The sequence below is a fragment of the Synchiropus splendidus genome, chromosome 2 (genome assembly GCF_027744825.2).
Source record: "Synchiropus splendidus isolate RoL2022-P1 chromosome 2, RoL_Sspl_1.0, whole genome shotgun sequence".
Lineage (NCBI taxonomy): Eukaryota > Metazoa > Chordata > Actinopteri > Syngnathiformes > Callionymidae > Synchiropus > Synchiropus splendidus.
Genome location: NC_071335.1, coordinates 36,351,891 through 36,423,979, shown reverse-complemented (window position 1 = coordinate 36,423,979; position 72,089 = coordinate 36,351,891).

The window sequence follows — 72,089 nt, the reverse complement described above, 5'->3', positions numbered from 1 at the left end:
TCTGTAGCTCACAATATGCTCTTAAATATGTACATGTGGCTCAAAATTGAATTTCTTCGTGAGTTCCAACGCACCAAAATGTTGATATTGTGACCACGATGATGACACGTTTGCTGTGTTTCCTAGCAAATGGAGATTAGTGCTGTCAAACAATTAGAATACGGCAGCCAACGCCAATTATAATAATGAAAAAACACACTCTGGAACCAGCCAAATAAAGAAGGAAAGTTGCTGATAAGCAAACCAATTACACACAACAGTTTGGTGCCTTGCACGGCTGTGCGTGCGTTGAACCGACAGCCAGACACTGAAACGGAGGTTGAGTCGAAATGACATATCCCAGCTTTGTAACCCAGAAATGATTATGAACTGTCATTACTCTGTCATGACGATCTGAATCATCTTCTAGATTAAGACTGAACATATATTGTGTTTACCAAACACAAACCAAACATCAGATCATTTTTGTCATTATATTGATTCAAACACGAAAATAAAATTGTCAAGTTCAAGCACCTGAATAAAGAAAAAAGAATCACAAAACAGCAACAGCAGACTATTAGATGCTGAGAGGAGAATAACCGCAGGCGAGGGTTGTCCTTGCTAATTACAAGGGAGCGACTGAAAAAAGTGCTGAATATGTAAACTCAGCCTGATGCCGTCAATGGCGCAGGCAAGCGTGAAGGAGCATCATACAAGAGCCGACACAGAAACAGCAAATACATATTTATGTTCATGCAATGTTATACAGCACACATGGCTAGATAGAATGTGGAATGACCTTTGAGCCCGAGCAGACTGATACTCATGCACGTATGCCACAGCGGGAAAGTTCGCTTGAGCGCACAGACGTGATCCTACACCCAAATACCGGCACACACGGAAGACATTTTGATGGATGGGAGGTATGCTTTTTCCAACACATCCTATAGCTGCGCCTCAACATATACAACAAAGTCAATGACACGCATCTTGACGTTGAATGGCAGGCTACATTCCACACCAACTGGCTTTGCCAGGTCACAGTAGTGGACATTTCAGTCTACATTTGTGAATGGGATTCTCACAATGGACATAAGAGCATGTACAACCTAGAATCGTCCCTGACTGTGTCAATTTAAAGCAAGTGCCGTATTATTACTGAGATCACACATCTCATCACTTACAGAAAAATATATTTCATGTATTGCATATACTTCATTTGTTCCACCCTCACAGTGGCACAGCGATCTGGCCTCGGGTGACTTCCCTGGTCACGGAGACAGAGACACGTCAAAGAGAAAGTCCAAGGCTCTGCCATCATTTTGCCTTAAAGTTGGCGATAAAGTAGATTTCTTAACACTGTTTTGAAACATGGAAATGTGATGACTCCTCTCACAACATTCACAGGGGTACACAGGCACCAGAAAGCGTACACAAGACTGGAACATGCTGTACGTTGGAAATGTGTGAAGAAAACATGACTTCTACTTTTTAAATGTGACACCACTGTACCCCTGAATGTCAACCAAATAAAGAGATGGGTGTGGACGCCTGGAGACAGCAGGAAGGATAGAGGTCCTCACAGTAGGCTTGTCGTGGAACCTACATGCCTGGAAGGTCATCAGAACTCTCTGGCTGCAGGTTGCTTGGGGTGTCACCCACCATCCTATCATCCATCTCCACCCCCATGGTTTATGAGGAAGAAAAGTCAGAGACAAAAGTTCAAAGTAATCAAGGTTTAAAACAGAATATTTTGCCTTGCGATATCTTCAAACCGTGATCGTAAAAAACTACCCACCTCTTGAGGTGCAGGTCTCAACCCTTCTGCCAGCTCCCCTGCTCCTGACACCAGGAGCTGCTGAAGCTGTGAACATCATAGTTGGCTCTCCAAACCAAGCTGTGAATGGAGACAAGTGAGACAATGTTGGGGAGCTTCCCGTTTGGAATGTCCATGATTTGTAAGAAATTTCTATTATATATACATTATCACCTGACGGAAGACACAAACACGATCTCCAAGGTCATTTAGTACAGTCTGCAACATACTCTCAGAAATTAACTGACGCAAACTCACGATACTTGAATTCTAAAAGGTTGGTTTGCTCAGACAATGTGGGGAAACTCTTCCACTCCAGTGGAATGCTAGCACATTTCCAATAGCCATGGCTGATGTTGCTTTGAACAAACATAACTTCAATAATTGTTTTTGTTTGGTAGGGTACATAAATAACCTGCCACCCAGTACATGATACTGCAAAGCTCAGCATCCTTCATCATGAACCTACACCTGTGCGAGACTGAGAGTCTTCTGAATAGTTACCTTGACCAAGGACCGTGTGGTTTTACTGAGGTTTATCTTTCTGTCAATCGAGAAATAGCAAGAGTGTGATACAGGATTTGCTTGTAATGGGAAGAGGTGATTCAAGTTTTAGTGGCTGTTTCATGACAAACTTTAGAAACTGATGAAAAAATATGATGACTCCCTTCCATGACATTCACTGCAGGCATGTAGGCACTACGGTACAGGCAAACAGTTTGGACACACCTCACATTCAATTCGTTTTGTTTATGTCCATGACTATTTAATTCTCACTGAAGGCATGGCAGACAGATATGGAATTATGTCAACAAAAAACTGTGGAATTGCTCAGAACATTCTTCAAAACAGCCACCCTTTGCTTTGATTCCTACTTTGCATGATCTTGGGACTCTCACGATGTGATTCATGAGGTCATCACCTGAAATGGTTTTCCAAAGGGGTCAACAAAACAAATGGCGACTTTGTTGATCTAAAATATAATTAAAACTAAAATATATATTTTTTAATCTTTGCTACATAATTCCATATATCCTTCTTCATATATATGATTTCTTCATGTAGAAAGTAGATAAGGTAAAGACTAAAAGGAAACTAAACACAGAATCAGAAGGTGTGTCCAAACGTTTGCCCTGTACTGTACATTGGAAATGTGTGAAGAAGGCACTACTTTTACACACAAGTTTGCTCTCAGCCACGATCAAACAGGAATTTTGGTGGATGCCCAGACAACCATCCGGATTATTTGAAGGATGCATCACACAGACAGAGTTGCAGCGTTGTGCAAACTTGACTTTATAGAACACATCCTGCAGTCCAATCAATAATCAATATAACTTCATTTTGCAGTGTTGCCCAAATGTAATGTAAAACAGGGTTCCTAAAGATGAATCTTTCCAACTCGACAACTCAGGAACTTGGATACACCGACACCACTGGAACACTGTTCCTGGCATTCTGTCTATATATATATATATATATATATATATATATATATATATATATATATATATACTTTTTTATTCATGTATTCATTAGTGACAGATTCATTTCTACTTTTCTCCCTTAATCTGTTGGATGGGACACTGACTGCATTAAATGTTGTTTGTAAGAGTTATTGGAAGTTCATCATCATTTTTCTAAAGCAATAAAAACATTCTGTATAGGAATGTATACTGTCTGTTTTTTTTCCTCAATGCAAGGTTTGCAAACACATTCATAGCTCTATAATCTGTCTCAAAACCAAACCCAAATCTCATGAACTAATATCTGCCCAAAATATCAACCTAATATCGGTTATCGGCTTTCTTAAGCCACCAGACACAAAAACGCTGGGCTCAACATGGGTGGAAATGAGCTGCTTGGCTCAGGTCTGGACTCTGAGTACTCACTACTTATGATGGAGAACCAATGGAGGACCAAATGTTACAACTGCGTTATGATGGCTCTTCGCTAAGCGCTGGAGAACCAAGAGGAACATGACAGTAGGAGAAACCACAGATGACAAGTTCATTGCGTTAGCTTGGTCGCTGCAGGACTAATCTTGCGCTGACTTAAAAGCAACATTCCACAAGCAGAAAGCTATTAAAAAAACAAAGTCCTATTCACACAAAAGAACTTTCCAAGTGGCCCGAACCTTTCGTAATGGGCCTCTTCCATAAAGTATGAGTTTGTATAATCACAGGAAAACAAGCCGCGTCAAATGTTTTCCGCTAAAATGCATGCAGGCTATTTTTCCTTACAGAAAGCGCTGATGAATATTCTATCAAGCAAAACAAAATGTTGCTTGGCTCTGTATTCTATGACAACAGTGTATGCAGACTCTGATACTGTGCATCTTTCCCTCATCTTCATCCAAGCAACTAATTAATAGTAATGTCGCCGATTCTGCTCAATTATTATGCATTAGGCTAAACAAGCCTTCTGCTGTGTTTGGACGGGAAAACAGCACCCTGGTTCGGTAAAACGACAGGAATTAAGGACGGCTTTCTGTTCAACAAAAGCAGAAAAATCTTCTCAGGGATCCATAAATGAGATAGATTTAGTTCTAAATAGATGACATGCAGTCAACAGAAACAGCACAGACAGGAGAGCTTACTTTAACCAAACATCAGATGAGTATAACTTCCTTCTTTCATCATCTAAGAGTCACAATATGCAACATTATCAGATCTTTTAGTCGCACAGATGGCTGCCCATTTACAAGCAAGGCTGAAGCCGTGTATCAGGTGGAGATCATCTGCCATTTTCGATGTATTGGCTAATATCACTTTTTATTTCTGATCATTTCAGGTGACCCTCTGAACATGCTGGTCTTGTGTTGGGGCGGAGCCAAACACAAGTCACTCAGCTGCAGCTGTACAATAACTGGTGATGAGGTGAAACTGTGAATTCTTCATTTAATTGAGTTATTCATTTATTTAATCTAGTTGCTAACCTTTAAATGAAATACATCTAATAAATGAAAAAGGTCAGGAATAAACACAACCTGCACATCAGAGAAGATGCTTGCTCTGCCTCGTGGTTGTTGTGGAAACAACAGGAATGTCAGGCACCAGCAGATGCTGTTCTCATGTGCTCCTCACCAAACATCCAAACTGGAAACACAGAAATTGAAGCACTCATTTTCGCAGAACAAAACTGCTGGCCTTAACATGGATTGGGGAGAAACATTATCGTCTAAACAATTGTCTAAACAAGAAGTGGGTACAAATGCTGGCTTGGAATTGATCTTAAATGCACTGCTGTATGTATTTTCATAATATTATAATATCATAAAATTCCAGATTATAAGCCACAACTCGTGGTCTGAATCCTGTGTGTCATGCTGCCAAAATATTGTGCCTCGTCATATACATCAAACCGAGGAAATCACAGGCGTTTTATTTACCTTTACTCAGTTGCTGCTTATCATCTCCAGTCCTCCAGGAGATCGGCTCTGTTGGCAGAGCTGCGGACATAGTCCAAAAAATGTATCCATGCAATAATCCGTCTGCGAATCGCACTTCTCCCCTCGTGTTCTTCTTATCTAGCAGTCTTTTTGGAAATGGGATACATTATCATCGGATTTCAATGTTTTCTTCATTTTGTTCTCACCATAAAATATGCATTTTCCTGCCTCAAGTATTATTAGCAAATTAAAAAAAATGAAAAATAGAAGCTGAAGTCAAAGTCATCAAGGAGGAAGGAGATGCAATGAGTGCCTGAAGAAGAGCCATTCACTGTGCCAGCAACAAGCACTTAAACTTGCATGGCTTAATCCTTGAGACAAGGATTTGCTACTGGCAAACTCAACCAGGAAGCATACTAAACTCATTTTTCAAAAACAGGCAGTGATGAGGGGGAAATGGTTTGACTATAAATGGGTTCAATTCATTATTGAGACAGGGATCAGCTCTGATGTTGGCCTTCATCTTTATATGTGATGTTGTGCACAGTTTATCAAAGTCAAATATATCAAATAGCTGTTTTTTTTTATACTATAAAATTGAAATCCAGCTTATACACCAGGCCTCTATTACTAATATTTGTTTATAATTAAAAAAAAAAAAAAAAGAAATTTGCCTAAATAATAATTTACTTATTTTTAACTGACTTTTTGCCAAACTTTGAATTTTTTTCCTTCCTCTATATGCTTTCCATTGTAAGAATGGCGGACTGCACTGACACAGAGGCCCCCATAAGCATTTGTACTACAACAGCTGAAACACAAGTGTTTGTGTATTTTGACATCTAACGCTCCTCTTGTAAGCTGATGTGATGGATGGTCTTTGCCTCAGGTTTCAGATTTCAGTCTGCAGGGAAATCCCCTCATCCCTCACTGCAACCTTGCTTACGCTACACAGACATTCATTCTCCTTTGTACTCTAATGCGTCTTCATTGTGTTGAAAATGCAGGTTGTCTGCCAGCAATTCCTGCCCTGTATTTCCTTTTTTTGTTTTCAGAAACGAAGAGTGTTTTTTCCTCTCTTCAGAACGACACAAACAAGCAACAAGCCCATGACAAATATTAGTGTCTGTCAGATGTTTGGTTTCACTGTGGTTAGGGCGAATGACTCGGGGAAAAGCTGTGTGTACGCTATGGAGGAGGTTTTCCCAATCGCTCACTACAGTTTTGAGGCTTCAGAGGACAAACGTGAACTAAAGAACATCTCGACGGAAATGTTTCAAATCGGCATCACAGTCAGAGCTAGTGTGACACAACTTGATATCAAGCTCACACACTTACATGCTATGTATATGCTCTATATGCTGGATTGATGTATGAATGGATTGTGAGGAATTGTGCGGGAAATATTTCATCTTATTGTGGAGGGCCAAATACAAATATATGAATAATAATCAAGAGTAACATTTTTCCAGTAGCAGGTTTGTTTTTAGCAAGGCAGCTATTATGTAAACTTGATAAAAACAAACATATTAAATGTAGTAATGATGCCACACCACTCTGTAGGTGTGTGTGATTTGTATAACAAAGACAAAAATATATACTCATGCCTCTTAAATAAATAAACAAACAGGATTTTTTTTTTTTTGTATGATGCACAGACATGTGGAGCCTTATGTTCATGTCTCCATTAGTGGTCTCTGGGGAACAGCCACCATTGAACAAAAGGCGTCACATGTCAAAAAAACTATGGGTTCATGGACCATTGTAAGCATCGCACATGTTCCTTCCTTGACATATTCTCCATCTTCAAATTGAAAAGAGGAAAAGCACATTACATTTTTGCAATGAGGTTGGTCAAAATTAGATAACATATCCATCTAATGACGCACACAATGTGAAAGCTCTGTTTCTTTTCAAAGAAAAAGAACAGACACGCACATAATACAGTAGGTGTAACCTACCCTTACACTTGTTTTTCCAAAGATTTTCCAAATGACTCTTCGTCCTTTGATATGCACTTAAAAAAGGGAGGATTTTGACGTCTTCTTCATCCAAGGCAGGATTGATGGATAGGTATCAGATTTAGCATCTTTTCAGAGCTGAAGCGAGCGAGTTCTTCGGGGCTCGATATGCTAATCTGAGCAGTGAGGAGACAACACTTTCTGGGGGGAACTGTCACAAGTTTTTAAACACTCAAACACCCTATTCACACGCACCTATATTTCAGACACTGCTAATTAAATTTCACCACGTTTTGAAACCAACATCATGTCAAACCAGCCAGCGCTGTGACACGTGAACCTGAGGAAGTTTTGCTTTCCTGTCGATGATGTGCTGCGACACTGCTGTGAAATGACGGATGACAGCGCCTAGTCAGTATTAGCTCAACCTTTCTGTTCGGATTGACTAGCTGTACAAAGACACAAACCGCCATTAAATCGTGACGGTTAGGCTTTTAATCTAGCAGAAATTGGTTTGATCCCTGGTGTGTACTGTCAGTAAACGCTTGGCTCACAGAATGACATCAAACTGTGACCATGACAACAACAGGACTGGAAGTGGGGAATACATGGCAACAAGATTCATCAGCAAGTGAAAGAAAAAAATCCATTTCATGTTGTAATAATCTGTTCAGCTCCACTTACTGCTTCATGCTAGCAGTAAAGGGTCCTTGAATTATGTATAAACATACAGTATGAAATGATCTTTAATCGTCTGCAGAGTTGCTTCTTTTGACTTAAGATGCTAAGTAAGTGTACAGCCAGTTCTCAGTGAATGCAAATCCCCTAGCGTGTTGCACTGCGTGACTTCCTGAGACGCGCCCTGATGATGTCACTAGAGGAATATCCTGTCAGCTGATCAGTGTGGTGTCTCTGTTGACCATTTAGGCCATGATTTAAGTGCATGTAATGTGTTGCCTCATCATATGGTGTCTCACCTACTGCAGATTCAGTGTATCGTGGGTTTTTTCCTGGACCACCAACTCTCACAAATGTAGCTGGTCGCTGACTCTCATGTCACACTTCCACTTCCTCATGTGACAAATACGGTCCCTGATATGTGGCACGGTGGCGGGCCTCCACTTCGCTTCGAATCGCAAACGGTTCTATTTTTCACTAGAGTTCTTTTTACTATTTTTTACAGAGCTCCGTGCGGCACCTCTTTAAGTAAAAGTATAGAGGACTGTTCATAGTGTTTGTCCGCTCCGCACAACTTCAGGTGGAAATTGAAAACACCAGTCGTAGATCCCGATGGAAATCTGATGTTACAGCATGGTGTTGCCACTTTTCAAATATTGCATCCCGATAAACAAAGGAGCTCTATTCACCCATTAGATAGGCAAAACTAGTGGGGTGTTGAAGAAACAAATCTGTTCCATTCCCCTCCCGACGCGCAATTACGACTGACTTTCAGATGCAGGGGGTGTCATGAAACCTCATCACTACCTTCATCCTCTGACCAGCGTGAGACAAATCCCTCTGATCTACACTGATACTACAAATACTTGTTCACAAACTTCAGTTCATATCGCTACGTCATCAACTGGTGCCAGTGTTTGACCCAGTTAGAACAACCGCACATCGCCTGCCTCTGCACCGCGATGTAATTTATGGTTGCATATACAAAATGATTGTGTAGAAGGAATGAAAACAATTTCTTATTCCTAATTCTGTCTTTATTGAGCGTTTGTCACGGACCCTTTAAGACTGTTCTTTGGCTCCGTGGCTGATCGCTTCAGCACTGCATTTCTGAAGCGGCCCACAAGCGGCATGACGGCTGTGTGTGACCAGTTTTCTAAAGAAACGCTTGAATTATTTCACTCACCGCGTACATCACCATTGTGGCAGAGGTTCTTAAAAAGAGCAAAATCCTTCAGCAGGACAATGTTTTTTCCCTCAAGGCAAATTGGTCAAGGAATCAAGCAAAAAACACAATTGTCACAACAGATTCAGAATCAATATTCAGTGCAACCACTTGGATGCTCAACAGCAGAGCACAGCCTCCCGCCCTCACAGGTCTATCAAATTCCACAGTGGATCAGATAAGGACACAGTCCGCAGTCATAATGATGCATTTGATGTGGTTTAACTGGGGCTTATAAGCTAGATTCTTTTCTGTCTCGTGCTGTTTTAACTTCATTTTCTGTGCTGCATCGCCTACATTTCTCTATGTGCGAGCAGTGCATGGAGATGAGGGGCTGTCTGGATAAGTGACACAATATGTGACACCACAGAATTTACATTTCTGACCCCAAACTCCCTCGGTCCATCTCTTCCTGGGAGAAAGACACGCACACACACATTGTAAATCATGTTGATCTGTCAGGGAAGCTTGTCTTAGCTGTCAGTCGCCAAAGTCGGAGTGTCAAATGTGTTCGTTTGAATGTCAGCAGATGAGCAAATATATGTGCGCGTTTGGAACTGCGAGCGCATGTTTGACTCCAATTGCTTCAGTGTCACTATCAAAGCTGCGGAGTCCCATCAGTGGGGTCTTTAACATCCCAGTGGTTCGCTGCATGGTTGGCTGAAGTTTTTCAGTCTAATTAGGGGTATTTTTTTTGTGTGCCAACTGAAATATATAGCCACCGAGTCAGATATATTGGACTTTCAAAGTAGAACATTTTAATATTCTGAAAGATCTACGATGATCGGCTATGCTTGTGAAAAATCCCTCATTCGTAAAGATGTTTATCGTCTCACTGATGAAAGCATTGTGTCGTGAAATGCTGTTTAGATTTGAAAATTTCATGAACCGCACTGGTTTGGACTTTGAAGACAAATCTGTTTATCTTGGTTGTGAAACGTCCTGTGCAAGATCAGCCGGTCCATTGCACTAACATGGGCTAAACCTATCCAGGGTGATGCGAGCCCACATGTCACCAATGGGGGGAAGTTTGGTAAAAATACGCTGTCTGTGTTATTAGCTTGTTATTACGCTGGAAGTTTTTTAATGTGGAAGTTGGAATATTTGGGAAAATTAAAGATATGTAAGCCATCGCCTAGTATAGCTGTGGGACAGGAGCTAAAGCTACATTGAGGAGAAACAAGCCTACACTCAATCAGACAAGTTGAATTCTACCTCAAATATTTGGTGTATAGGCTGTTGTCAGTGCAAGTTCACATAAAGGAAGGAGAACGGGTCTCGGGTCAACCCATCCTCTCTCTCACGTGATGTTATATATTGACATTGAGAAAGTTGCCTTTTGCACCCTTCTATCTTCTATCTTCTTCTTCTTTTCCTTTCGGCTTCTCCCTTCAGAGGTTGCCACAGCGGATCATCCTCCTTCATCTCACCCTGTCCTCTGCTTCCTCTTCTCTCAAACCGACAAACCTCATGTCCTCCTTCACCACCTCCATAAATCTCCTCTTTGGCCTTCCTCTCCACCTTTTGCCTTTTGCATCCTATACTGACGAAAAAGGCAGCCTTCAGCGTCGCATGTCGACGCATTGGCAGGACGACACATGAAAAAAAGACTTAGGTTGGGGTTATGGTATGTTTAATAACATATCAAATTGCTATTTAAAGGTGCACCGCAGCCTGCCCATTCAAGTAATTGGTCAAATGCATGTCTATGGTTTCAGTAGGGCACTTTAACTCGGGGATCTAAATGTGCGATGTGCACGTGTTTTCATGGCCCCTGCTTCTCCGTTTTGAAGGACCCTCTGTCCTCTAGTATGTGGCAGACAGATCAGGACGCAACAGTGACGGGAGCAGAGATGAAAGGGGGATAGAAGGTTAGCTTAGGTTTGAAAGTCACGCCAGATGGTTCATTACTCAAGGTTAAGTTTATCTACACTTGGCGTCGATGTGAATCAGTTACCATTTGAGTATGCTCTCATGTGGAGTACAGAAGCCGGCATTGTCATTCCCACTATGGACCCTGTTTACAAACGTTAGATTCAAGGTGAATTTTATAATTTCTGTCTCTGTGAAACAGTGTCGGTCCTTACGCCACTAGCTCAGCAGAGATTACATTTGCTGACTCGGCATTCATTCTCATGCGCCACCATAAGCAATAGAACTGTACTTAAGTACCACAAGAAGGTGTTTGTGACTTGTTAATATTGCTTCTCCGAAACAATTTATAATTTCTGAAGATAGACACATTTCTCATGTTCAAGTTCGTCTGGCCTTGGGGGATCTCAGCACTGAGGCCTTATACATTTTCACTCCTAATATGTCAGCGGCAAAGTAAACTTTAGTGTCCAATGTTGATGCAGAAATCAGCTCCTGCATTGCATATTATCCCATGAGGCTTTTAGGCTACCGATATACCATGTGACATCACACGTACAGTAAGAATGAGAGCTTACGATCGTGACCCAGCGCCCTCATCCGGACCCGAACAACATCAGGATGCACTGGGTCCATGTCGGATGCAAAAGCAAACAGTCATCAATCACTATGCAACGTAAATGAGAATGTGTTGAATTGTCAGTCAATATTAGTTTATATCCAGCAAATTTAATATTGCGTCTGTGCACAGACTTAAATCAGCATGTTTGGCTTCACAAAATGCCAGCGTTGTTGGATGGAGTTTCATTTTTCTTGCTGTTTCCTCCTGGATTCCAAACTCTACACGTGGGAAACTATTTGGAAACAAATCCCCTCATTAAAAAGAGATGCTGTCCCAGGCTGGGGTAGTAGTCCAAGTGTTTTTGTAAATCATTACATGTGTGAAAGAAGAGGAAGATGTTCAGGATGGAGGACGCAATAGGTAAGTGTGACTAGGGATTGGTCACAGAGGAGGACAGCTATATCACAGGGTCAGTGTGGCTCACACACAGCATTAAAATAATAAATGAAATTCATGAAAATATATGAAAAACAATGCACTTCCTGGATGCCAAACGTACATCATTGCATTCTACGAATAATTTTGTAGGGGGTGGTCTAATTCCAATGGAGGTCTTCAACTTCTTCTCCAATGACATGAAGTAAAGTCCCTGTAAACACAGAGAACAAAGCCAGACAGGCACTTGGATTTTCCCAGTTTCGAAGATAGAAGAGGAAATAAGTTCTCTGCAAGAGTATGTTTGCATTATTTATCAGATATCTTTCCAGTCATTTATCTAAATTGTGTTTGTCATCAATCTCTGCTCCACGAACAATAAATTAAAAGTCACCAGGACATGAAAAGCTCTTCCATCCGTGCCGCTGGGTTTCCACAGTAACCAGCTCCTGCTTGATATCTGAACTGAAATGCCATGAAATATTTCACTTGCTCCAGAAATCCTGTCCTGTTTTTTCTAATCAGAAATCTAACATGTTTTAAACATTCCCTGAAGGAGGTACCATGCGAAAATTCAAAAGGTTAGTGTGGGCTGAGATCATCTTCATTATCCCTGTGTCTTGTGAGAAACAGCAGCTCGTTCAGCCCAGATATACAACATGGCACCATTTCAGACAACTCAAATTTACATATTTCTGGAGTCAGTCCACGAGTCTGGCTGTCACATCAGACAACAACATGTTTATGTGAACGACAAAATTCCTTTCCTTAACGTTTGGAATCTGGATAAGAACTTAATAATGAACATCGAAGTCATTTTTAAGACTCAAAAACAAGTTTCAGATTTTCACCTGATTGATGATTGTTTTTATTGTCTTTCAAGATATGTGATGCTTTTTTGGCTTTCTTTTGAGTTAAGGGCTGAAATGTGGGTCATGCACCAGCTTCAGACGTCCCAGGAAACGGCACGGTGAAACATGCACCCAACATCACATGTCCCACTTGTCCACGTTACGCTGTTGGTGAACAGGAGCTCAGTGACAACGGAGCTGCTGCAGCGAGGCGCTCAAAGGATTTGCAGGAAAGAAGGGACGTGGAGGAGGCAGTGGGATGAAAGAAATGTGGGAGGGATTCGATATAACCTGTTTATATGCGGTACATTCCTCAATGGTGTGTTCCACACAATATCCGAGATCCATGAAATACTATTTTCTTGTCCTTTTTTTGGACATGTGGAAAAAAAAACTTATGGCTATGGTTTGCTTATAATTCGACATCTCTTATTTTCTGGGGTTAAAGCTGCTATACATTACTTTAGAGAAACGATTGGCTCCCAGCGCACTAGATGTGCAGAGAAATGTTTTATTTCTTCAATATAGACTACTAATTCAATGACACCAATAATGAATGAACTGCATACTTGAAACTGCGGCTGTTGTACTAAGCTGCAGTTAACAGGTGGGTGGCCGCTTGTTGTCTGCTATCATAAGTATATGCGCACAACAAATTGTAAAAATGTTAGTGTTACTAATTTTTGGCTTGTTTCCAGTCCGATATGAATATCATATAACTTGGCATGTAAGGCATTAATAATACAATAGAGGAGATTGAAATAAACATGAATTCATGTAGACCTTTTCGGCCTCTTTCAGCCCGTCTTCCTTGTCTTTAGCTGGTTTGCTGTAAAAACTGTTGTAGCCCAGTTGTAATAGCTTGTTTCTGTGGCTTGCAGTCATTTAAGTGACAAGTGCACACATGTGGAGTACTGCGAGGTAGTGATGGTTGGATGAGGTATCATGAAACAGTATTGCAGAGTCGATGAAACAGTGTCCTAATTTTCAGAAACCACTAGATGGGGCTCTTGGTTTCGACGTTTTATTGAATTAGTTGCTCAATTCCAAACATAGTACAGCAGACAGTGCCATCTGGTGGCCGCTGAAAATCAGGACGGTGTTCCATGAAACTCACCGACCCTTCAATACAGTGTCTTGAGGCCTGTAAACTACTGCATAGTGGCGTGCAGGCAGTTTGAGGGGCAATGATGTTGTTTCATATAGGCTCACCTGATCCCACGGCATCAGGATATGCTGCGGATGGAGGGACGTGCTTCAATTGAAAGCGTAATGCATCAACATGCAGCACTAAAGGCTGCCTTCGGCATCAGGGTAGGGCACAGAAGTTTCGTTTCCGAACGCTAATATATTCCGCCAGAGGCTGTGTAGACAACAGTGGCCAGGAGATGAACAGAGATCCATCATTTGACAGACCGTTTAGAGTGTCACCGACATCTACATCACCCAATACATAAATTGAAAGAACTAATACTGGGTTTTCTTTCCGTGTATGGAATAAGATTCAAAACAATTCTGTTTCCATATGCTACCATAAAATACTCCACATTGTGAATCTGACAAGGTTCTGGTCGTGGGTCCAATTCCGCTGCCATCTTGTGACGTCACTGGAGGTATCATACCCGGGTGCGCTGTGAACTGAAGCAGTGGAAGTAGCTGCGATATCAACAAATACTGAGGCATTTGTGAGCAGTTGAACAGAAGAACAGGTTCTTGTAAACCAAGGACTATTTTTATTTGAACTCGTGACTCAGGATGAAGTGTCTGAACATGAAGGATGGGAGACGGGCGGCAACACTGAACCGTAATGTTGGGGTAACGTAGAACTTCCTTATACATATATACGCGTTTGGCTGAACAGTGGGACTTAATGGCAAGCATTGACACCTTTTCACCGTTGTTTTGATAGGTTGGTATCAAAGCCGGCTCTTTGTTTACGTTCAAAAACTATGGGCGTTGTAGTCGACTTCAAAATGGTTGCAACTAAAGCTTCACCAATTTCTATGGCCCTTTCCATCTCTTTTTTTTTTGTAAAAGAGTAGGCTTATATGCACCAGTAGAACATCCAGCTGTCATGTAGCAGTTTGGCATTTCTCCTCTGACACTGAAACTGAAGAGCTTTTTTTTATGTCCATTCTAATGGTGACAGGATCCACTTGCAGTGATGTCACAAATGAAACTGAACGATAAATGATCATTTCATACTGCATATTTATGCATTGTTCCAGGGGTGTGTCGGTCAAGTCCTATATGGTTTACGACTATAGTTGAAGTATTAATCATTGACATTGAAATAAAAGAATCATACCTTTAAATACCCTTAAATGATCCACTCACTTGCTGCCAGTGCCTGGTGACGCTCAGCAGTTTTCAGTTCTCACACTCTTTAAGTCGATTTGTACTAAATACTCCTTTGTATTTGTTTGTGTTGAATACGTTTGTGGAACGAAATGTAAGACTTCTTTTTACTGGATGCTGAAAGTTAAAGTCAATTAAAGCAGAATTGGTGTTTCCACCTTGGTGCCACTCAATCCTGAAATATAAATATAACCTTGACTCTTTCATGAGATTTGTTTCCTAATTAGATGTTTATGCTCTTTCAGCTTCACTTGAAGTGCGAAACAAGCTGCGGCCAAGTCTTCTTTCTATTCAGCTCCGACAACAACAGAGCTGTTCAAATTGGTAATGGCTCATTCGAGCTGCATCATAAATGAACTCAGACACCAATTTGTGGTTGGCAAGATGTGGTTGGCCAGTCTGCCTCGGAAGTAATGATGGTCTTGTTTCTTTATTTGACTGCAAACTGTAGCCGTTGCAAGTTTCAACAGAGCCGTGTGGTTAATAGTCAGTGTTCATTTAAATAATTTGTGTTTAGCTTCACCTTTTGCCAAAACTTGCCAGCCATTCAGGGTGAGAAATATGTAGTCTGTCTAAAAAAATACAGCTTTTAAGCGAAGAAAGTTCTGATTTGAGACATATAAGCAGGCAACAACTTCACTTCTCCCAAGGTTGTGTTGCATATCACTAGTTTTATACTTTTGATGTGTTGAACAGCCCTGAACTCTACATATTTAAAGTCGTATTTCTCTTCTAAAATGTAAAACCATTGTCCAATCTCTATCGGCATCATCAGACAAAAAGAAAAAAAATGTCCATGATCTCAAGAGTCTTGTCTAACTTCCTCTGACCCACAAATCGAGTTACATAGAGTTTCACTGTGAAGACATTGCATTATTGTTAGATTATTGTTGTTTGTTTCACAACATACGGTGAAAAACGACTCCCATTTCTTGGTGAGAATCCAAATATACTCTATACTATACTGAATATTCAGAATCAGTTGTGCTTTTTTTTTTTTAATTAAAAAAAAATGTAATACCAACACTCAATATTTCGAGATACAGTGGTATCTCGTTTTTTGAACGTCCCGGAATTCGAACAAATCAGAGTTTCAAAAATGTAGAGATTTTTTTGCTTTGGATTTCGAACGACAATCCAGAACTCGAACACCCCCGAAAAAAGCCGGAAAAAACATAACGTGCGCGGACCGATCAGCTGACATGCGACGTGCTTTGTTATTGTGTATAACGCCGCCTCTGTATGCAGACGTGTAGCGTTAGCTACATTTACTGAATGTTTTTTCTTCATATTGAGGTGTAAAACCTTTCCTGTCTCCACACTGGACCGTGGTCGAGTGTCACAGGGGAGGTGCTCGCTCTCCACACCTCCGAGGCTGGAGCGCTCACTCCAGGGTTTGATGTCCTGTTGTGGGCTGGAGCTGGGACAGGGATGAGGCGAGTCTGGGACAGAGCGTTACTTGGTTTATGACTTTGTCACAGCCAAACTGCACAGAAGCGCACATTCAGAGCTGGACACGCACCGGGCACCTCTTCACTTCTGGAGAGACCTCACTCACCCCTCCCACATGCAGCGGCCACACACATAGAGGAACAGTGCACCTGCAGCAGACACTCTACATTCACTCCTACAAAAGACTATTTTAAGGCTTGGAACGCATTATTTGGGAAAAATCGATTCAGATTTCAAACAAATCGCTTCTCGAACGGCCCTCTGGAACAGACTGTGGTTGAGAACCGAGGTAACACTGTATTTACATTATAATAAACCATTCAAATGACACATTGTGCTAAAAAAAAACTTTTCAAAGAACCAGTTTTGGATCCCTTTGCATGTTTTCTTGTTCAGGTAAAGAGTCTCTTGATTTATTTTTTTTCCATTATTTATAAAAAAAGGGAATTATCTCAGTGCTTTGCTTCAAATGGCTAATGAATGATTAAGTGACAATTCAGAGCAAGAGGCAAGTCATTAGCAATGGCGTGGCTCACAAGAACACAGACAAATTAAGGGAAGGCATGGCGCTGCTTGCGTACTTCTAATAGCTTTTGTTGGGGACGGAGCCTGTGTCTTGTACGCACGTGCCTAATTGAGTATGATTCTCATCAGCGATAGCGCTTTAGTAGCATCAGCACAAGCCCCCGACTTAAAGAGCGCTCATCACTCCTGCATTGTGAACGGAGTCATGTTTTATCAGCGCCGCCTGCTCCATTAAGGAAGCTGGAAGCCCCAGCAGTGCCTCATGTCTGATGTCATAAGACGCGACAATGATCTCAGAACGTATTGGAATTCCACAGCATGCATTCAGCTCAAAACAATCCTCAGTGGCCGGGGCACATAATGCTGAAGAAAAAGCTGTTATTGTTCATTAAACATGATGCAAAATTAAAACACACTCATTGAAAACTTTCAGAGCATTTGCTCTCTGTTCTCACGAACCTCAAATGGCTGAGGGTGAAATGTCTTTGAGACCAAACTTTCCTCCAGATCAAAAAGAAAGGCGTGGAGATTTTTTGCAGGAAGTCTCTCCTCTTCAAGTGTGCTGAAGGTGAGCATTAACAAAAGGGCATCCATGCATCTCTCTGGAGCTTTTAAGATAAGCCCAACTTAGCCCAGGCAGATATAGATGTCAAAACCAAAGGTTGTTTCTATTACTGTGTTATTATTTTGCTGCTGTCTTAAGTAGGTAATATATATACAGACAACACCCTGCCTCAAACTGCTTCCGTTTGTCGGTACAGCACCAAAAATTAGGACTGACTCCTGCTGCTGAAAACACCTGTTGATCAGATGATTTGACAAAATACTCTTTGTTGTTCGTCATGTAGGTGCCAAATTAAATTGTGTAACAATATCTACACCAAGAGGGAACCTCACTCTTTCAGCCACTCACCAGTAAAAACCTCTCTTGACTAGTGCAACCATGCAAAGGGTTAGGTTTGAGTTGGTGACGTGGATTTCACTCTGCCCAAGTCACCAATTTATAACAACAATATCTTTTGAGTATTACTTGTCTTAATGCTCATCCACCCTTTCTGGAACAGTTTGGACATAACACTTGGTACTTGGTAACACACGTCACTTGGTACATAAAGTACATCAAACGGCCGTTTCAGTCAGTAAGAAAAGAGATATAAAAGGAAGGTTGACTTCCGCGTCACCACAAGACGCTAAAGTCGCAAGAAGAAGAAGTCACTATTTAATGACAATGACAATGGATTGATTCAGTGTTCCAGATCCATCTGCGTTTGTACATTGATACCATATTGAGTCACTACTGTAGGGATCTCAGTCTGACACTCATGGTCACATATTTTTGTCACTCTAAAGGCGTCACATATTGGGTATTGTCAACTGGACATTAGCGTCCATGTTGCCGCAGCAGTCAGTCACCTGTGTCAAATGTGGACACATGCGTTTCAACCAAACATTCTGACTCAAAAGGCATCACATAGCGACTATTTACAAGTAGTTCATTGTTGACACATACAATAGGGCCTTTTGAAGGTAAACGGTGCTATATATACCAAGTAACACAATGAAATATAGTGAGATAAAAGGAGCGCCACCCCATGATCTCACCCTAAACCTCACCGTCCTTCAATCAAGACTGAAACCTCAGCTCGACCCCTGTGGATTCATTCTTACCCAGCAAGCATCTTCCTTTCAAGTGCCTACTGTGTCTGTATGGCGTGGGAAGGGGAGCATGCTTGAGTTGAAAGGCTAATGCAGCAACATGCAACGTAGACAGCTGACTTTTCCTTCACTTTGGGGCGCTAAAGTGCACTTCACAATGGGTGATATTTGACATCTAAGGTGTGAGAATGTGATGCTCTGACAGCTTGTTTGGGTCATTTAACGCAGGTAGGACTTGCCATTGAATAAGTAGAACACAAACAACATTATCTCAAAGACAATTCCAGGTATGAGGATCAAACCCTGTCTTTGGATTTCCAGCTCAAGGCCCAAACACGTGCACAGCGGAAGCACCGATCCACCCACATGAACTCTGAATGAGTATCCTCTTCCACTCCCTTGATCCCAGGTTTCTCTACCTCCAACTGACTTTCGTTCCTCCTCTCTCTTGCTTGAACCTCCGTCTCTCTATCTTCTCCTCCACCTGCTTCTTCCTCTCACTTCCACTTTGCTGGTTAACCCCTAATTCACCAGAGGGACCTACATAGTAGAACCCTGACAATTCCGAGCCAACAAATGTGCATGTAAATCTGTAATCTGTACAGCATTGGATGAAAGTGAAAAACCTGAGTCAATTGTAATACTAGCTAGAAAGTGGCGTCAAATACAGACAGGACTGGAAGGAGACTCTGCAGCAGCGGAAGAAAGTCATGTAAGAGGCGACTACACTGCAGCCACACAGATTATTTGAATCAAACTCTAATTGGGTTGCCATCTTAAAGCACTTTGATGCCAATGCAGCTGTTTTCCGCAAGTGGAAGGAGCAGCACAGCATTGTAATAATAATGTGTGGTGCATTCATTTACATATCCCTTCATGGATTTAGGATTGAGTTGAAATTGAGCCCAGGAGTTTCTGCCTGTGGTGACTATAATTTGTTGTGACACTTTTCCTGCTGTAAAAGACTGAAATATATGCCGTGTGCGCTTGCCCACTTGCACGTTCACCCTTGGAGAAACACCTCAAAGCAGCAACTCATTTTCAATCTTTAAATACGCCAAGGATAGACTCGGCTGAGGACTTAAAACACACCCGCCAACACACACCTTTATCTGTTGGGAAAAAGAGCAGGCATATAAGAACCATCTCCATCCTCGAGCTCGGCAGGAGTCAACATTGTGCCTCAGACTGTGTGAAGGACTTTTAATAGCTTTCAAAGGAAGACCAAGACCGCATAACAGAAACGTCTTTTCTGAGTTTTTACCACTCGCTGCTGATTTTATTGACAGCCCACTGTGGTGACTTGTCTACATATGCAGGATCAAGCCGTAACTTTAGATTCCCAGCAGTGATCCTTCCATAGCACCTTTTTATTTATTATTTCTAACTTGGAGCGTCTAATAAGGAACATCTTTTTAAACATGGTGCACCCACACTGCGTTTTCCTCTAAGGTGAAGGTTTAAATTGCCTCTTTTCCATTTTGTAACGCTGCTTACCTGTCCTCTGCTCTGCTGAATACTGAATGAAGAAAGAACCCTTCTACATCATCAACACATACTGTAGAGGAAGGCAAAAGGAAACCCAAGTGAAAAGCGATAAAAAAAAAAACATTAAAAGCTTAAAGATAAAAGATGGCAATATACACAACACTGTCCACCTTATACTTCATTCAATATCAGGAATCAAACTCCATCTTTACCCAGTGAAGAGAGCCAGTATCCAGCGAGAGGCTGAAGGAGCTGCAAGACCAACGGACCCAGATAATAAAACTTTATTTCGACAGCAGAGGTTAAAGTTTACATTTACTGAATTGGTGACAACAAACGCAGCCGTCATCACGAGTCCATATCTTCACGCTGGACTTCCGCGAGCAACGCACATCAGTCCTTGTGATGTTTCTTCTTCCATGAAAAACATGCTGAAAACCGTCATGTTCATCCCCACCTCCATGATGTGTTATCTGCTATCCACTTGTTTGGTTGTTTCCACTTCAATGGAATACGCTTGATCATGTCAGTCTCCATCTCCAAAAAGACATCATTTTCCTGATGATGTGGCAGCTCTCATATAAGCGGTGGTGGTGCGCCACCATCGTTCACAATGCTGTAGAATAATAAAGACCAAGGTGCAGCTTTTTTTCCTTAAATAATTTCAATAAGGAGCGTACGAACAGCGATCAAAGCGTGAGCGCCGAAACATCCGTTCACACTTTTATTTCAAGTTTACTGTGGAGACTGATGTCAGCGTTAGAAACTATTCTTCAAAGCATATCTAGTCCAAGTTCTAGAACATTGTGAAGTTGTGACAGAACATGCGACACCAGAAAGTCCATCATCACTGGTAATGATAGTGAATCGGAATCCTTTTTCTGTCTGATAAATACGAGTGGGTGTTAGCCGTGCACCTAGAAACTAATCCGTTTGGCTGGCTAGATCTACACTATAGTTAAATTAACATAATGTAGTGGCATAATATAGTGACTAGCGGATACAACAATATGTTCCCCACATTTACTGATAAACCGAAGACCGGCAGTAACACCAAGAAGTCATTTAAGTAGAGAGTAAGAGCTTGCCTTGGGCTCACAGGTGTGAATGTAGCTCCTCTGTTCACTCTGGACTGGCCTCTTGGCCAGGTGGGTCCTTGTTTTCTCGTCCTTGACCATTCAATAAATAATGGCCGCTGAGTTCACTTCCCTGCCGTAAACCTACCTAATGGTCCCATGGGCGGCTGTGGTGCCACGTTACATTATCGAGAGATTTGTGATACTAATAACACAGACACTGTATAACTGAAGCCTACAATCGCAGAGAATATGATAATAATTTATTTCAATAATTCATTTCAGTGCTTTGCTTGCTTTAATAAGACCAGGAGTGTGTCTGTTTCTGAATTTTTTATTTTTTTATTTTTTTTGACTGAAGGGGAACAACCAGTTCTCAGAATCGGAAGTGACAGTGAGTGCTATGCTACTGTAATTAACTTGCCCAGGCCTGTTTATTCATGACTGGGAGAAAAAGATCACTCACAAGACACAGACGGCTATTTGGCTGATTTAATGTCCCTGTTCTGCATCGGTCTGTTTGGTTATTTTTTATTCACTTGGTTTCTCTATGGTGATCCATTCACCTCTGGACTGTTGAACTGAGCGTGCGACCGTCCAAGCTGCTGCAGCAACTGCTTGTGCAGTGAGATTCAGACCATCAATATCTTCCCTATTGCTCACAGAGCCAAAGCAGGGACGTGTCAGTGTTTAGAGAGCTTATCGATACCTGTATCTTATTAGATCAGAAACACACTAATTCAGCTTCTGCCCCGCAGTCAACGCAACGACAGGAAATAACTCCTCGATGCTTCATGAGCCGCATCGTTGATTTTCTGTTGGTATATTAATAATGAGTCTGTATTCAGCATCTGATGTGGCCAAAATCGCATTCAAAAGTGGTCGGAAAATCTCACGCCATAATGACTCAGTAATTACCCTTGAGTGTACCCCTCTGTTAGAAGCACAATACACAGTGTGCCCTGGAAAAGCCACCCAAACTAAGCCATACAGATTTGCCGGTGATGTGTGGACACATGAATTGGGTGTGATCACAGCGAATATCTCAGTTGGGAGACAAATGTGATTGTCTGCAGCCTGGATGTCAAGCGCTGCAAATGTCCCATTCTGTAATAAATGTGCTCCACTATGTGACTGTTTACCCAGAAAATACATGAAACCATGTGAAGGATGTGAAATGAACCTTAAAAACACCAGGAAGGGAATCAAAACAAATGTACACGGGCATAAATCATTGCAAAGACACAGACTCTCAGTCTCCCTCTCGCACACATACACCCCCTGCGTGGATCTAATTGCCTCCGCAGTTGTAGTCGGGTCCCTGCAGGAGAGCAAACAGAGCACCTGGGCATCTTGCTGCGCTATACACTTTCAATGAACTCAATGTTAAAATCCTCCTATTCTGCAAAACACAAGACTAATCACAAATTTTGACTCTTAAGATCATACTTGAAGAACAGAGAGAACTAACAAAGCGTTCTCATGCTTGACTATTTAGACTTTGTTAAGAATCGTGCGTAGCAGAGAAACTCCCATTTTCATTCTGACAATATCACAAAACGTTGTGTTTCCTTGCATTTAATCTGGTAAACAAAAGACATGGTTCTCTTACCATGCACCATAAAGAAAATCAAGTAGTACATATGCCATTCCTGTATGTGGCACTATAGCACTCTCGTGGAAGGTAGACAAAAGACATGAGGAGGGCAACAACTGCACAAACATGGCGAGCAGAAATTGCTTCTAAGATCGACGATGAGTGTGACCTTTGAGAGCAAATCGCGTGCGTTGGATCGCCCATCACAGATTCAGTCAATGCTGGCAAAAAGATGCTTGTACAGTTTCAGAAAATTCCTAATTGATTCTTGCTTGAGGAAATAAAAAAGATTTTATCGCAGTATTTCCAACAAGTTCCACAGCTCTTTTCTCATTGACACATTCTTGTTTCCATCGACTACTTGTGCCTCCACTGTTGATGCTGAATTCAGCCTTCTGTGTCGCATGTTGACACAAGTGTTTCAGAGGAGTTAAATGACTGGATGAGATGTCGATCGTGGGTTATCATTGAAACTTCATCGAGGAGAATACCTCTATCTAGCACCAGCGGCTCAACATTATCATTGCTTTCATGCTGCCCCAGGAACAGCTAGCAACTGCTGAGTTGCTGTCCAACAAAGGAGAGGGTGTAACAGTCTAGGTGGCAGGGCAATTACCCTCACAACCATATCGACAACGTTCAACAAAGTCTGTAAAGGCAATGAAGAAAATGTGTGTCGAGCTGCTGCAGCTTCCCCTGTTTCGTGCTCCCTCCCCTCCTTGACTGTGCACGCAGGCGCTCCACTTCAATGTTTACACATCCCATTCATGGCTGCCACGCAGTTAGTGATGATGTGAGTGACTGAATAGTTGATTCCCAGAATGCACCCGGGGACATGTCAGCCATCCACGTCGCAAATTAGAACGCAATAAAGTGAACTGAGTGACAGTTAACTGTGGCACATTGTGTTGAACATTTTAAACCCAGCTACTTGAGTCGTTGTTATGATCCGTAACTCAGCCACCCAGGAGAGGCAGAGCATAAATGTGGAGAAATAATAAAGAAGAAAGTGATTTCTGAGTCACTTCATGGCATCACTGTTAGGACCATCAATAACTTTTAGGGCCCGCCTCATGGCTTAACCCCAGCCACAACTTCTGTCTTTCTTTCACGTGGCATGCTGACCATGGCATCAGAAAATGATGGCGAAGCGTGCGTCAATGGGCCGCTTAATGCGTTGACATGCAACACAGGCGGCTGAATTCTGCGTCACTCTGGGAAACTATTTGACACATTAGGAGTGAGAATGAGTGGCTGTGTGCCATCGTTGTTGTTGTCAAGTGACACATTTCTACAGGCTTGAGAGATGGGGCTCCAGCATCATCATTTTAAAAAAGTTGGCTGCTCTGGCAGTTTCAAATCCTCTGAATCGACTCCGGAGACAGAAAATCCTATTCGACCAAAAGCGTGCGTGGACACCACCGACTTTGCCTCTGAGTGAACGGGGGTGTCTCTTGCTCAGGTGCTTCTAACACGTGGCTCACAAGCCACCAGCAGCTCCACAGGGCAAATCCAGTACAACAGTTAGAAGTATCTGGCGGTGACAGTGGTCTAAATTACAATCCAGTCATAACTGGAGGTGTTCCAACCCCTGCCCAAGTGGCGCTTTTTTCAGCAAAGACTTTCCAATAGGAAGCAAAGCAAAAAAAATCACCCCACGAACAACAGATGAGTAGGCCATCATCATTTAAAAGCTCATACTGTCATGGCTGCTTGAAGGTTAGACCCAGGTGCAATGTGTGCTGGACGACAGAAGGCACGCAGACCGAAAGGCGCCGGAACCAGAACACGGACCGGGAATTACACAAAAGGGCTGGGAAAAAACCTGGAACAAAAGAGAGGCGAATTATAGTCAAGCCCAATAAAACAGGGAGAACACAAACGCACTCGGAAGATACTCGCGAGGCCCAGTTAACATAAAACGCTTGGTGGTGGAATACACACACACACAAGGAAATAACTGTATCAATGAGAAAGCAAAAATTGAAAAGATTGAAAATTAAAGCAAAGATGAAGCGAGAAGAAACAACTAAAAAAACTAAGGAAGCAGCTGAAAAGGAAATCAAGCGCGCACGGAATTTGAAGGAGCTGAAGCGAGAGAGGAGTCGTGGGAGAGTTTACCATTACGAACGCGAAGAAACCATCTGGCAACACAAGCTGGCGTCGAGGAGTTGATATCCGCGGAAAGTCCGATTACCAAATACACGCCAGCTGTGTCGCTCGGAATGCTGGAGAAAGAACAGGAAACGGAAACAAAGGAACAACCGGGAATCACAAAAATAAAAGCATGGAAAAACGCTGACATGACAATAACTATACAGACATAGAGGAAGTGGACATGACACATACATCATAGCAATGCACACAAAGCCCCTCACTGTTGTGTTAAAGGGCACAACATTAACATCATGTAAATTTTGTGCAATTAAAAAGCATATTTCTTCATTTAATTGGTAACTGGCTTTATCTATTAAACGCTCTTCGTCTCTTTGTGGGAAAGTAGCCCACGGAAGATAACTGCAGAACTATTATGATTGTGTTATTCTGTGTTCTTTTGTTCAGTACAATAGACCTCAGACTGTTACAGTTTAGAGCATCAAGCCAATGAGCAGTTGTTGGACCACTCCTGCAATCTAAATTGTTGTCGGTGACACGGGGGAGATGAGGCTGCGGGTAGTGAGAAATGACTTCATTTTTTTGGTGGCATTTGGTACTCCAAACTTCAAAAAGTCTCTCATGCCGTCACTCATTCCATCTTGTCTCCTCTCTGCTGCCTCACTCACCTCTGACATATAACAAAACATCTGGCTCCCGAGAGGAGCAAGTCACAGGAATTTCATTCATTCATGCCCAAGATTTTCATGCGCAGTTTCCTCTCACACCTGCAAAAACAACATGACAACTCACATTCATTCTAAAATTACATTCATATCTGCATCCTGGCGACTGGATTCTGGTGCTCTATAGGCCACTCAGGTGGTTTCCAGCTGTGTTAACTCGGAGGCAAAAGGCATAAGAACCACAGGACAAGGTGTTGCATTCGATTATCCGACACAGCACAACACAGGTATGAATCAGAGGAAATGATCTTTTGTTCTCTCTGGATTATAGGGGAGAGATCTCGGGAAAGGTGTTGTTAGGCAGCACTAGCAAGTTCCTCTCACAAAGTGGGGGATTTGATGGAATCATGGACCACAAGACTTGATGGTCCGTTGTGCTAGTATATGGCAGTCACATGAGGTTGTCTTGGAACTGGTGTGGGAGCTGACGTCAGTCATGGGAGAATATACTGTACATTTGTGTACTACGCTGTTGATCATCCCTGAAACGACTGAGTAGGTAACGCTTCATTGAAAGCATCAGGGGAAAAGATTGCAATGGTGAGGGTGCATTTGTGTGGCCAAGGCCACAGTCCGCCAGGGCTGTATTGGACTGATCACTAAAACCTGCGACTCAAGTCTCAATCATTGGAGTCTCAAGTCTGAATACTGTGGAAGTGATCGACAAATGGAGATGGAAGAAAACCTGGCAAACGCACATGCGCCCTACATAAGTCAAATAAAAGCCATATGGTGTTGTCACCGAAACAAATGCACTGTCGAGGTACATACATATGCAACATCCCTGACACCAAAGCACCTCACCTGCAACTGTGGAAGATCACAGGGCTGCTTTGTCTGGATCTTAACTGTATTTAACCATTCAGCTCAGCGCCAGCGTTGCTTCCAGCTCTACTGTCACAGCTGGGTGGTAATTCACACACAATATTACTCCCACTCCTATGATTCTGTGATCGGTCTCATGCTCCATTGTCCCGTCACTTCAATTAGTACTGAAGGTGGTAGACCGATGATGCCTTCAGGGACACCTCATCTGCGGAAGCATTGACAAAGTTGAACAGCTTCTATACCGATCACCCAAGCAATAAAAATGGATTTGTTGGGTTTTTTCCACTCACGTTTAGGGGGTATCCACTTGTTTTCAGGGTGAATTTAGGTGATATTTCACTCTGAATTTCACATTTTGCCCTTCAAAAGCACTGCAGACACATGCACCAGTATCCAAGTAACAAAAACATCTTAGAATGTAGCTTTTATCCGCGGTGTGGTGCTCGTCAGTTTCACTCTCACCAAATGCTTTGCTCAATGAGCCATTAAAGCTCCATAATTTTGTGAATTAAGATCATGGAAGCAGACATTGGCAAGTGACTCCTGGATTTGCATAAAAATAAGATTTGTTTCTTGGAGACATTTCTGCATTCATGCTTACCATGGCTGTACATGTCATGTCACTGACATGTGCAGCATATTCAAATATGAAGATTAACTTAGGGGGAGCTATGCATATTTATATCAGGAGCCTCATCTTCGGAATGCAGCGCTAATGAAGGAACAAGGTATCCATGTTGTGTTGTGCCGTGTAAATGTGCAGTCAAACAGCCAATGATCTAGATCGGTGTTTTTTGACCATTTTCTAGCCACTGCACCCTTGGTTCATTGAAAAAATGAACCAAAGGAACCTTGGCCATAGCGCACTCATAGGTGCTTAAAGTCCTATAGAAAATCTCCAATTCGTTTGTGAAAAACTGTAGCTACTGGCAGAAAATGTATTTGTTTCAAATGTGTCCAGAAAGGGGCGGGCAATATGGCAAAAAATATATCATGTTCATTATTTATTTACTTACTTTAAATAACTGTTTCCATTTTTTCACTTCTCTTTTGCATGATTTTATTGTAGTTTTGAGTTTGCAGACAAATCCTTATCGTTCTTTGCCAGAACTTCTTTCCTAAAAACAATTATTCTTTCTGTCTTTACATTTTGGAGCACATTTATTTTGTTGCGCATTTAGTTTCTCGCCACCTTTTCAACCACAAAGCAAAATTTGTCAGTCCACGAGTATCAATACATTTTTGAAGTGAGACGTCACGTTAGCCGTTAGCTCTGTTAGCTCTGTTAGCTCTGCGGTGCAGACAGTCTTTGGCCTCGCTGGTCCGACACGGATCCCTCCCTCCATCGTTCTGTGGTGAAAGTGTGTTTGGACTGAGCAACTAATTCAATGAAACCTTACGTCATTTCTATACCAAGAGCGCCACTAGGACACTGTTTTATTGAAGCTGCAATACTGTTTCATGATGCCTCATCTACCCACCACTAGTATCTAATGTTGAATGAACAACAAGAGAAGCACAGTTCAAAAGTTCATTTATTTTACTGATTCACCACTTTCTCCTTCAGGCATTTGGTCCTTGGCAGCAGGCGTCCTGGCTCCCGCCTGCTAACTTCCATTGTGACTTTCGTTGTGGTTTATGTTGTAATGTTGTGGCTCAATTTCATTGTGTTGCAGCGTTTGCATTTGTTGCGACTAATGCAGATGTTGAGTTATTTTGCTAACAAACAGAAAAACAAAACCTTTGGAAGTTCATACTATTATTTTAATGTGGGAAAAACTTCCAAAATCTAACTCTAAGCAATTCATTGGCCTAAACGTAAAATAATAATAATAATAATAATAATTCCCCCATGATTCTACACCTCATGGCATTCTAATGAATGGAAATAAAAAGCTATAATGAAATGATATTGAGAAGTTGTTAAACATAAAGCAAGTATGAAGTTTCTTTTCATCTGCTTCTTGTCTTGTGTCAGGGCGACTGACACAAAGAAACCGAGGAAAGGTAAAATAATTCATTTAAAGTCAGAATGAAAAAGAATAATAGAAGATGAAAAACAATAATGGATAACACAATTTCAGGAGTTGAAATAAAGCCGAACATAAGAATCAACTAGGTTCAATAGAAACACATTTTTAAAAATGAAAGAAGAATGCAACTTTAAATTGAATTCTAAGTTTTGTTTTTCAGGGCTCTAACACTAGAACACTATCATTTGAAATGGATACACTGGATACACGTCCACTATGTAAGTAACATTTGTTTAGTAACCAAGTCATCGAGGAGCAATTTTGAGCGTATATTTTCCATCCTAAAATGGAAAGACTTGGATGATTATGCTGTGGCTGAAGTGAAGCAGATGACACAGCTATAATTTGGTTTCTCAGATGCTCCATCAACAGTCTCAGCGCACACTCTCTCTGTCACTGATGGAGAGTCACGACTTTTCAGTTAAAGAAATACGTGCACGTGCTTCATATATGTGTGTGCTCGTGCACACATACGAGCGCACACTTCAACTCACACACACACACACACACTTGAATGCCTTTGCATCTACTTATGCTTTCAGATCTTGACAGCATCCACAGTGAGACACCCTGATAGACCTCGAAGACAAATTCATAAACACCGCCACACATGAATTCCAAATCATGAAACCACATCATGAATAGTAATCACAGACATTTCCAGAAAGCAAGGTAGTGTGGAGAAGGGAAAACGTAATCCCTAATGAAAATTCTGATGAAGAAATTAATGTGCGAGCTCCAGTACAAGTCTACTAATGTAATGAAAGATAGTTTGGAGGCGACGCTGCTGCTTCAGGGTAAACGTTTATACATGTGCATATAAATCCATTTGCCCCACATTCATATGCATCGTAAAAATATGAGCGGACAATTTGCCTTTAAATCTGCGCGCGTAGGTGGCGCGCGCGTGTGTGTGTGTCTGTAATCTTACGGTTGCAGTGAAGTTAGAGCTTATTAAAGGGAGTGTAAAGCAGAGAGAGTGTAATTACCAAACATAAATGAGAAGCGCTCACCCAATGCATTAAATTATCCTGAGAGAGGAATGCCAGCTGATAATTGGACTTTCTCATCTTGGACTGTATGTGCTCTTAAAGCTGATGAAAGACGGTGATGTGCGTGGACATGATGGTTCAGACACACAAAAGTTTGGATGATCCTGCTAGCGTTTGTGTCCGGTGATAAAGCTTTAGACGCTCCGGCAGTGCATCCACGCCCTGTGAGAAATGACAACAGCACACACCAGACGTGTTTAAGAAAACTGCCTGGATAACTTTGTGTTCATTCCGGAATGAGATCCGCTTTATCCTGGGAATGTTTTTCGATCAAGACTGATAGTCGGTCGACATGTGTCTGGGACAGCATTAGTCATCCTCCTGTGCTTATTGTTTGTGGTCATGGAAATAGATACGGAAAGTGTGTGTTTCTTGCTGTTGTGTGTCCCAGAATGCATTTCCCCTCCTCCTTCTCCCATCTCTTTTCCACTGCACTGTCCTTGCAGTGTCCTTCTCCCCGCCTCTCCCTCTCCTCCTCTCTCAGCTGCTCCTTCTCCTGGCCTTTCTCTGCCTATCTTGGCATGTCCTCTCTTAGACTTGCTCTTCAGAAACCACAATCATATCCTTCACCTCTCCGTTTACCTTCGGATATTTTTCTGCTTCTCTTCCATGCCTCTGAGAATTACCTTTTTCATGGCTTAAGAAAAGTGCATGAGCGTACATTCCACAAGACAATTCCACACTTCTCACAAACAACACAAAAGGCCTGGGATCAAATGGGCTCACGTGTGCAGCGCGCCTCCACGCAAGGTTAAAGAAATAAGGGAACCACGTGGGGATGGGGCCAGAAGATGCCGATACACAGGGAGGGAGATAAAAAGAAGCTGTCAGAAAGAGGAACTTTCAGCAGATTAGAAGGGAGAGACGGGAGAGGGAGCTGAACGTGTGACAGAAAATAAAAGCAAGGTATCTGGGCTCAGCAGACTGACCAACATCAGCAGACAGACTCACACTGAAGCAGTGAATTGGGGATAATGGGGATATAAATATGGACTTGAAAGCAGACACGGGGATGAACCGTGAACAACAGTTAAACAGTTGAAGGCTGAGTTTGCTAAATGGCTTTCCTTGATAATTGTGTTCTCTGACAGCTGACAGTAGCAGCACTTAATTAAAGCCGAGCAGGAAATGACTATTTATAGAGGCCGCATCCCATCAGCACTAAATGACATGGTGTTTTATTTCCCTGCGACCAACTCGCTGCAAAACGCTGACTTTATTCAATTCGATAAGTGTGCATTTGGGGGGCGGGGGGTGGTGGTGGGGATTTGAAGAGTGTGCATGTGACTATCTACAAAGCAGCCGGCGCGTGCGATAGCCAAGTCTACTTATGTGTAAAGTTAATGAACAAATGACCAGCGTGTAAATTCTCCTGGCAGGATAATCCTGGGAAAGCACTTTTCACTCATACACATCATCACACTTGCCTGCATGAGTTCTCACACAGAAACAAAGCCAGTCGCGGGCACATCCCACGACGATGCGCTTTGACAGCATCCTGCCTGACAGTTTGAAATGTCAGCCCCAAGTGTCTGGCCGAGTGTGTGGATGAATGTATGCCAGCGTATAAGGAAGGAGGAGCATTTTCCTGGATGCCAAATGTGCAAAAAAAAACCCAAAACAGAACAAAAAAAATAGCATTAAATTGTTATTATTTTTCTCCATATACCTTCAATGACCTGAGATCTAGAAACCAGAGTTCCATCAATGCTTTCAGTGCTGTGGTAACATTCACTTGGAGAAATGACATCAGATCAGATTTCCTTTATCCTGGTGGTTACGCCAGGATTGCTAGTTCACGAACACGGCAAGAGTTTATACAAGCTTCTACAGTGCGTGTGAAGGGCAACTTGATGCTCTCTGATCAAATGAGAAGAGAAAGGCGGTGAAAACACGACCAAGTGTTTGGGGTTAGTCACCCACACGATGGACAGAGAGTGAAAGAGGTGAAGAGGAGTGTGCAGGCAGGTTGGAGACGACTGTCAGGTGTGATCTGTGACACAAGAGTGGCAGCTAGAATGAAAGGGACGCTCTTTAGGACAGTAGTGAGTAGTGTTGTAGTACTCGTGCCTAGTCTGACAGTGCCACTGGTTTATGGGCCGCCATCTTGTCTCAGTCTTGAATGCATTATTACTTGGTTGTGTCTAGGCCTGAATGGGATTTCTATTCAACACCAAAATAAGAATATTGCTTCTGCACAGCGGATGATGGCGCATTGTTATTGTTAAATAACAAATGTTGTGGTTGCATGTATGTAAAAGCATTATTGGTAAATGAATTATTCTGGCTTTTAATTCGGTTGTGGTTTTACTTTATCGAGTTATTTATCGAGGGTCTAAAACTGACCCACAAAAGGGCCACAGTGGGCGCATGTTTTTGCTGCAACAAATCTGGAGGACACCAAACACCAATCTGAAGACTGTTTAACGTCACACTGTTGCTGCATGTTTCAGCTGATGGTTAACAAATGTGTGTGACTCTCCAGCCTGGATAATGTCTTGGTCTTGGTTGGGGTGTTCTATATCATTAGTAGCAAGGCCTGCCATGATCTATGAATCTTTAGTACGAAGGCCCTGACAGGACGACCAAAAACAAAACCGCAACCAGAATAATGAAAGTGCAATTACCAAAACAAAAGCGTATTCACAAAATGGAAATGCCACAAGCCAAGAAGAATCCGTCTTAGATAAGTTCTACCTAAAAAGCGAGCGAATTTATTTTCCCATTTAACACACACAGTGTATGCTGTAGCACTAAATGTAAAGCAAAGTGAGAAAAAAAACAACTGTGTGTTGTAGACTGGTGGCAGAGAAAATAATAAAATAATTCAGTGAAAGATGGTAAAAGCATTTTGATTTGTAGTGTACGACATTTGTAGGTTTTTACTATTGACATGGCAAAAGTGGCGCACACATCCATTACACAGCACGAGACCAATTTAGCCCCGTTTCAAGCTCCTTTTGAACTAATCTCAAAAGAGCTGACAACAACATCCCCATGCAAGTATTGCTAAAAGTCAAACTAATGCTTTCAGAGCATCGCGCACTATCAAGTTGATAGTCGTCATAAGCACTGATACTTTGGATGTTTGCACATTTTGAGTGAACATACTGCATTCTGAGTGAGATCTCGCGAGTTTGTGGCTGAGAGGAGGATATCAAAACCAGGCAAAGTGGATAAATTCTGTTTATCTTCCCTCAATGTTTCATGACTTCCTCTTCTAAGACGTGTGCCAGTGCTGTTGGCAGATGAGGAACAGCAGACAAAACTAGAACAAAGTGCATAAATGCCTCCATGTTCCATTCAAATTAATAATGAATCCTCTTGGCTTCAGAAAGTATTACAAACATATTTTCCTTTCTTTTTTGGCGTCTTGTCTCATCTGGTTTTTGTTAAGCCTGGATATGTCTCTTGGGTTAAAACCAAAACCCTCTAAATAGGACGCTTTAATGGTGTTAGAATTCAACTTTTGATCTGGCATGAGAGTGCTTTGTGTCGCTCAGATTCTGCTGTGTGGTTAGCGCCACCGCCTCATAGCAAGAAGGTTGTAGGTGCACTTGCTATTTAGCTATGCACTAGCTCGCATGAGTTTGCTCCTGGCACTCTGGTTTCCTCCCACAGCCCAAAAACTTGACTCATGTACTGATTGTTTCTCAACAGATTTCTGACTTGCACACATTTGACTGACAGGTTTCTCCCCTGCCTGAGCATAAAACATGGCGGACAATATTTATAGTTTGATGATTTGTCAGTTTTGGTTAGTTTTGATCTCCTGCTGTAGCCTCCACTGTGTGCCCCAAGTCCCACTGAGCCCACAACCTACAACATTGCTCCTCCCTCTACCAGCATGCACCGTACTCTCACCCATGTGAGGACCCAGCCCAGGAAGATCCCGGCGAAGATAGCAACAGGCGTCGGTTCCAGGCTTCTGAAATCCTGTGCAGTGTGGATTGTCCATCACATGTTCAACCTGAGCTTGAGGCTGTGGAAGACATCCCGCCTGATTCCGGTGCCGAAGACTCCCCACCCGTAAGAGCTAAACCGCCACAGGCCGGTGGCCCTGACATCTCATCTGAGACTCACCCTCACCTGTGCCCACTGGAGAGCTCCTCGATGGACCCACTGCAGTTCGCCTACCAGCGAAAGAGACAACAGAGCGCTGACTTAGGACTTTGTTGAAGAAAGAAACCACCTACTGTACAGATCAACGCAGGCAAAACCAAGGAGCTGGTGGTGGACGTCTGCAGGCACCAGCACTCTCCACCTGCACTGGTGAACATCCTGGGTAGTGATATTGAGAGGGTGGCATCATACAAGTCACCTGGTGTTCACCTGAACAAAAAACTGAACTGGACTAAAAACAAAAGCTTTTCATTGTCTGTTTATTATCTATTTACTTATCCTTACGTATATTTGATTTACTTTTAACTCGATATTTGTTGATATATTATAGGTAGTTATTTGGTTGTCTTGTGTTGTTGCCTAAAGGGATTACTTCCTTGGCTGGTGAAGAATAATTTACTGAATTTAGTGATAGCAAATAAAACTCTCCATGCAAATTGAAATGGTTGAGTGTTTGGAGTTCTCCAATTTCTGAGTTCAGGCCTCTCCTGACATTTTGTTTTCATACAGTTCCAAGCATGAAGTGCTGAACAATGCTGGCTTGAGATTTAACCATGAGCAGTCAGTTATCCTTGTTGTGTCCATGGACCGCTCCGCTCACAGCTGGGTCTGGTCCGGGAATGAGAGCTACAAGATGAATGAATTAATACATGAATTGAAAAATTGCTACTGTGTCCATGGAAACAGAAGTAACAGGCATAGCTGTCACTGTGGCTTGGCAATGCAGGCTGGAGCGCTGTTGAACTATTCATAGGGGATGGTGCAATTTGTTTATCATTTTCCTCTGTATTGTATTATATTATGATTTACTTTCCTAAAGAATAGTTGAGATAAAATGAGTAGTTAATTTGTGTTAATATTCAATTGTAAGTGTGCATAACAAGCAGCAAATTTTACATTTATGAAACTATATGTACAGTTTCTTGAAGTGTTCTTTTTTTTTTGAGACGTTTGTGAACACAATGGTATTTTTTTCTGGGGCTTTGGATGACCTGAAATTGCTCCATACTCAAACTCTTAAAGTCGCGACACAATTTGGATTGAGTTGATCTATTTCTGCAGTGACTGTAAGAGCTTATTCACTAGACATAAGCCCTGCGAGTCCACACACCGTACAGTGAGTCTGAGAAGGTGTTTGTTCAGGAGCTGATCTTCCTCCCCAGACTTTTTCACCACTTAACTTCAACTGCAGTATTCTATCGATCGTTTTTCTTTTTATTGGTGAGAAAACATTTTGTATTGTTAAACAAACACACTCTGCTCTGCATCCAGGCGAGTAAACTAGGTGAAGTATCACTACACCTATATTATCATGTGGCCATGATTCATGACTGGACCAGCTTTACTGGCTGTAAGTGAAGTTCAAATGACCACAGATGTAACTCATGCATAATCCTAAAAAAGGGATAGACACCTGTGTTTGAAACTGTTGAAATGGTGGACTCAAAAGACACACGCCTTTATGAATGTTGTCTTTTCTAAACTCAGAGAGCGTTGAAGAATGTGCTGCAGAAATGGTTCCTCCCATACTACTCAGGATGAATGAGACACAGAACCACCGACGGAGGTTGCCTGCATATTTAAATAAATAAATAATATCGTTCCACAATGCAGATGTCCGTAAGACCTCATTCGAACTATTGAACTGGCAGTGATCCAGAAATTAAGTCAATTATCAGCTGGCTCGATATAGATGGAGATGCACTATAAATTCCCATCTGCAATGTTACACTACACTACTTTCTGCCTCGCTCGTTCTCCTTGTCCATGTTGCCGCCGCACCTGGCTGCGGCCCATGACTGTGCTGGCAAAGCAGAAAGCAGATGAGACAGTGTTAAAACTCCTCCCTGTGCCAGCACAGCCAGCCAAGGAAGCTGCGCTTTAGTGTGTGTACCACTGCAGAACCGTTGGATTAACTATGTTGCTTGTGACTCTGCATACGTTTCTGAGGGTATGGCATGTCTTCCTCAGCGAGTGAGACCCAGTGACTGTGTGTGGGTGTGTGCAGAGATGTGCTGTAGCTCGACGACGTGCCATCTTTTGAAATGACAGGGCAATGACACACTGCTAGACTGCTTAACTCAGAAGGCCGTTGGCTTTGAACGCTGACAGCCCTTTGGCTCTCTGTCACTGCCTCACTGTGGCGGACGTTCAGAAGTCAGCATCTCAATTGGCAAATCAAAGCCTTGCACCAAGGTGTGTTATACTGCAGATGCATCTCATGCTGAAGTGTCTCTCGATTAACCAAAACATCCACTGGGAAGGATGCGATAACAAATGTGGGCTGGAAACGGCTGCTACTTTAGTCACTTTTCTGTTGACAAATCGTTGCAACTCTGTCTGAGAAGGAATTTAAAACGGCCTTTTTTTCGGGATGCTCTCGGGAACTTCTGCAATACATTAAGCAATAACCACTATCAGTTTTATGAATAGCCTATACCTAATACCTAATACTCAGCAATAGAGAGAAGGAAAAGCACTTTCAAGACTACTGAATAATTTGGTGTATTCATTCTCCAACTGAAAACTTTGCAGTCTGCTGCTAGCTTTAATTTTATTATGGTTAACTTCTAAGGAGGGTCGGGGAGTTAAACGTGATGTTGTTTAAGGTTTTTATGCAATATGAAAAGAAGTAGGGATGACCTCTGAACTTCCTATACTCTCTTGTTTGTGTACTTTGTGACTGCCCCTACTTCATTCTTCACTTGATAACAAATCTTTATATTCTCTTTTTAGGTGTCGAAAGTGGGTGTCAAAAAAGTACAAAAAATAAAGTGTCAGTGGCTTAAGCTATCTCTTCAATTGTAGTGTTTGTGTACTATGCTTCTTCACTGTCTGACCTGCTAATAATCTTTGTCCACTCACATTAAAGTGAAGAATAAGGCTTTAGTCGCACGTTTCCAAGTGAGGCGACAGTGACAGGGACGGATAGTTGGGGAAAGAGAGCGGCATAAAACATGAAGGGGAGACAGAGAAGGCCGATGTAATAAGGTGAAGGATGAAGTGATGAGCGCAGAGAAAGTGAAGAGAATCACCGGTAGGTGGGAGAAAGGCAAGGCAGAACGGGGGGGGGGGGGCATTGAAATCCTCCAGGGAGACACAAAGAGAGGAAACACTTAAGATGACTCAATTTATCACAATCACCGCTACAAAGAGGGGAGGGGGGGACTTACTGGGGGATGCTAAAAGTATGCCGCGCACAAGACTATGCAGTACATTACATTTGCAAAAGAAGGAAAGCACTTACTCATATTTCAATCTGAACAACAATAAGATTGTTCCACATATCCATTAGATAACTGGAAATTAGAATCACTGTCTGTTTGTTGTGGCCGTCAACTTGTCAGATCAACTAAGACCCAAAACATTTGCCATGTACATATGGCTCAAAGCTTCGCCGTTGAGCCACTTCAGAATTTATTGTTTCACAGGAAAACCTACAGGGAGGCCATGAATCACTGTGGGGTGCTTCAGAGATGTGAGTGTTGCGAGTTCACATGCTCAAATGGGAGGAAAACGGCGTACAGACCCACACAGGCGCCGGTATATATCCGGCAGATCTCATTGAAATTCTGCTTTTGTCTGACACTTTCATTTTCAAACAAACCATTATTATCTTCAAACACAGAATCAATGTATGAAGTTCAACAAGTTGTTTTTGTTACTTCTACCAGACTGTTGATTAAAAGAGGAAAAGACAGCGGGTATGGGGGGAGCCACTTCCTGTATCGACTGAGGACAACACAGTTTACTCAGTCAATGCTTCGACACCACTATACCATCAAAACTTCAAGGCCTGTTGACTTGGACGTGCTTCTTTTTTCTCTGGGGCATTCCACACTGCGGACGTCCTCTTGGGCGGTCTGAGTCCAATTGGGCCCCTGCTGTGCAACCTTGCTCCTCAGGTTATGTCTGTTTATTTGTCAACAGGGCTTTTTCTACCGGCTGGTTTGTGACCTAGCATGGTTCAAGAAAGTGGTCAACAGCCGGGCGTCACCATGGTTGCGAACTGAAAACATTCACAAGTCATTGTTGGTCTGAAGTCAGCTCAGTCATGAAGTCATGATCGACCTCTGCCATGGCTTTAATAGAATGCAGTGTTAAACGTTTCACAACCAATAGCAATGTGAGAGAATCTTTTCAAGTTTATTTTACAAGACAGACTTCATTTACCCAGTAAGTTGGAAAAGTGAAAGGATTACTGATGCTCGAGTGATTTTTGTCGGTGAAATACAGAGCCAGACATCCAAATGACCAGTGAATAGTCTTCTCCCGTAGCTTCGGGTGAAGACCTCAGTGTTCCAGGAGTTTTGCAAAGTTATTTTGAACTATGCGGTCCGCCCAAGCAGTGATCAGAAAACATTGTGTCGAGTCCAGCATCTCGCACTCATTGGCCTGAGGCAATAATCTCACCCCCGCTGTGCGCTTCCCTGGAAGAGGTGCAGCTTTCCAAGACCGCAGCCGAAAACATGGTGGTTTGTCTTCACATAAACTACCATAGGACTCAAAAAACATACTGTGAGCAGCTCAGGCAACTGGTCAGGATTTCAACAGGACCACGTTAAACAACAAGTTTGTTTCCACATTAAGCAGTAGCATAACCATATAGCAGGTGAATAGCCAAACTGTGGCCAATATCATGTAGCTACAGTGGTATATGAGGGCTCGGTTGTCATATATTTATTTTCTTGCTGCCAACCTTCTCTGAAACCAGAAGCCCTCTTCATGTTTGCCTCCTCAACTCAGGCTACATCCACACGGAGATGCTTCTTTTCCTGTCCGATCCTGTCTCATCCTGACAGTTGATGAAAAAGTGCTCAGTTCAAATGGAGCTGCTTCAAGAGTCCAGGCGAATCCACACATAAAGAAGATGCATTGCTATGTTACAGTAGCACACTGCAAAGACAGAGACATAAATGCTGTTCAGCGACAAGGAAGTCTTGTCATTGTGAGTCACAATGAACGAATTGACCACCTGCTCCATCAACACTGGCATGACAGTAATATGTATGGTGGTCATTCAAATTCAAGTTTTTGAAAGTCTTCAGTGAACAAGATGGTGCTGTGACTGATGGTTTTCAAACGTATTGGATCCATTGACTGAGAACTTGAGGATCCATGTGGATACAAAGCTGTTCCGACGGAAACTTTCGCGGGCTGGGGCCTCATGTTAAGAGGTCACACAAGAGTGTGTGGCAGTGTCTTACCATGAAAACCTGATAAAGTGTTCCATTATACGTGCATATGGAATTGACTCTCTTCAATCGCCATATTTGGTCGCAGTCTGGAACCAAGGTCTGTCGAAACGTGTAGGAATGCAGTCTATCCACCGAGTGTCATCTGTCAATCAAGGAGCAGTTATTTTGTGATCCAAAAGGTCATCGTTTTATGGCCCATACCAAAGCCCACCATCCCAGAGTTGAGAGTCACCTTCTTCATCCGGGTGTGGTATTCTCGCTTCACTGACCCGAACACACAACACCAAATGATCTGCTCAGCAGGAAGCTTGTTCGTCTGTCGCCCTCCTCTAGTCTTCCTCTGACCTCTGAAGAGGAAAACCAAAGTTATCTAATTCTGGTTTTGACAAAACAACTCCAGAAGTCTTCAACACCTGGAAAGTGATGCAAGCTGGCACAACAAAGATATGAGCTGCTCTTAATATGCTGGCCTTGTGCGCAGAATCATTTGGATGGGAGCGATCACAAATTCGAGGTGAATGAGAAGGGCAGGCATTTCCCTGAGAGACATCAGCAGAAAAGAATTCATAAACAACAGCACTCATAAACAGTGAATGTTGTCAATAAACGAATAAGGAAACAAACAAACAAACTAAACTATATATATATATATATATATATATATATATATATATATATATATATATATATATATATACATACATATATATATATATATACTTAAGTTTGACTTAAGTCAAATGCCATTCAGAATAGCCACAGTATTCCCACAACTTTAAGCTTTGTGGATTAAAACTTGAAAAAATCTGTGTCTTTATAATAGTGTTTAATTTTGGTTTAGAGTAAGGATTGTTAAGGTTTGGTTTTAGGAGGTGAGCGACTAGGGAAAGCATGACGGCAATGAGCGGTCCCCACAAAATAGGAATACAAACGTGTCTGTGTGTGTGTGTCGCTTGCAAACCAATGGAGCATAATAAATGAAACCAGCATCTGGAGCGATCTCTTCAGACAGAAGTGCTGTTTCATCTGAATTACAAACAAATAAGTGCAAACACACGTATAAACAGAGAGGCCACAGTCATCTGTGCAACCGTCAGAGAATCCAGACTGTAGATGTGAGATGAGGAAATCCAAAGCATGAGAAGTATGAACCATTATTAGATCTTTTCTGTTGAAATGTGCCAATGTTTTCCACTTTTCTGGTCACACTGGAAGGCAGACTGATGTCTGCGAAACAAGTACAAAAGAGACAGACAGATCTATGTAATAACGGCATAAGTACAGCTTTTAACAGTTTGTATGATTTTTCAACTCACTTGTTATTGATCTTTACTGCACTTCTGTTTGTCAGAAAAATTACTGGGACCTGCACCTTCAGTAAAGGGGACCAGGATAACTAATCTGGTGCAACTAGACAAGCAGAAAACCTTTGGCCAGGCCATGTTTTTTTGTTTGACTGCTATAACAGAACTCAGCAAGCACATGCAGTAACACAGAAGGAGACATGGATGCTCCCTATTGTGGTAGTTTCACTGACATTTCTTACGTACAGAGCCTTCTGTCCGTGCTCTGCGTTCCTTTCGTCCGTCTTTCTGCACATTTCTACAAAGCTTACGGAGTCGGACCAAACAGAGCGGTACCACTGGAAACAGTGGGGGGCAGTGTTTCTGTTACTACCTGAAATGCATTTCTAATGAGACGCGAAGAAGACATAACAATGATGGAAATTCTTCGTCCTCCAGTCACAACATATTTCAGAACCATCAGCGCATCCAACAATGCTGCCTCCGTTTTCATCTTTTGTGAAAGAGGTACATTATCAATGCTTCTTCCACAGTCGCCATGTTTTTTTTAAATTTTGACGTCTGACCTTGGGCAGTGATGCAACACCACGTACTGACATAAAACTAATCCAATCCCATTTGTGCTGTTTAGTCAAAGAAGGATTCATATTTTCCTTAAGATTGATCATTTTGCTTTCAAGGTTTACCATGAAAAATGTTCACTCTAATACGTACTAAACCAACACAGAGATAACGGATTAAAAATGGTGGCACTGGAGATACCAGGTAACAGAAAAGGAGGACAACAAGAGTTGTTCATTTGTGCTGCAGCACTCAAGGACAAATGTTGAACATCCCATCTCTGCTAATGGTGACATTCTAGAGATCGAAAGGCTTCTAGAGACAGAGCACTCAAGTTCACATGCTTGTGTACGACAACAAAATGGGATTTCTTTCCAAGTCAAGCAAAAGTTACTGCAGATAATTGTTTTATTTTAGGAGGAGATATATAGGTGATATATATTTGTCAACACCACTTAATGTCCAAAGTGAAAATAAAAATGTAATAGCCTTCCATACGTAAAATTAAAAAGTGAAAAAAATGTGTGATAATACTAATACTACTGATAATAATAATACTAATAAAAACAATAATAATAATAATAATAATAATAATAATACTGATACTACTACTGCTGCTACTACTACTACTATTGTTATATTATTATTACAATTATTATTATTAATAATATTATAGTAATATAATAACATCATTATTATAATGATATATACAATAATAATAATAACAACAACAACAACAACAACAACAACAACAACAATGTTATTATTGTTATTTTATTGTTGTTGTTATTATTATTATTATTAGTAGTAATAGTAGTAGTATTGTTTAGTTGGCATTATTCTTTTTTTTTTTATAATTATTCACCAATTTTATAGATTCTATTTTCAGTACAGTTTGTCTGGCAACTCAAGACCGGCTGTCACCTTTACTTGCTCGCGTCAGGAGAGTTCCAGCACAAGGGAAAAGTTCAAGAGTGACAGACAGGTGACGCGGTTCATCAAGCAGTCTTCCTCTCAGTTTATTAAAAATGTACCAAGGACGAACAGAAGAAAGGACAGGGCTTCCGCTCTCCTGGGGGACCAAGTGAACTCAAAGAGGCAGGAGCTGTCTATCAGTTTTTGGTCATAATGTATCCGCTGTTAACGCACACACACACACACACACACACAGTGTGTGTGCACGCACGTCTACATAGACAAGAGAGGAGAACTGTCTTGACATTCATTTTTGGGAGGCAAACTGTACCAAAGAGAGTTTGCGATGAAACGAGGTTAGAGAGGCAAAGTCAGAGAGTCCCACAGAGGGATTGAGATGAAGGAGAAAAGATGGAGAGGGAGGGCTGGGGAGATTGTGGACATGAAGAAGAAAAAAAACGCTGGTGGAGGGGGTGTGGGGGGACAATAGGGGTTCCAGAAAGGTTAATTGGAGGTTGTGGTATGATGATAGGACTCAGAGAGATCATTAGCATTCCAGGCCTAAATATTCATGACGCCAGCTCCGACTTCAGAACGCACTGTAACCACAGGTGAGACCCGGAAGCCGGAGTCAGAGAAGTGGAAATGCAGGACCAAGAACTATGCGCCATAAATGTTTTACACAGGCATTAACATAATATGATGGAGGAGTTTTGTTCTCGGGGAGTTGCTTTTGAAAATGTGTCTGGACGGAGATAAGGTGAGTTTGCTTACGCGTTTCCAGTGCCGGTGATTCCTGAGGAAGGAGGCCCACCATAGATAATAGGTTCCAGTTTAAGCTCTGAACATGCTGATGTTGTTCATGCTGGATATTGAGCTGAATGGCCTTCAAGTCTCAGTGGCACTGACTGACACGGTGCTGGCATAACAAACCTTAAGCAGCAACATCAAAGTTCCTCCTTAGACACTCAGGCAGTGTACGTCTGGTATGACAGGGAATTACCAGGTACCGATCTATGTTACCTGTAAACATTAAAAAAAATCCTCCCCCCTTGATCCACCGACCCGCTGTGCGTTTTTGGGTTATTTACAGCAGTGGATTGAAGGCTCAGGTCTTTGAATGTGTTCAGAGGCACGCAAAACTACTGTAAGTGGCTTTGAAATCCACAGTGGCACGGTATTAAAGAAATTCTCATATTAGTGAGCTGGCAAAGGTTCAGTGCAATGGAGACAGCACAGCACATGCTCATTGTGTGGGGGTTGCTGTGTAAATGTGTCTGTTTCAAAAACTCTATTTAAAAGGGGATCTAGAAGAATGGTGGAAAGAAATTGATGGGGAAAAAAGCATTCCTCTTGAGGTAGTAACAGAGGAGCAAATCTACAGAACTATTAATCTCCTCCTGTGCTCCCGCCCCGACCATCAGCTACAACTTTCAATCTCTCCTCTTTTCCTCCTTCTGTCTCTCCTGCCTTTTCATTTTCCTCCAGAGGCCTCCTCTGCATTTATTTCATTAATCCAACATACCAGGCTGTTCCCTCGCCCTCGGCTACTCCATCCCTTTTTTTCACTTCCCATCCCCTTCCAGCTCCCTCACTTCTTTACCCACACACCACCTCTTTATCACCATTTGCCTCTTCCGGAGCTTCTATCATTCACTCACACATGTCCCGGCTACTTTGTTTTCTCCTGTCTCTTTTGGATTTAATCTTTAAATGCCTTTTTTTTTTCTCTCCCTCAATCTCACTCTTTTGTCCTGCCCACCTGTGTATTATCTATTATCCGACAGTGTTAGGCTGCATGAGCACGTCTGATGCCCTGCACAGTTGAGCTCTGACTCTGATCCTGAGAGTGAAGCAAATAGACCCATCTGGCAACACCTGGGAGCAAAGAGTATCAATATCCACAAGATGAATATAAAACATGGATATCACGAAATATTGTTACATTTTCTGCTTTGAATCAAAGGCATATTTTTGTCACTCTCTCGAGTCAGATGCGATAAAAAAAAAAATCTGTGTTATACTGCAGCACATCTTCACTTTCTGGTGTGAACCACACCCTCGTGTAGAATTCAATATGGAAGTGAAACACTATTTTTTTCTCCTTTTGCACCATGCACAATCCCCTACCCAAACACCACCTCGCCCCACCCATCCTTCTGTCTGGAACGCTACACGCGAACGTTCTTCTAGACCAGTAAATGCAACGCTGAAGGCTGAAGGCTGCCTTCGATGTCAGTATAGGATGCAAAACTCCACTTTTCTAACATCAGCATTACACTATGGGAGTGAGGATGGGTTGTACTCAGGTGCTACTTGTATGTACCATAATATATCATTTCACATTGAATGTTATTTCACACCAACTAACAGGACTTCGGAGTAAACGTTACATCTGTGATGCGCTCTGTCAATCATCATTACATCCGTTCTCCAAGGATGAGATGAATCGTCACAACAGCAGGAACACTGAACACGCATCATAGAAATGGACATGGTTATAGCGGTTCATGCTCATTTTAAATGTAAACTTATCCCGAGGGAAATGTCACAATAACACCATGAAAGGAACAAAAGAATAAAGAGCACTGGAAGTAGAATGAAACTAAAGTTGACTGAACTCACTGACTGGACATGTGAAGGGACAGACCATGTAAGAGTGGCTATAGATGAGTGATATTTATTTACCTCTTGGGATAAAATGCTGGTATTATCGCTGTCGTCTGTGCAATAAATGTAAAAAATAAAATTAAAAAAAGGAAACAAAAGAGATTATCTCCTTATTCGCTTACTTGCTACTCAGTCGGTTCACTTCTTGACTATGTTCTGATCCACACCACGCTTCAGTTAGAACTTGTAAAATTGAGCAGTGCAACTTATAGCTTGAAAAACATGGTACAGTGGTACCTCGGTTTTCGAATGTCCCGGACTTCGAACAAATCGAAGTTCGAACTAAAATTTCGAGATTTTTTTTTGCTTCAGATTTCGAAGGAAAATCCAGAGCTCGAACGCCCCTGAAAAAAGTCAGAAGAACATAACGTGCGAGGACCGATCAGCTGACCCACGACGAGCTTTGTTATTGTGTATATCACAGCCTCTGTATGCAGACGTGTCCCGTTAGATACATTTACTGACTGTTTTTTCTTCATATTGAGGTGTAAAACCTTTCCTGTCTCCACACTGGACCGTGGTAGAGTGTCACAGGGGAGGTGCTCGCTCTCCACACCTCCTGTTGTGGGCTGGAGCTGGGACAGGGATGAGGCGAGCCTGGGACAGAGCGTGACTTGGTTTATGACTTTGTCACAGCCAAACTGCACAGAAGCGCACATTCAGAGCTGGACACGCACCGGGCACCTCTTCACTTCTGGAGAGACGTCACTCACTCGGCAACCCCTCCCACATGCAGCGGCCACACACATAGAGGAACAGCGCACCTGCAGCAGACACTCTACATTCACTCCTACAAAAGACTATTTTAAGGCTTGGAACGCATTGTTTCTTTTTCCATTCATTGTAATATGAAACATCGATTCAGATTTCGAAAAAATCGCTTCTCGAACGGATTGTGGTTGAGAACCGGGGTACCACTGTACTTGTTTACATAACGTTATATCAACATATAAACATGCTGACCTTGAAGGTAGTGCAAATAACATTTGAGCTCCTCTAATCTCTGTTGGTTCTGGTCTGGTGGGATCTGAGGACCCTACCAGACAAGAGCAGTTCTGAGAGGCCATCCGGGGGTTCAGAAGTCATCAGGATGCTCCCTGTCTTCAATTCTTCAATAGCCAATTCTTCAATAGCCTTAGAACAGGGGTGTCAAACCGATCCACAAAAAGGGCCCCAGTGGATGCAGGTTTTTGTTTCTACCCTGCAAGCACTTACAGGTTAAGCAATCATGTCAGCTGAAACAAACAGCACCAGGCTGACAGTGAACTGATTACAGCCTTCAGACACCTGACTAGTGAGAAGGTCTCCTCTTGATTGGTTGGAACATAAGGCTGCCTCAAAAATGCACCATCATCTCCAGCACCAGCGGGTCCACTTGCTCTCGATTGGGAAGACTCATCACCATCCTGGATGGGGATACATCCCTGAGGGACACCGGTGAATATATCAACACTTGGATATATCCCTGCGGTGGACAGATATATTTCCCAAGGGTCCGCATTATTTACTGTTGTGAGGAGTGGTCAAGCTAAATGACCGAAGGACTACTGTGGACAACAAGTCTTGCAAGTCTTACTTTTTTTTGTTTGGCACTGACCCCTTGAGGGCCTCACAAATACGGACATAAGGCCCCATATGGAACCCAGGCCGCACTTTGCACACTCATATATCCAGAGAGCTGGCACAGTTTGGAGCGGAGGATAAGGGGGACGAGTGTGTTGAACCCAAGCTGAAATCCACAAACAAGATCTGCGTGCAAGTCCCAGGATGATCCAGATGCTGACGGCTGTAGTGAAGACCTGCATTCTGATCTGTTCACACGTCAGTCGATATCATTCACTGTCTTGTGCCTCTCAAAAGATGGGAACATAGTTGTTATTTGATGCCACTGCGGTTGAACTTGATCAGTACAGAAAGATCTGGACCCCCAAGTATGCAAGACTTTGTTGACTGGAGGGGATATGATATAGTGAGTGCACAATACAGCATACGCTACAGGTCCTGATGTGAAATGCTCGCGCTAATGCAAACGAATCACCCGATGAAGATGGGGGTCACAAATTTTTGTTGTTGAAAAGCTTCTTGACTGCAACAGGTAGAGACGGTGCATGATAAACAAAGAATGAAAACACCTCAAGCAATCTCAATATTTATATGTATATATATATATATATATATATATATATATATATATATATATATATATGTATTGCTTTTGTCTTCTTGCCTTTATAGTAGGCAAGACAAGCACTAATCAAATCTCCTCGCATGCATCGACACTTTGCCTTACCCACAGTCTAAAAGGAGAAAAACGAACTTTGGAGAGTTGTCCTGGCTTGACTGTGCGATAGCAAGGTGAATGGCAGGTCATCTTGGTAGTCCTCACTGCAGAGTAAGCCATGCTGCGCAGATGCAGTTTGCGGATTGGCTCATTTATGGAAAGTCAAACTGACTCCAGACAACAGCTTTCTGAGTCGACGCAAGCCTTGCACAGAGCTTTAGCATCAACAGTTGCCAGTGCTTTCACTTCTCTAAGGCCAGCTGAGGAAACTCTTCATAGACCTCAGTGCTTCTCAATGTTTATTTTGGATTTTTGCTGACACAATTCTTCAACTTGCCTTTCTTACCGTTTGAGGAAACATGCCTTTTGTTAAGTGCTGCGTCTCAGCCTTGGTTCTGTCTGGCAGAGTATGCAGCAGGGAAAACAAGGAGCCTTTCTCTTTCACTCGCGTCTATTGTTAACTTCCTGGAGTAACACTTGTTTCCTCACTAGCCCACCTAAAGAGAGTACAGCAGCTTTTACACTTAAAAAAAAAACCCCAATAAAATAGATGACTATAACTTAAAAAATCCAATGGCTGAGTGCATATTCAGAAACAATCTAGCCAGAGCTCACACAGCTAAACACGGTAAATACTGCGGCAGCAGATCAAATAATATGAATGTACAGTATGTAATACATATCTTGTAATAACACACCTGCTCATAAACCAATAAATAGCTTCAGTAGTACAAAAAAATCCCCATTATATTGATCCATTTTCTAGACGAGAGGAGAAGCGGATGACTGTGTTTGCCTAAAAATGTTTGTGTACTTCAAAATGATTCACTTCCATTCCACTGCAGTGATGAGAAAAAGAAAAAAAAAACAGCAACCTCAAGATCACATGCGGTCAAACCACAATTCCCACAGCTGCCTCAAACACACACACACACACACTTTAATTTGGCAGCAAACTTAAACGCCCCTGAATAAACACGCAGACACTGCAGTTGCAGCTGCAGTGGTTCCGGCTCACATGCTATGGCTGCATGGTTTTTGAGGAAGAGGAGCGCTACTGCAGTGAAGTGCTCACTGCTCACCCCCCCCCCACCAACCCACCCACTGTCCTCCTCCCTGTGCGACTGTCCCGGCCCATCGCTCCCCCTCCTCCTCTCTTTGTTGCCTCACCAACCCCCATCTCTAATTCACCCCCCGTCGCTCTGTGATCTTACTCCCACTCCTTTGCGTCTGCCCCTTTATTATCCTCCTCCACAATCAGAGTGGTTTGTGTTCTCCTCCCGCATATCCAGCTGTCCTCTCCCACACCTTACACTGTCTTGGTGACAACTCCGCACCCCCCCACACTCCTCTCTAACCCACCACTCGCCCTTCTCCTATTTTTTTTTTCACCCAGTGCGACCATACCCACCCACCCATTGTCTCCACACCCTGCCATTTTTCCTCCCTGCACCACCACCCATCATTCATGAGCGCATACGGTCACATTTATAATCCTTTTTCCTCATTGATTTTGGGGTATCACTTTTATTCACTTACTGGCTTTCTGTCTGGCTTCCAGAAGCTCTTGGCAGGCCACTGGTTAAAATGCTTCTGCAATGTTGCAGTCATGCGCCAACGTAACCGTGCATCTACCCTCTTCATCCTTCAGAACGAAGCAACACGACAGGTGTTACAGAATCCACCAACTTTTATTCCATAATCCTCGCACATACCGTCGAATCAGGAAAATAAATAGTTGATAGACATAAAAAAAATTGTTATGGACACTGATATCAGACAATTATTTAAGTTACATGTTTCAATATATAAAGACCTACTACTATTATGTCAGTTATTGTGAAGGATTATTGCATTATATGTCCATTCTTCTGTCTCAGGGTTACTTAACCTAATTTGAGTTTGATGGATGAGTGATGCAGTGTCTAGTCTTGTGAGTCTTCTCAGGTTTGTGCTGCAGAACTCACTTTGTGTCTGTAAAGTAATTTAGTTAATTCGAGAATTTGTGATGAATTAATCTCAATTAATCGCAGTTTAATGGTCTAAGAATATTTGCCACATGAAGCCACATTTTTCAATTTGAATGGATTTGGTATATTACTGAATCAAATGATGGAGCCATACAACAACAAAATACTGTTTAGTTTGCATCAGTTTGACAATAGCACAATAAATCATGATGGTGGCTATATTCAAGTTTTCATATCACCTTATTTAAACTAAAGCTCTCTTCATGTCTTGAAAATATTTGTATAAGAATTTCAATTTTATAAGAATTTCAAGTACATTCAGAGTAGTGGAAACCTTGGCCATTATGTAGCAAAAACATCCATGAACCAAAGCAAACAGATGCTTTTGTTTGCTTTTGTCCAGGGATTCCTCCATGTTTGTTGTTGTTGTTATCATCCCAGCTGCCACGTGTCTTGTGCATCAGTGTGTCAATGGAGCAGGAACTCCTGCAGTGGTCTGGAGAGCAAACTGCTAAATTAAATTAAATTAAATTAAATTAAATTAAATTAAATGTGCATTTTGACTGCTGTCAAAAGTTGGATGACCATGTATCTCAACTTTCAGTCTCATCTGAGAGCTACTGGTCTTGGCACCAATGGGAATTATCCTCTGATGTTTGGCAGATTTCCACCTTATTGTCTAGGAGCTGAAATAAAGGTTTCATAGGGAAAGGAACGTGTGCAGCTTCGTATATTTCCAGGGATTCCTTTCTCACTGTCATTTTCCATTTCTCTAGGCACAGAATATATCAGAAATCTTTGGCTGCTGCCTTCGCCTCTAACCTTGCGAATGAATGAAACTCTATTTATATTGCACCTTCCATACAGAGATGGCATACACCACAAAATTCATAGCACTATCAATGGAGCACCCACATCTGGGGTGCTTCCAGACAGTCTCTTCATTTTAATGCCTTCTCCGACAACCCTTGCCGCTTCAGTCCGGACACCTATTTCTTCTCCTTTGTGGAGGTGCACCTGAATGCAACACAGCATATCATGCAATGCTCTAAGACACGCATTTCAACGAAATGTGGGTGGTAAAATATGGTGATCTGAAAGCGATGTTATAATATCTGAAATCGCTCTACTGTAGTGTGGAAAACTGAAGTCCCATATGTTGCAATGATTATTTTGCAAAGTGCCTTCCTTCCTTTTTGGTGCTGAGGAAATGACCATCCTTGTCTGGGGCCACAGTGTGCAGGTGAAAAACAAGAAAGCAAGGGCAACGGATGCCTCCTATTGATGGTCCCAGGTTGGGTGGGAAATCTCCTGTCTTTCCCCAGATTTGCTTCATCCAACGATTCCAGTATATGTATGTATATATCCCCCTGTGCTGTGTGGGAAGCCAATTTTCTGTTTCTTTTGTAGTTCACGCATTCAACCATTTCTTTTTTTCCTCTGGATATTTTTATTTTAAGATTTTTTTTAATTTTTCATCTTAAGTTGAATGAGCTCTTATAATAATAATAATAATAATCATCATCAGCATCATCACCATCATCATCATCATCATCATCATCATAATAGGAGTCTATATTTCTCCCCATGCTCCACTTCCTGCACCTCATCCTTTATCCCACAGATTCTACTGCCGCCCTCATGACCCCATCAGTCATGTCTGACACATACTGACATGAAATATTTACATTACAAAATGTGCATAAGTACCGTCCATTGTAAATGTTCCGTTTCAGAGGAGCTGAAATTCTGTTCTCCCCAACCACGGCCACTTCTGTGATTGGTCAGGAGCAAACCTTTAGCCAGCCTTTACAGCTGCTGTCCTCCATTGAACTCCATATAACGTCACACTCGTGAGTTAAAATCTCTCGCAGCCAAAGCCTCACTTCCTTGTCAGTCGAAGCAAGCTGACATTCACCGTCCTCTGTTGCTCGCTTCATCAAATGATCTGACTTATCATGTCAGCACGGCTGGATGTAATGAGGAGGTGGGCAGGTGAAGACCTGTCAAATCCACTGTCACGTAACAGTGGGCTTGACCCTTGTAACCTCACATTCACTGAGATTTCCGACAGGGGAGAACTTCGAAACAGAGTGTCATCATGATGAGGGCCTTACAGCATCATGGAGAGGAGCAATACAACATATAAAACATATGCAAGAGTCAGGAAATTTGTAGATTAGGTGACTTTTTTTAAATAGTTTACTCGGATGGTTTATGCGTTACCTAAATGGTTCAGTACTTCAATGTTGGTTTTCATCTTCAGTTAAATATTCCTTCACCAAATGCTTCAGGTGAGATCTGAAAAAAAAGAAAAAAAAAAACGTATTTCCTTCCACTCACTTGTGTGTTGTTGCTATGCAATTCCACTAGCCCCCTGCCCAGATCCCCATGCTGTTTTTTCTTTGTTTTTTTTTTTTTTCAGACTGTCTGCTACTTCTTCTGTCTCTCCAGACACAAAGCCTGCTTTACCTTCACAACACTTGCATTATTAATCAACCTGTGTTGCCTCTATTGTCCATATGAGAGAAAAAAAAAAGAAAAAAAAACCTCAACATGAAACACAAGCATTGAAAATTTGCACCTCACACATCAAAACTATGTGGATGATTACGAATGCATGCTCAGCTGCGGAGAAATCCTCTTCTGTCACACTTTTCAGGTTTGCTGAAGGCGACACTTCACTATCACCGAAGCCTTCATTACATCTGGATTCACTCATGTGCACATTACATGGGTCTTTGTTCACATCTATTTTTAATATCTATGCTTGAAGTGTGTTTATGGTGGAAGTCACTGTATGAAACATTTCCTTCCTGCCTTTATCTCCATCTCTCCGGCCGGCTGCTTTGTCTCTACATGTGTGTGTGTGTGTGTGTACTGTAGATCTCACATGTTAAAGTGCAGCCTGAAACCATTTTCCAAACGATAAAGTGCCTCAAGTGGCAATGTGATGTGATAAAATCAACAGCTAATTTACCGTAACCATACCAGCCATGCACGCTGTTGATTAATCTTATCTCTGCTGACAACAAATGTTTTCAGTTCAAAATACTGCGCAGCTATTAGGGGTTTATGGAGCACTACTGCTCTGAACATTGGGTGTTGGATGATGGCAGCTGGAGTGGTTTTCAACAGTGGCTGACCCCTGTTGGAGCTGAAATAAAGACACTGAATAAATGCACAGAAGGTGGCAAGCTGTGTTTTGAATTACAGGTGACTCCCTCAAATATTCATATTGAAACCACATTTACCATAATAGTTCATCTCCGCTTCATACATGTTTATGCATCTCCTCATATAAAACCTCATTGCTTGCATGGTTTTCTCATGTTCATCATATGTTCAAACAAAACAAAAGAACCTTGGATTGTAATGTTTTCTTCACTTTAAAAGTCACACACATCCAGTGCTGGGTTCAAACCCCTTTTAAAAATGGGTTATGTTGAGCCTCATCATGTGTTTTACTTAAATGACGACATTTTCGTCAGCTCACAAAATATTTTTCAACCCTGTCATTGATAATTGATATTAGTTTGCAGTTCCTACAGATTGGGGCAGGTGCCTAAGCCTGAAAAAACAGGGTCCTTGCTGCAGAACCACCAGGTCCAACCACGTTCCAAAGCTAAAAGCCTCCCTCATAGTCAGTTGAGTCATACCAACTTCCTGAGCCAGTGTGTGCAGAAGTGTGGTCATGTCAAGTGGAGACGTGACTTCAACTTCATTTATGTCCGTAACCGGAACAGAAAACTTCATTCAGGGTTGAAAAAAGACCATAATGTATCTGGTTATTTTGACTTTCAGTTAAGTTATTTTTTATTTATCGCACATTGTGAGCAGTCAATTACATAGTTTGCTGAATGGGTTGAGCACCATATATAGTTATCCTGGGCTGGTGGGTGGTTTTATATGCTGCGTGGTGGGATTGAACCTGGGGCGGGGTCAGACCTGTGCAACCCCATCCATTGGTCTGCAGCATGAAGCACTTGGGAAAAAAAGTTTGACCGCTTGAAACAAAAAAAATTCTTCTTTGATTCTAAAGGAAGTCAGAAGTCAATGGTTAAAAGGGTGAAAAAGGTGTTTGGTAGAGTGCAGCACTGTTAAAAAGATTAGATTAGCTCTAGTAGGTTGATGGATCGATTTAGATCCCTACGATCCGACTACGTTGGTCTGAGCTCGGCAGGTTGGCCTTCCTGACGGCACATATCGATCGAAAATTGTTTGAAAATGCAATGAACTGACAGTGTCAATATTAGAAAATAATGCATTGCATTTCATCATAACAGACTCTGAATAAATGTATTTTCTGCATTGCCACGATTCAGCAGAGAAACAAAACAGCAGCATTGGAAGCAGCGGAGTGAGGTATGATGAAGTCAGTGTTGGGTCCCAGTGTGTGGAGACATTTTGACTTTAGGAGGAAGAGATCACAGTGTGTTGGATGTGTAAAGGTGAAGAAAGCATAACGGCAATACGACCAATCTCTCCAACAGACCATCAAGACTGCGACCAATGTTAAATATGAGTACACACTGTTGCTAGAATGAGAGGAGTAGCTTCAACCACTGCTCATTTAACCAGAAGAAATGAATTATTTTCTATAGAATAGAATTTAATGATTAAATAATTGTTGACTTTCTTGTGTCCAGAATGCAATGTTTATACTCATTGTTTCATAGTTACACAGGTTATATATATATATATATGGTACCTCTGTTTCGAACATCCCGGAATTTGTACAAATCGGAGTTCAAACAAAAATTTCATTTTTTGCTTCGGATTTCGAACGAAAATCCAGAACTCGAACGCCCCTGAAAAAAAGCCGGAAAAAACATAACGTGCGAAGACCGATCAGCTGACCCATGACGTGCTTTATTCTTGTGTATAACGCCGCCTCTGTATGCAGACGTGTCCCGTTAGCTACATTTACTGACTGTTTTTTCTTCATATTGAGGTGTAAAACCTTTCCTGTCTCCGCACTGGACCGTGGTAGAGTGTCACAGGGGAGGTGTTCGCTCTCCACACCTCCGAGGCTGGAGCGCTCACTCCAGGGTTTGATGTCCTGTTGTGGGCTGGAGCTGGGACAGGGATGAGGCGAGTCTGGGACAGAGCGTGACTTGGTTTATGACTTTGTCACAGCCAAACTGCACAGAAGCGCACATTCAGAGCTGGACACGCACCGGGCACCTCTTCACTTCTGGAGAGACCTCACTCACTCGGCAACCCCTCCCACATGCAGCGGCCACACACATAGAGGAACAGCGCACCTGCAGCAGACACTCTACACTCACTCCTACAAAAGCCTATTTTAAGGCTTGGAACGGAATGGGAAAAATCGATTCAGATTTTGAACAAATCGCTTCTCGAATGGCTGTCTGGAACGGATTGTGGTCAAGAACCGAGGTAACACTGTGTATATATATATATATATATATATATATATATATATATATATATATATATATATATATATATATATATATATATATATATATATATATACAAGTGCAGACCAGCTCACGCACCCCCACCCACAGAATAGCAGCGCCTCGGATAGACGGATAGTTTTGCCATGGCGATCTTATGTCATCACTTTTGCCTCATTCCTCCTTCTTGTCTCTCCTTCACCCCTCAGAGAGTCATAGAGCACTGCCTTAAATATAAATCAGTGGAATCACACCGCGTCAGGAGTCTAACTCTCCCCTGTAGTCCCATCAATCACCCACATCTCCTGCCCACCACTCTGTCTTCATCACTCCAACTGCACACAGTCCCAGTGCTCTTCCTTCTCCACAGACACTCTTTGACATGGACCACCGAGCCTGGCCAGTGATGGCATTCCCACTGTACCGCTGTCGTCAAATCCAAAATAAAGACGCCTGACACCTCAATGTCTAATGTTGGTGATGAACATAAATAATAATATGAAGTATAATGATTATTTGCAACATTCTTTCTTTCATTCTCTGAAGAGGATTGTCATTTGTCAAGGGTTTGTCCAGTTGATGGGTTTCCTGCGTCACGCCACCTTCATATCCTGAGACATCATCTCCTGACAAGAACTCCACTTTAGCACAAGAAGATTCATGGCAGCAACACATAGAGCTGGATGCTAGAATAACGTGTGGTACAAGATAATATTTGCCGAAACTGTATATAAATTCCTTCCATGTAAGAACCAGATGCATCTGTGTGGCAGGCAATGAAGCAGACAGCTAAACCACAGCCCTGAGACGGGATCAAGGTCTGCACGAAAACTAGTAATAACACATGGTGTTATCAAAAACTTTTGATTGTGTCAAAACCTCAAGAGAGGGAATCCGATTACCGCTCAAATATCGTTTCGAAAACGTATTTCCAACTGCGGAGGTGGCAGAAAAGTTGGTCCTTGTAAGGTTTGTGGAATGAAGACGTGGTGTTAGACCATGTGCTTTACCCTAAAATACTGTATCAAGTACTGTATCACTTTACCTGTGAAATCATTCAGCATGACAATGACAGTTATGTAGTGATGATTCAGCTTTGTCTCGGCGCTTTTTCATTCTGTCCCGTCTCGCTCTTGGCCATGATGAAGTAAGCATTTTTTTTTTTTACAAACATTTTGTCCGTCAAATTCCCAATCTCAATGTTTGCCCTAAGACACGCACTCAGGAAGTTAAGTTGAGGAAAGTATATTCCTCAATTTTGAGATCCACTGGCACCTACTTTAGGATTGAGGAATACCCAGACTACTTTTGCATATTTTCAGTCAGAAAAGAAAATGGCGTCCAGCGTCAAGAAAGCAAGTGTCCAATGTATTTTTTTTTTTTGTTAATGGAGAAAGCAATACCATTGTATTGTCTTTATTAACCCTTGGATTTGAGGACTAAGGTTGAGGATTAAGACTGAGGATTAAGGGAGAAATTGGAATTCACCCATGCTCTGATCTTGCCCTTCTGGAAACGCTCTGGTCTTGCTTTTGGGTTTGGTGGTGTCAAAACCAGTGGTGGAGTTTAAGTATCTTGGGGTCTTGTTCTTGAGTGAGGGAAAAGGGGAGCGTGAGATTGATAGACGGGTTGGTGCAGCGGCAGCAGTGATGCGGTCGCTGTATCGGACCGCCGTGGTAAAGAGGGAGCTGAGTCACAAGACGAAGCTCTCGATTTACCGATCGATCTATGTTCCCACACTCACCTATGGTCACGAGCTTTGGGTAATGACCGAAAGGATGAGATCGCGGATACAAACAGCTGAGATAAGTTTCCTCCGCAGGGTGGCTGGGCGCACCCTTAGTGATAGGGTGAGGAGTTCGGTCATACGGGAGGAACTCGGGGTGGAGCCGCTGCTCCTCCACATCGAGAGGAACCAGCTGAGGTGGCTCGGGCATCTGATCCCTGGGGAGGTGTTCCGGGCATGTCCTACCGGGAGGAGACCCCGGGGAAGACCCGGGACTCGCTGGAGAGATTATGTCTCCGGTCTGGCCTGGGAACGCCTCGGGATCACCCGGGAGGAGCTGGAGGAGGTTTGTGCCGATCGGGAAGTTTGGGCTTGCTCCGAATGCTGCCTCCATGACCCGACCACGGATAAGCGACAGAAGAAGATGAAGGTGAAGGTGGTGTCAACTACAGCACTAGATAGTTTTTTAGCTAGTCGGATAATTCATTAATTTTGTCTTCAATTATTATGTCTGTCAGTCTGTGTCAATATTGTTGTTCTGAAACAGGTGAAATTTGTTATAGAATTCTACGATGAAGTAATAATATAAAAGTTATAAGAATCTCTTCTTTGACTTTTGACCTTTCTCATCCTCCATTTTGACCAAGCTTGATCATCCTCCCATATCACACCTATCCTCCTCATGTCCTCCTACATCGCATCCATTGACTTCCTCCTCTTCCTTTTGTGGCACCATTCTTCATCCAACAGTGTGTTACCTCTCCAAACCATGTGGCCTCCCTCGCCTTCTCCAAATCTCTGCACATGAGCTGACCCTGAGGAACCCATTTCTCACCTTGCCCTTGGTAGTCTCTGTTTTTCCATCATGTATGTGCTCCCTTTATCAATGGTGTTAATTCACTTCAGGACTCAGGAAGGACACTTTTCCTGGTGTCGATCATTGTAGGAGCTCGTAAACATGGACGTAAAACCTCGACCAGTCTGAGTTTCAATTCTTGATGTCCAATCCAAAGTCCACTACACTTTCAGTGTTTCTTTATCCACTGCAGGAAGATGGCTAGACAGTAGAGAACTGAATGAATTCCCATTATTTATGCCGCAAAATGGAGGAACGATACAGGAGCAGTGCGTATCTTCAGACCGCTGAGAACAATGATGAAGCACGTGTAAACACAAAATGGCCACAAAATTGTCCCGCACCAGCATAAGGCAGCCACTAACCAAATTTTAATACCACTTACTTTAAAAGAACTCCCTGTTCTGCCAGAGCATCAGAGCAATTCCAATATATTTGGACAGCCAATCTATAAATAAACTTTTAAGCGAATTCCTGGCAAACAAATGTTTGATGTTAAAAAGCAGGCACAGACAAACACGAGCTTTAAAGTCTAAACCGGCATGAAATTCTGACCTCTCCACCTAGTTTGGTTAAAATCATGGGATTATGGGATATAAACGTCTACAGCTGGACTGTGTAGAGTCCGCTTGAAAGAAAATGGTTCACACATGCATAGAAACCGGTCACCATGGAAACGACTAAAATCAATCCATTGCCTTTGTACTTGATTTATATTTGTTTGAAATTACTTCAAGAATTAGAGTTTGGAGTGGAATGATGTCGTAGGTTTTATCTTGAATAATTGAATGAGCGTAACAGGACCCTGCTAATCTGGACACTGGTCATGCCTGCTAGCGAGAGGCCATCTCTAACTTGTCATCAATTATAGCAGAATGAATGTGTTTACACCACCGCAACCCACAGCTGAGTCAATGAGATCTTCAATAAGACCTTTAGGCATTTTGTCAAGCTGACACACGAATGCACTGACTTCTAACTGTGGCCCAGCAAAGCCCTCTTGTGACGCCCAAGAGAAGGTAACTAGGGCTGTCACTGGGGTAAATCTTTTCATCTCAGCGAATAGGAGTTAGCTCGCAATGAATGGCAAATGAATCACACATTTATGTTGGTTGCCGTTTTGAAGCTGAATTAGGTGTAGATTTGATGATATTTATGTTGATTTATCATATTTTAGGGAGGGGGAGGTGGATAGGGGAGAGGTCCACAGAGTACATAAAGGTTAGATAATACATATAAACCAGTCGGCTACAAGTGGGTGAGAAGAAAAAGGTGTGTGACTTTGGTGTCAGCCTTACGGCAACTGTGTGATTTGACCACCCTTTGTCTAAGTGTCCAACTGTCCAACTAACACTGAAGACTGAAATCGGTGTTTACATTTTTTTGGTTAAATTATCCAATTGCAATAATTTCAGTCATTGAACTCTAACCCTAACCCTAACCCTAACTCTAGCTCCATAAACAGTGGAAAGTGGAAAAATGGCTAGCCAACGCTGCTAGCTAGTTTGTGTACCTCACGTCATTGTTGAGCTTTTACAGCTAACGCCATATCAACGAAAAGAAACGGCAGTTAGGGCAATTCATGCGAAAGTCTGTCACTCACATTCGCAGGACGTATGGACGGTGTTCAGGTGAGCGGACTGACAAGTTCTGTCAAGGCGTGAGAACCCCTTAGTGGGCACTGTACCTTCTACCTTATGAAGCTTTTCATGACTGCACGTAGCTCGATCTACATCGACTAGCTCCTCTGTGTCTGCAGCAGATGTAATTCCTTTAATACTGTAACGCGGAGTGAAAACATTCATTTCACAGAGATCTTTTCCGGTTTTTGGTGCAGTAAACCTCGAGTACATGTGACTAAAATGCACAACATTATAAGCTTTGTTAGCCACTCTTTAGACCAGATGTGAAATGGGTGACGGATTTGCCATTACCTGGGACTTAACTCAGCTTTAGTGTTATTAACTGAGAATAAAAATGTATGTATTGACAGCCCCAGATACATCAGTAGGCCACATTTACAGAATCTCATCCAGTTCTCATGTACACGGCAATTAACAGTGTCATTGATTTTAGGTATTTCCTCGACAACTGCCAATGAATTCCATTTACATGTAAGCATTTTCGACGATACAGTTCTGCGATGTGGCGAGGCCCTAGTGCTGATGTTGCTGACTGCCGTCTCATATATCACATCCTGGTATCATGTACAGGCAGCGCACATGGATTGTTTAGAAAATCCATCAGTTCTCCCACTTTTAGAATGCGAGGCTTTGAGACGTCTTATTTAACTGCAGCTCGGGCTTCCTGGTATTGGCTATTGAAGGGGTAGTGATAAATGGCTGGATCTCCAGCATTACTCAACCAATCTGCATATTGACTGGCTAAGATGTATCCCCCACCTCACGGCTCCAGCCGGCATCCTTTGGGTATCCTGTATATATATACACATGATATAACACAACTTATATCAATGTGTTAGAAAAATAAATACATAAAACTTTAAGATACATCAGCGATGTGTGCAGCTACAAAGCTTAGTCTCATCACCTAACATTGTGGATACAACCGACCTCCTTGGCAAAAATAGATTATGTTCAGGTTGCTTCACATGCGTCTTAAACACAAATATGTTTCAGCCCAAGTCGGGTCTTTCTCAGTCTTCCACTTTGACAGAAAGATATCTTTGTTTCTGTCACACCTGACTGAGTCTGAGAAACATTGAATATGTTGCTTAACTTGTTGTGTGTTGCTGTGTTTTCTTTATGCAATGACATGAAGGAAGTCTAAGTTTAAGTCTAAGTGCACGAGAACAACTGCAGATTGTTTACCTGCTGGTAAGTAAAGCCAGAGTATAAAAGAAACACGCAGCATTGAGGACAATTTGGACAAAAAAAACCTTAACTAATAAAACAGCATAAATCATGTCAGTTCAAAACATAACTGTGATGGTGGGTCCAAAGTGTGTTGCTATCATTTTTGGGCTGCAAAAGAAGGGACCTGCCAACTCAGGAATGATCTTGTGTTAGATCAACAGATGGATAGGCAGACAGACATGTGACATACAGATCTTAAAGAGAAAAAAATAGTTTCGTATTGAGAAAAAATAGGCGTAAAAATAGACTGTTAATAGATGTTTGCGAAGGCTATAAATCCAACAAATGAATCATGATGTGACATCTTATGATCCCTTCACAAGCATTTCATGGGCTGCGAGCCTCTTCAAATGATTGTATATCTTGAAAAAATGGGCACCCAGTCCATAGCTGAGAGTAGATTGATGTGACCTGAGTTGCTTCTTTGACATTCTGACGTCTGCGCAGCTGTGTGTCCTGCCTTTCTGGGTCATTCCCTCTTGCGCTGGCACTCCCAGGGGACTGAGCAGAGACAAGGCCCGGCACGACACACGGTGGCTAAACCTATGACTTCTGCTTCAACACACACCGACACACACACACACCCTTTGGAGATCAGCTGACACTTTTGGATACTATTCATAAGTTTCTGGGACAAACTGAACCTCTGTAGAGTTGTGGCAACCGTGTCTAAATACAGAGCTCATTTTCTCACACCCTCACAGCTGCCTCCCACCTCTCCTGTTCTTGACAGCCCCATCTCTGGGTAATCCAGCTTTCATTTCAGGGTGACACATGACTGGATGAGACATTGCTCCTGGATATCACAACCAGATGTTTATTAATGAACAGAGTTCCATAAACACTGAAATGCGGACTTGTTTTGTGAAGCTTTTGCTCGCGGCATTGCTTCTTTGTCTTCCCAACGCTCTCTTTCTCTTGAGCTTCCTCTACCTGGAGGAGCAGAAGGTGACAGATGCATGCTCTACCTGCTTCGGTCCCCCCTGACCTACCATCCGTCTGCACAACATCCTCTCGAAGTAGCCCTCTTTCCTTTCTGTTCTCTTGAAACCTATTCACTTTCTGCTTCTGGCTTTGCCTGAGTTCTCTTCTCCCACTGTCTTCAATTTCCCTTTAAGCCGACTCATTCTACATAAAATGCGATACATATTGACTCTCTCCATGGGTGGTTATTGACTTCCATCTACAAAAACAACCGCGGACAGAAAGGGAAACCAAAACCTTGACAGATTTTTAGCTCACTAGCTTTTCTCCCACATTATTCCGCTCACATCTTTTTCCTTTCTGAACGGGTGTAACGGTGCAAATGATTGCACCATTTTGGAGTCCGGCGCAGCATCGTATTGTCTCTCTCCCAATGTGTTTCAACAGCAGAGTTTCACATTCGTGGCCCTGCCAAAAGTGGCAGGACATCACATCCTCATCCGTCACATGGTGAATGAATCTTTTGTTTGTGATGTCCCTTTCTGAAGGAGTGAAGTCAACTGATGTGCATTCATTTCACATACAATACGCTCCATTTGAGTGATGATTTATCCACACACATCGATGTGCCTGAACCTGGATTTGGGAATATAGTGTGAGCGGAAAGGAAGTGATGGATTGACGGAACGCTCAGAAACAAACACAACAGCCATCTGCTAACACGTCAAGTTGATAATGACTTGAAAAGTTCTAGCGCGCCCTGATGAAATAGTGTGACTCTGTTCAATTAGATGTGTCATGCTTGCCAACTGAGGGCACACGGGGAGATCTGGGATCCCATGTCCTTTCAGATGAGCCATGCGTGCAGCTGTGCAGATATGTATGTGGTGCAGATGAGGTGCTGAAATGTGGGACCTGGACACCCACATCACCTGAGGCTAGACTCCATCCAGTTCAGTGTTGGACAGGCATTGTTTCATCCCGTCTGATGAATGAGCCGCGCTTGACCTCAAAGTGGTCCAGCGCGGCTGCCATGCCATGATTTACGCTCCAAAGTTTACTTTATTTGGATAAGAGTAGATAGTGGCTGACTCAGCGATTACAAAATAATGTATGGCAGGCCATTTACAACCTTGAGACAATCCCACAGAACTCAACACAGGACTGAGTGTATTGACCTCAGCAGGTGAGTTTGACACTTCTGACTTTGTTCTGTCTCATATTCCTGAATTAATTCATTGATATCTTGAGAAGGCCTCTGCATCCGACACTAAGCAAATGCTTGCAAACATACGGCTGTGGAAGTCACAGACGATTGATGAATAATAGCCAAATGCTTTGTCCGTTTTTCCTCTCAGTAGAAGTTGCAGAGTTGATAATGAGACAGCGCAGGGGAGCTGGTGTGCATCTACATTTGCTGCATTTGAGCGGATTTCTAATGACCCTCATATGGCAGCGCCAATAAACACAAGCACTAGCATGGATCAAAACAGAGTGCAGCCGTGCTCTGCAGGTGAACATGGTGACAGATGTATACTCACAAGTGCTGCCTGTCCCCCGGTAATGGCTGCTACAAACACACGCACACACACACACACACACACACACCTCTGTTCTGGGGTTTCATGGGCACTGTGGCATCTGTATGCCCAACCTGCCTCATGGATATTTCATGTTGTGGAGCAGACCCAGACTGCAGCACATAGTTGTAGGTAAGCAGACCAAAGAAGCACAGCTGGACTCACACCCATGCTGCGCTGGACCACAGTGAACATACAGGAGGCTGCTGGTGCTGCAGAAACGACGAGTGAGTCACAGGCTCTGCCTCCGCCCGCAGTATGCACACAGTGCCACGGCTGGTAAGCCTTGAGGCATGTTATTGCTCCGAGCAGAAACAGAAAAAAATCCATCACTACCTATAAAGTGCAGGAGGCTCAGTGATAATAGAAAAATGTCATCGCAACATCCATTTTATGATGTTATTATAGAATACAATGGGAAATAACTTTACACTCACTTTACTTTACTCACTCACAGTAGTAATTATGTGTTATCTATCTATCTATCTATCTATCTATCTATCTATCTATCTATCTATCTATCTATCTATCTATCTATCTATCTATCTATCTATCTATCTATCTATCTGTCTGTCTGTCTGTCTGCCTGTCTATTCGTCTATCTATCTATCTATCTATCTATCTATCTATCTATCTATCTATCTATCTATCTATCTGTCTGTCTGTCATCCATCCATCCATCCCAACCATCCATCCATCCCAACCATCCATCTATCCATCCATCCATCCATCCATCCCAACCATCCATCCATCCCATCCATCCATCCATCCATCCATCCATCCATCCCAACCATCCATCATCCATCCATCCATCCATCCCAACCATCCATCATCCATCCATCCATCCATCCATCCCAACCATCCATCATCCATCATCCATCCATCCATCCATCATCCATCCATCCATCATCCATCCCAACCATCCATCCATCCATCCATCCATCCATCCATCCCAACCATCCATCCAATCTATCCATCCATCCATCCCATCCATCCATCCATCCATCCATCCATCCATCCAATCTATCCATCCATCCAATCTATCCATCCATCCATCCCATCCATCCATCCATCCATCCATCCATCCATCCATCCATCCATCCATCCATCCCAACCATCCATCCAATCTATCCATCCATCCAATCTATCCATCCATCCATCCCATCCATCCATCCATCCATCCATCCATCCAATCTATCCATCCATCCAATCTATCCATCCATCCATCCCATCCATCCATCCATCCATCCATCCATCCATCCATCCATCCATCCATCCATCCATCCATCCATCCAATCCATCCATCCATCCCAACCATCTATCCATCCATCCCAATCATCCATCCATCCATCCATCCATCCATCCATCCATCCATCCATCCATCCATCCATCCATCCAATCCATCCATCCATCCCAACCATCCATCCAATCTATCCATCCATCCATCCATCCATCCCAACCATCCATCCATCCAATCCATCCATCCATCCATCCATCCATCCATCCATCCATCCATCCATCCATCCATCCATCCATCCATCCATCCATCCATCCAATCCATCCATCCATCCCAACCATCCATCCAATCTATCCATCCATCCAATCCATCCATCCATCCATCCATCCATCCATCCATCCCAACCATCCATCCATCCATCCCAACCATCCAATCCATCCATCCATCCATCCATCCATCCATCCCAACCATCCAATCCATCCATCCATCCATCCATCCATCCATCCCAACCATCCATCCACAGACCATGCGGGTGACCCACTTGTTTATTGGAGAAAGTCCTGAATGTACATTCTTGTATTTTATTCACCTTGGAGGTGAATGCCCATTTGGCTGCTGCTTGAGTGTTCTCAGCACTTGTCACCAGACCAGTCAGGGGATCTGTCAGTCAAACGTATTTGTTGAAAGATAGGAAGAAACATAATGCAAATATAATATAAACAAGAAGATCAAAATCCCAGCTCAGACCCGATGCTTGAGAGGATTGTCAGTTAGTTTGACATGTCAAAATATGGCACCAACTCGCCTCAAAAGCCTGTTAAAACACGTATGATGAGTGGTATTATGAGGCAGGTGAACCAAACCCTCGGTGCTTGAGGGTCTGAACAAAACTGATTCTCATCTCTCATCTCCCTCAAATTGCCTGAATCAACAACATTCTTCAGAAGAGTACTAAAGAATAACCTCTCCTGCCAGCCTCTTAACATTCAGTGGGAACGGACTACATGAATCAAAGCCTCATAAATGTGGTTAGTGAGTTTATTGCACATTTTCCAAGGACCTAATAAGAAGAGCAACCCATCGATTATGAGTCTGCGCTTGAAATAAGATCATATTTTGCAGCTGTGGCTGTGACATGGTGAAGGATCATGGCACCACCACGTGCATACATTTATTTCCACTGCTCTAAACTCGGCTACTGTAGAAAAAAACACACTGATGACTGAGTATTTAACCCCATTATCAAATTATTTCCTTAATAACTTATTTGAAAAAAATCATTTGCAACTATATATAGCATATGTTTTGTCTGGACAAGTCACTCTTGCTTTCTCTTTTGGAAAACATGGATGGGAGCACTGACCTCGGCCTCATGATAGCGCGCCATGAATGCTGCAATTTTTTACAGTGCAGGGTAACCTTTAAGTTAGTCCATTCACAGCGTCTATGTAAGATATAGGGCGTATAATAAATGATCATCAGCCGAGCATAAAAGATGATGTCTGAAGAACTATTTTTATCCACGTCAGCGCAATTAACTAAAACAACCTCCAAGGCAAATAGCAAGTTGTCAGAGTTGTCAATTCCCTGTCTGCTACAGATCACACAGTTGGTGCCCCAAGTCTCATTTTTTTGTCCTCTGTCTATGCAGGGTGATGTTAGATGCAGCTTCTTTATCTGCTCTGTTTCCCTTTACCTGCGCAAAGTCCTTGAACTCATAGTCACGACCATGAATTCCATTCAGTCAAATATGAGCCATTTTTTTTCTCGGCGTTTCTCCAGTTGCAGTTTTGTTTTGTTCATTCATTTAGGACCTTTTAGTCCGATGAATCATTTACTTGCTTGTAAAGATCTTTATTTAATCATGCAAACTCAATGAGAAGGAATTTCATAAGAGGAGGTCAAACATTAACATCGAGGTGAATAATGGAGCGCTAATAACAGCCACACAAAGCATGAAAATGAAGCCAGCTGATTGAGCCGACCATAAGCACCAAGAATGGCTGGGTTGAAACTGAAAATGAAAAATCAGTTCTTATTTTTGCTATTTTGCTATTGCTAAAAGCCCTTAGGTGCTCATCAAGTCTTCAGCCTACTGCTTTTTTTCTGTTCAGAGCTTCTATTCTATAGGATGACGCCCCACCAGCTGGGTGAGTTTTGATGAACTTAGTTTTTTTGACTCACAGCAAAGGATGCTGAAACCTCAATGACCAAGTGCATGATGAGAACCAAGAAGATAAGGAAGCGTTGGTGGGTAAAGGAGACAGAAATGTTGAGGGTCATCCTTGGTACAAGGAAGGTGACAGATTGGCTGAGGTGAACACGGCAGGAGAGAGTGTTGCCTGGAGCCATAGGCCACTGGCCTGTAGAGTGAGGTTAGGGACTGAAATGATGAAGTTGAGGCAAATACAATGCTATTCAGGGTTGAGGAAGGAAAGTGAAACCGACGAACGTGGACAGTGGTAAAGAAATGAGGGGCAATTTCAGGAAAAAGAAGGAAGCTAAGAAATTTGGGATGGAGAGAGCAGTGTGAAGTCTAGATGCCGGGCAAAGAGAGGGGTTCTACTGTGTCTGGCTCCGTATTGTATGTGGAAATCAGGAGTGTCTGAGAAGTACTGATGCTCGTGCAGGACAAGCACTGCATGAGGACAATGGTGAGATACCTGGGATGGGCTATGTTGGTAGTGGCCTCCTAGATGGCACCCACAGATGATGAATGATAGATGATCCACTACATCTCCACTTGACCTTCTTGTGACAGAATTCTTCAGCCTTCTTTATTTCCTTTCTCGCTTTTGGTGTGTTTCTCTCGATGAACAATGGCTCCGACGCCATGTGCAGTCAAAACTCAACTCATCTCCTGATGTTATTCTGGAAATAGAGACAATAGATGCTCCGGTCTGAATTCTTTGAATAAACATGAGAAAGTTGTCATGTAGGGGCTGCAGTGACAAGCGCACCATTGAACAGTCTGGGTGGGTTGTGAAACAAGTGTCTCATTTTTGAGCTGACAGCGACTCAGATGAGCTCGAACTGAGGGCAGAGAATTCACATAGGCATGTGCATACACCTACTCCCATGCGACTCCTTGGTTGGTTACGAAAGAGCTGGAATTTTATGTTTCTCTTTTATCTGTTTCATATCACTCTTCATAACTATTGCTCCATTTGATATTGACAATGACCATTCAATTACTATCACAAAGTGCTCAACACTGCATTCTAAATCAAGAGGGCTGAAAAATATTAGAGGCGAACCATGCTCAGAGCACCAACTTGGAATCGAAAATAGAGTGCTGAGTTCATCCACTATAAATGGAGAGGTGCCAAAAATCGTCTCATTACAATGGCTCTGTTGACGGTGCGTTGATGGATGCAAATATTGGGCGACCGGTCCAATGTCATTGAGGGACAAATGGAAGTTGTTGACGTAGTGAAGTTCAATGTACGAAAAAGAGATGAATTCATAGGAAAAAGTTGAGTAAAGTAGCTCCTGCCATGAGCGGCTTCTCAACATGTATTTTTGTGTGTTGTTAAAGTTTATAATAGTAAAGTGACTGCCAACCACTTTTAAAGCCATTGGCAATATTCAAGTATCTAAAGGAGTGACTTTATGAACACAAAAAAATGAAAAAGTCCAATTAGTCTTATGAGCTCTGCAGGTCTGTTTTCATACACTGAGGTGATGATGAACTCAATCCCACGTGCAAAATTGTCTTTGGCGCAGTGTGAGGTAAAGCAATCAATAAGGTTCACGCAGAATAATCTCCGTCACTGGGAGCTTCACACTCAGCACAAGTGTAACTTCCCGTCTTGCTCAATCATTATTCATGCTTTTATAACCAAATATCTTTTCATTCTCTCGCTATCTCTTTGTTCTTGACCTCTTGTCTACTCTCCAGCTCCCCAATCTCACTCAGGGCTGCATCTCTCTTCCTCAATCATTCAGCCTCCACCTTTCTAAATCCCAGATCCTCTCTTTTTTTTCCGGCTCACCCAGGCTCTGCCCTTGTCTGTTCTGCCAGTCCTCAGCTCCCCATTTCCCTCAGCTCAGCGCCGCGAATTAGCATACGAACACTGCATCCATTCATTTGCTTACAATAACAATACATTATCCTGATCTAGTCTGAGCACAACAGCAAACAGCCACAGAACACCAAAGTGGAATTGCGCGTGGTGTGTGTGTACTTCCATTCACACTAGAGGTGAGATCCTCACGCGGTCGGGCTTTGATTTGACGTGTAAACAGAGATGTTCAAGTGGAGCAAAATGTGTGTGATGATCAAAGTCTGAAACCAAAAAGGGGCAGAATCATGGAGCTTTGCTACGTGTGAATCCAAAAAGGGTTGGAGTGTCATGCACGTGCCACTGCAGCGGGCCAATGTGTCAAACAAGCAAACAACCATGTGTGTGTTCTGGAGCAGAGAGCTACGGGGAGAACTAACTTTGTCCGTGAGCGGTTACCTTAGGAAGAGATGCCAGTCGGCAGCTAAGAGCAGAGTGCAAATGAAATATTGATCTCTGATAATACCTGAGCTTTTGGGTCAACAGTGTGTCTGCCTTCAGAGTGTGTGTTTGTTTAGGTGTGTCTGTGTGTGTTTAAACACCCATCCTAGTGAGGTCTCATTTTGGGGAAAACACCCTCATGTGGGGCCCTTTGGCTTTTGTGGGGACCTTTTGCTGGACCCCACAAGGTTAAGCCTCAATTCGAGGATGAGGGCTTCAAAATGAATGGGTCATTATAACTAGGTTTCAGTTTGGTTCTGACTCCTGGTTATGGTGAACCATTGGTTTTGGATGGTTATGTTGGGAGGCTGGGGAAAGCATTATGGCAAAGAGAGGTCTCCGTAAGGATAGAGATACAAACGTCCCTGTGCGTGTATGTGCTTGTGTACCTTGAGTCACGATACAAGTTCTAGGAAACACTTACTTGTGAGAACATTTTGCATTGTGCTGGTCCCCAGTAGTTTAAACCTCAATTTGCAGGTTTCAAATTCCATAATAACTATTAGAATGTAACCCCAGTCATACCATCCAGTTAAGACACCAAGGGTCTTGAGCTTTCAGCGGAGTGTTGTCAACATTTTGTCGTGGTTGAGCCTACTGTGGCACTTCTTCAGAACAATGTCTAAAGTAAATCCCAGGGGTTGACATGTAACCTTTGAATTGGAAGCATGTGCTTAAAGGGATTATGTTTTATGGGTTATCTACAAGGCTGTCATACATAGGAATGTGAAAGAACTAAGTTTATCCACTAGAATATCATACTTTTAAAAATAAATATTCTTGCGACACAAAACACTGTGTCACTAGTTTCTTTTGTTTTTCTTACTTCAATAGAACTGACATTATGGAACCATGGTAATGACACAGCTCATGCAGAGGACGCGGAACTTGAGCTCCATGTTGACTTTGTCACTAAATGTGGTGACTTTCCAAACCCTCTTGGCAACTTTTATTTTGAAAAGAGACTCTGACGTCTGTCAGACTCAGTGAAGTATCACAACACAGCTCCTTCTGCAGTCAGATACGGTGTGTACAGCACTGCTCCACCTCCAGGCAGTAAATGCAAATTTAGTGTTGACGTCATTTAGCAACTGCTAGCGACATCTAGGACCGCTGATAGCAAAGTTCCTCACTGAGGAGTTGGCAACACTGCCGGAATCTCACTATGCATTTTCAAAGACATGCCACTCATGCTCAGTCAAGGAGCTTTCACGAAGACTTGTCCTGGATATGAACTTGTTTGTCCGTCAGAATCTGTGAATCCATCTTCGGTGAAGCTGCTGTCACTGAGTACATGATTTTGCGACATATAAAAACACAGACAAAAACATAATAAACCCTCCTTAAACTATAAAAGCGTATATATATACATATATATATATATATATATATATATATATATATATATATATATATATATATATATATATATATATACAGTGGTACCTCGGTTCTCGACCACAATCCGTTCCAGACAGCCGTTCGAGAAGCGATTTGTTCGAAATCTGAATCGATTTTTCCCATTACAATGAATGTAAAAAGAAAGAATGCGTTCCAAGCCTTAAAATAGCCTTTGTAGGAGTGAATGTAGAGTGTCTGCTGCAGGTGCGCTGTTCCTCTATGTGTGTGGCCGCTGCATGTGGGAGGGGTTGCCGAGTGAGTGACGTCTCTCCAGAAGTGAAGAGGTGCCCTGTGCGTGTCCAGCTCTGAATGTGCGCTTCTGTGCAGTTTGGCTGTGACAAAGTCATAAACCAAGTCACGCTCTGTCCCAGACTCGCCTCATCCCTGTCCCAGCTCCAGCCCACAACAGGACATCAAACCCTGGAGTGAGCGCTCCAGCCTCGGAGGTGTGGAGAGCGAGCACCTCCCCTGTGACACTCTACCACGGTCCAGTGTGGAGACAGGAAAGGTTTTACACCTCAATATGAAGAAAAAACTGTCAGTAAATGAAGCTAACGGGACACGTCTGCATACAGAGGCTGTGATATACACAATAATATAATACACAATCGAACATGTTAGACAGCGACACTCTCAGAATGTGAGATTTAACTACAGCAGGGAAGCACAACAGGGCCCCTTTAAAACCTTAGTTCTACATTTTCAATTGCTGCTCAGTGGATGTCCCCAGCATTTTAACAGGAGGTCCATGCCAACTTCAGTGTGAACTAAATTTCTATAAGAACATATATGGATGGATTTATATGGTGAAGGTGGAACACATTTCAACAAAAAAGCCACCTGGCAAAAGCTCAGACTAGATCAGCCGCCATGGCACATCAAGGGATGTCAGTTAAGGTTGTTTGGGCATTTAGTCAGGACTCCAACTGGACTGCTGGATCACAGAGGCTACATCTGTTCATCGAGAAAACCTCCATATTCTCCAAGGTATGATTAAAGAGCAGGTGTTTCGTCTGGGCCCTGGTTACACGGGTGCTGCCCAGTGACCTGAGCAGGGGTCAGTGCAACATGGATCGTGGATGGAAACAATTTGACTAATAACTGTCTATTAGCGTTGTAAATTCCTGCCGAAACTGCAAGAAGAAAGGGAGATATCTGCTCGGAGCTGAAATGCTTGACTCAAACCCCAAGGGCTACATCAAAAACAAAGGAGACACATTCCATAGCCTGTGAGAAAATTCAATTAATGAATCAAAGCAAAGACCTTTGAGACTGTTGAAAGACTGAGCAGTTGTGCCAAAGGCAAGTCAGTGATTAAAGTGAAATAAACACGCTCACAACTTTCATGACATTTGACAATGTTTAAGAGAAACTTTAAGATTAACGCTGTAGAAACTGTTCAATATGAAGCTGATCGAGTCTTAAAAGTCATATGAAACGGTCAATAACCTTTGCATATCAAGTCTCATCGAGATGAAGATCTCTAAAAGGAGAAACCAGGTCAAGATGGCACTTAGAGTTGCAGTATAAAGTCAGACTTTTGTGCAGTAAAGATGATCATTTCTCAGCATGTGCGCAGCAGTTTTTAAATGTAAACATCGCTGAAGGAGCAGGAGAGAGTCGCGATGACGTCTTTGAACTGCTGTCTTATCCTATGCAATCGTGTGTGTCTGTGTTTGTGTGTGCAGTCAGCTTATCGAGAAGTTCAGAAGAGATTTCATATTTGTTTTCATGTGTGAAGCAAGTAACTGGTTTGTATTCCTGTCATGTCTATGATTGTGCTTGGAATGAATTTAGCTTGAACCTGGGGGCTAAAGAGGGAGAGGAGAGGGAGAGGTGGATGTAAGGGAAGTTCGAGCGATAGATGAAGGCAGAGAGAGGGGGAAGGATTAGAAAGGTTGCGGGAGGATTGGAAAGTGTGCTCGCTGGAAAATTCTCCCCCTCGATCAGGTGCAATGCGGCGCTTGTGTTGAGATTCGCTGAATTTGCTTACTTGAAACCGAGCAGGTAGGTCAGGGCACAGAGCGCGACTATTGCCGAGTGCTTCAACAAACGGTCTTTTTTATCAGGCGATAAATATGTGTGCACTCACCCCAACTGACCGCTCGGTCAGACCATCATTAGAGCAATGATCACGTCTCACATCAAAGTGTGATTATCCTATATTTCGTTGAGGATTCTTGCGTCTTGTGAATATCTATCAGAGTATTTCATACATAGCAGCTCACATTTTTAATCCTCATAAGCTGAAGGATGTGAATCCTGACATGGCGATCAATATACAATACAATAGATACAATAGATGGTGCTCCGCACACAGTGGTGGTCCATAACAGCAGACGCCTGCCCACGCCAAGCCTTTTCCATTCTGAAGTAGAATTATCACATTCGTACTAACATGAATATTTATCAATACCATCGCCATCTGTGTTGGAATCAGGGCAATTCTTGAGCAAGCGAGCAGAGCCGATGCATCGTCCACTGCAGTACCAAGAGAGCCGGGTCCTAATGCTGACGGAAACATGTTTAACAGAGCCAAGTCAAGAAATCGGTGCTGGACAGTTACAAGAAGAGGCGGGCTGACTGCGCAACTTACAGCACTCATAGAGGAGGAGTGATAGTTTTAGATGGTCTTTACACGTGAACATTGCTATTAAACAATACTGCATTGTGCATACATCGCTATGATAGTTGTGCGAAAAAAACACTTTCCCCCGATCTCAACCTAAAGTCTGCATAGAGGATGCTATCGGAAGCCTGATTCACTGCATCTTTACACATATTCGAGTGGGAAATATATCTTCAAGATCACCACTTTTAAAAAAAGCAAGTACTCCTTCACTAAAGGTCGTCCCCAAG